The 62,496-nt window shown below is 26.4% G+C and overlaps 8 protein-coding genes across 8 annotated transcripts; 3 read left to right on the forward strand and 5 right to left on the reverse strand.

Moving 5' to 3' along the window:
- Nucleotides 1-204: 204 nt before the first annotated feature.
- On the reverse strand, nucleotides 205-6,079 carry Bma-rev-1 (ImpB/MucB/SamB family protein; the record flags this gene model as incomplete). Its single annotated transcript, XM_043076163.1, has 16 exons — nucleotides 205-413; nucleotides 629-722; nucleotides 1,057-1,263; nucleotides 1,539-1,712; nucleotides 1,813-1,914; nucleotides 2,012-2,116; nucleotides 2,401-2,491; nucleotides 2,608-2,761; nucleotides 2,959-3,116; nucleotides 3,403-3,584; nucleotides 3,815-3,926; nucleotides 4,164-4,295; nucleotides 4,593-4,757; nucleotides 4,929-5,100; nucleotides 5,494-5,611; nucleotides 6,020-6,079. 16 exons carry the CDS (start codon nucleotides 6,077-6,079, stop codon nucleotides 205-207), a joined length of 2,235 nt encoding a protein of 744 aa, XP_042932097.1.
- A 4,038-nt stretch (nucleotides 6,080-10,117) lies between these two features.
- Bm6611 (S-phase kinase-associated protein SKR-1, putative) lies at nucleotides 10,118-11,825 on the forward strand (the record flags this gene model as incomplete). Its single annotated transcript, XM_043076164.1, has 5 exons — nucleotides 10,118-10,235; nucleotides 10,464-10,552; nucleotides 10,943-11,038; nucleotides 11,189-11,329; nucleotides 11,793-11,825. 5 exons carry the CDS (start codon nucleotides 10,118-10,120, stop codon nucleotides 11,823-11,825), a joined length of 477 nt encoding a protein of 158 aa, XP_042932098.1.
- A 1,114-nt stretch (nucleotides 11,826-12,939) lies between these two features.
- Bm6476 (2-oxoisovalerate dehydrogenase alpha subunit, mitochondrial precursor, putative) lies at nucleotides 12,940-16,184 on the reverse strand (the record flags this gene model as incomplete). The annotated part of the gene is made up of 9 exons (XM_001891547.2): nucleotides 12,940-13,038; nucleotides 13,263-13,349; nucleotides 13,489-13,606; nucleotides 13,730-13,873; nucleotides 14,148-14,269; nucleotides 14,526-14,619; nucleotides 15,055-15,172; nucleotides 15,532-15,673; nucleotides 16,083-16,184. 9 exons carry the CDS (start codon nucleotides 16,182-16,184, stop codon nucleotides 12,940-12,942), a joined length of 1,026 nt encoding a protein of 341 aa, XP_001891582.1.
- A 9,590-nt stretch (nucleotides 16,185-25,774) lies between these two features.
- Bm7606 (putative ACR, YagE family COG1723 containing protein) lies at nucleotides 25,775-28,486 on the reverse strand (the record flags this gene model as incomplete). The annotated part of the gene is made up of 7 exons (XM_001894026.2): nucleotides 25,775-25,917; nucleotides 26,246-26,367; nucleotides 26,684-26,787; nucleotides 26,943-27,064; nucleotides 27,649-27,763; nucleotides 28,003-28,135; nucleotides 28,353-28,486. The coding sequence occupies 7 exons, from the start codon at nucleotides 28,484-28,486 to the stop codon at nucleotides 25,775-25,777; spliced, it is 873 nt and encodes a 290-aa protein (XP_001894061.2).
- Nucleotides 28,487-29,617: 1,131 nt separating this feature from the next.
- Nucleotides 29,618-36,112, reverse strand: Bma-qars-1 (glutaminyl-tRNA synthetase, putative; the record flags this gene model as incomplete). The annotated part of the gene is made up of 19 exons (XM_001894025.2): nucleotides 29,618-29,674; nucleotides 30,280-30,405; nucleotides 30,734-30,800; nucleotides 30,946-31,073; nucleotides 31,179-31,274; nucleotides 31,381-31,552; nucleotides 31,837-32,010; nucleotides 32,189-32,326; nucleotides 32,459-32,551; nucleotides 32,661-32,791; nucleotides 33,038-33,225; nucleotides 33,312-33,411; nucleotides 33,493-33,579; nucleotides 33,780-33,869; nucleotides 33,954-34,012; nucleotides 34,396-34,605; nucleotides 34,822-34,897; nucleotides 35,232-35,456; nucleotides 35,957-36,112. 19 exons carry the CDS (start codon nucleotides 36,110-36,112, stop codon nucleotides 29,618-29,620), a joined length of 2,373 nt encoding a protein of 790 aa, XP_001894060.2.
- Nucleotides 36,113-37,155: 1,043 nt separating this feature from the next.
- Nucleotides 37,156-46,958, forward strand: Bma-him-1 (SMC family, C-terminal domain containing protein; the record flags this gene model as incomplete). Its single annotated transcript, XM_001894024.2, has 25 exons — nucleotides 37,156-37,264; nucleotides 37,597-37,673; nucleotides 37,900-38,043; nucleotides 38,256-38,404; nucleotides 38,535-38,703; nucleotides 39,103-39,315; nucleotides 39,762-39,922; nucleotides 40,046-40,130; nucleotides 40,271-40,426; nucleotides 40,680-40,796; nucleotides 40,964-41,185; nucleotides 41,375-41,523; nucleotides 41,702-41,830; nucleotides 42,097-42,237; nucleotides 42,455-42,674; nucleotides 43,186-43,319; nucleotides 43,462-43,583; nucleotides 43,919-44,004; nucleotides 44,118-44,246; nucleotides 44,580-44,742; nucleotides 45,206-45,321; nucleotides 45,568-45,680; nucleotides 45,958-46,126; nucleotides 46,354-46,602; nucleotides 46,764-46,958. 25 exons carry the CDS (start codon nucleotides 37,156-37,158, stop codon nucleotides 46,956-46,958), a joined length of 3,717 nt encoding a protein of 1,238 aa, XP_001894059.1.
- An 808-nt stretch (nucleotides 46,959-47,766) lies between these two features.
- On the reverse strand, nucleotides 47,767-53,300 carry Bm8810 (Zinc finger, C2H2 type family protein; the record flags this gene model as incomplete). Its single annotated transcript, XM_001894023.2, has 12 exons — nucleotides 47,767-47,784; nucleotides 47,954-48,115; nucleotides 48,319-48,420; nucleotides 48,604-48,750; nucleotides 48,969-49,115; nucleotides 49,690-49,830; nucleotides 50,156-50,330; nucleotides 50,529-50,896; nucleotides 51,110-51,211; nucleotides 51,755-52,022; nucleotides 52,342-52,616; nucleotides 53,049-53,300. 12 exons carry the CDS (start codon nucleotides 53,298-53,300, stop codon nucleotides 47,767-47,769), a joined length of 2,157 nt encoding a protein of 718 aa, XP_001894058.2.
- A 2,421-nt stretch (nucleotides 53,301-55,721) lies between these two features.
- Bm239 (Uncharacterized protein) lies at nucleotides 55,722-55,916 on the forward strand (the record flags this gene model as incomplete). Its single annotated transcript, XM_043076165.1, has 1 exon — nucleotides 55,722-55,916. One exon carries the CDS (start codon nucleotides 55,722-55,724, stop codon nucleotides 55,914-55,916), a length of 195 nt encoding a protein of 64 aa, XP_042932099.1.
- Between the last annotated feature and the right edge of the window lie 6,580 nt (nucleotides 55,917-62,496).

The following is a 62,496-nucleotide window of genomic DNA, read 5'->3' on the forward strand; positions in this document are numbered from 1 at the left end:
AAATTTCAAACAAACCATTTCTCATCTTCATTATTATTTACAAATGTGTCGCAATTTTTTGAAATCTGCAATACTTTGTGCTGCTTTATAACTTAGTTTATTTATAAGTATAGAAATGAAGAAATGTGCAAGAAAAATTTTTAATCCAAGAATAAATATCCAAATGATTGTTGGTGCAAGAAAATATTTATGTTTAAATCACATCTAACGAAATAATAAAGAACCATATATTGTATCACAAAGACGATTCAATGAAAATTTTAAGGAGGATACTACAGTAATCCATTCCAATGAAAAGTTCATTGTTTCACGTTGCAAAAACCTAAGTTGTGATAAAACATCACTTAGATCACCGTTTTTTACTAATAAACTAAAATATGTTGCCATTTCCGATACCACTTCAGCTGTTGGATCTGAAAAAAAAAATACTTATTAAAAGCATTTGTAAAAGTTTTGTTTTCCTTTTTTCGTAACCGGAATTCATTTTTACACATGATTTTACTTATAAAATATGAAACGAAATGATGCTCATATTTTAATAATAAATTTCAAACGATAAAATATGCCCACTTTACTTTATTTGGAATATCCTAATAGAAAATTTTTTTACTTAATAACCAAAATTCACATTTATGCTGCTGCAATATCCGTAAAAATTCAGCTTTTACATCTTCATCTTCGAAATAATTCCGATAATCCGGATGGATGGTTGTTTTATGATACTGAAAAAAAAAGATTAATACATAATTTATCCTCGACGGTAGTCTAACTACAAATAATAACTATTTTAGATTATTTCACCACTCAATAAACTATCATCCTTAATCCAGTTTTATAGCTGCACTATGAGCAAAATATGATAGCTTTATTTGTAAAAAAAAAAAATCCACCAAACTACTCAGAAATAAAAAATTATTTTAAACTAGGTGGTATAGCTGCTTGGAATCAGGAAAAGCAGAGTGAAATTAGAAATATATCAACAAACGGTTAAATTAATAAAAAGGAAATTACAGCATTAGCAGTGTTATTTTGTAAATGAATAATATATGAAACTACCCGACGATTTCGTCTACTTTCTTTAAGTGACTTCTTTAGTGCCAACTCTAAAGCAATATCTTCTTCATTCTTTATTTTTTTCTTTCCAATATGTTGCTGTCCTTTGCTTTTCACAGAAAAAAATTGTGTTAGCGTATTTCTGTTTATGGGTTGCTCATCGACCGAAATGTTTGGTATTTCATTTAAATGTGTTAGTTGAATACCAATCTGTAAATATATTCTTTTTTTTAAAAAAAAAAAGATTAACTTATATGTAATTAACATTTCTGAATGCAAATCTTAATAGCACTGAATGCGTTGCTGTTAGCACAAGAAAAATATCTTAGTAACTTAGCAAATTTGCTGTCCTTTATCACGTGTATCAACAAAGATATCAGTAGACGTTCCCATATATATCAGTACAAAAGAATAATTGAAATAAAAAAAAAAAAAAAAAAAACTTGTAAAAAAAAGGTAAAAAGAAAAAAAAAAAGAATGCTTACTCCTCTTAAATCGCTTATAATCGGATTTATTGCTTTCATTAGTTTTTTTGCTTCTGCATGTAATACTGCTTTATTTGCAGTAGCACCGTTTACATGAGCTGTTCTTGTAATTGCATCACATTTCCCGCATCCCAAATATTTCTCTGTTACAAGAGGTGCATCTGATGCTCGAATCTGTGATGAATAATATTTAGAAAGATGTAACAATAAAACTTCCCAATCATTTAAAAAAAAAAAAAAAAAAAAAAAAAACCTCGAACAATCATTTATTTACCAGTAATCTAAGAGTAATGGTAGATGCAGTCATTCGGGCTATATGAAGTTTTTTTTCCAATTCTGAGCACATTTTTCCAAGAAATTCCATTACTTCATCTTCCTGAAATATTTCGAAAAAATTTCCCTCCAAAATACAATTCAATCAGTTCGGTAAAGCTTAAAAACAACAAAAGATGATAGATGAAAAACTTTCGCACTTTTGTAAACCGGATCCCATAATTTATATCGCACGAAATAGATTTGCGAACAACTTTTTCCAAAAAATTCCTTTCTTTATCCACTCCTCTACACATATTGTATATCTGAAAGTGTAGAAAATTAAAGAATAAAAATAACTAGTCAGAGACAAATATAAATTTGTAACTTTATATTATCTTTTGGTTCATAGTAAAAATTTTTTCAGAATCAATCAGAATTTTAACTGAGGAATAATTCAATATTTGAACTATTGTAATATTCTATTTCTAAACTTATCAATATTTTGATCTAAGTGTATAACACTTTTAGTTGAAGAGAAATATAATCGAGTACATTTCATCTACAACATAAGCAAACATAATTATTTGATTTTTCTTTCGAAGCTAACCTGAGTTCCTATTTTTTCACCAAGAACATTTTGCAAACGATTAATGGGCACTTTCTGCAAATCCTCACATAAATTCATCTCCCCAAACGCACTGAAAAAATTTCCAATTTCAATTAAATTTGTAAAATTGTTAATTTTGATCGAAAATATTATTCAAGTTTTGTTAATAAGATAGATGATCCCTATCACAAAATAATAAATTGCTACTTTTTAAGTTTTGCGCAAATATTGTAGCCAATTCCGGGTAAAGATGAAATTTTTTCTTTTTTGATCAATTCGTCAATATCACCCACTTTAATCATAAATTGGCCATTCGGCTTTGCATGCCGAGTTGCTATACGAGCTATTAACATTGTATTTCCTAAATGCACTTTTAATACAAATTATATTAATAATTCTTTCAAATGGACTAATTCATCATTAGAATAAGAAAATTTCGTAAAGATAACAATAATAAAATAATGCAGCTTTCTGTGCAGAAAATAACCTACTAATTACTGCACCTTTTCCAAGAACAATCATTTTTTTTTTTTTTTTTTTCAACAATTTTTAACTTACCAATACCAACAGAAGCATTACAGCCTGTTTTAGTTAAAATTTCACTTCGTATTACAGATATAATCTCCATTACATTTGCTATATGCATCTCCTTACATAAGCTTTCCAAATCAACATACATCTCATCGCAACTTACAGCACGAATACTTAGCGTATACCTAAAATTATCAACTAATGTTAAAAAATTAACCTGTAAAAAAAAAATAAACAACACACACGATGAAGATAATATCCCGTTGCTCATAAGCAGCAATGGTGGTAGCATAAGACACTTCAAGTCAAAATCCATTGTTATATATATAGCATACTAAGCCAGCTTCCTTAATTAATAATACTTAAATCTTCAATGGCTCATAATTTAATAACCAAAAATATGTGTCGTTTTTTTCAAGTACTGAATATGTCTAAATAAATATTAATAGATAAGCATATTCAGTAACCAACCCTGATAAAACTGCATAAATTTCCTTCGAAATGTGTCGATAATCGTCGAATTGATAAGGAAGACAAATGAGATCTGGACATACTTTCCGAGCTTCCTTAATAAAACAACCATTACGAACACCTCGTGTTCGAGCTTCATAACTGCATGATGCAATTTCAGACATACCAGCACCCTCTGTACCCTAAAAGTATAAAACAATCAATAATGTAAAAAAAAAAAGAAACAAAGAAAAAATACTAATAAAATAATATGCCTTATCAGGCAGTAAATCAAATCAAAGCAAAATATATTTTCTTAAATTTTTTTTTTATTTTCTAAATAAATACCAAACAGTTGCATCACTAAAACAAATGTGTGAATGATCAAAACAATCTCAAACTACTGATTTTATCAAATATATGTGAAGATTACTCTTGAATGAGTAATTGCCACTGGTTTCCCAATTAATTCTGGATGAGTTCTTAATGCTACCGATACAAAGAAACAATCCAGATCGATATGACAAATGGTTTCTTTTGGAGAACTAAAAAATTGAAATAATTTCTCTTATAGGAACACATGTAACATGTAACGGCATAAAAAATTTGCTGCCTTACATATCTACAAACAGAAATTATTCAATGATACAGTTTACAGCCATTTTTTGCAAACATTGCATAAAATCTTACTAACGTGTTTACAGTGTAGATACAGGAACAAATGCTGTAGGCGTAAGAATTAGCTTTTATGTAGTAAAATGCAAACAAATCAGGCTGCTTACTTAGCAAAGTTCTCATCAACCAAATGCTGTAGGCGTATCCGTGAAGGAAAATTATTAGTTTGATTTTCTCTTAGCTCGTTTACATAATGCTTCATTTCCTGCGCCAAAGTTGAAATTAAATGCAGACGAGATCTACAATTGATCATTATTATAATCAATATGAAATTATGAGCGAGAAAAAAGTATGTTTTTTTTTTTTTTTTTCATATGTTCTTTTCTGGAAAGAAACTTAAGTCCCAAATTGACATGAAAAGAATAAATGGCAAAATGCGTAGCTACAAGTTTCGGTAGTTAAAAAACGAAAAAATCATCAACTTTTTAAAATTATTTGTACTGCCTATAAAAGCTTGTTCCATTATTTTTTTTACTACAGATTTCAAGAATTAAGTATTATTTCTAAGTCAATGATCAAGAATAAGGGAGCTTTACCTTTCATAAAAGTTATTCACAAAATTTGGATCATTCGCAGCACATTGTGCTACTTTTGAGGTGCCAAAATTTCCAACTGCAAGACGTTTTGCTACGGCTGTTTGCAGTGCGCCATCTTTATACAATAAATAATCGTCTTCACGTAATCGAATTCCCGCATTCACACTGCAAATACGAAAATTTTTTCACTGAATAATCTGGAAATTAAGTCGTATACAGAAAATGATTGCTTAACAACAAAATATTTGCTACAATGAATTGACAAAATAAGTTTTGATATTAAATAAATTAAAAAAGAATTGATAGAAATAAGTAGCGAATATTTTATCAAGTAACCTATCAGTAAGCCATCTTGGATGAATGATTTTTTCTCCCTTTCGAAGTTTCTTCACTTTATCAGTGGCTAAATGAGTGGCGATTGTATAGGTTGTAGTGCCATATTTGTAGTAAATATGAAATTCTCCACCATGCAAATGTATTAACTTTCGTAATTCTGCTGCTGGTGGATCTAAATTTTTGCACACATTACGTTTTGGAAATTCATCTGTATATACATATATATACATATATATATATATATATATATATATATAGATTTTAATAAGAGGAACAATGTCATCTGTGAATATTATAAGTACGTACGGAATTCAAAAAATTATCCGTTTTTTTCCTATAAAAATACTAGTTGCGTTTATTGCTTTCAGTCTATTTACTGTCAACCTATATAAACACCAACAAATTGCTTTGGATTTTTTTTGTATTAGCACGTCTACGGAAAGTGCACACGTCCGTATTTTTAATTCATCCGTAAGAAACTACTCTCGTGATTTCCATTCGTCATCATAGTTTTCAACAAACAATGTTGCCTCTCATTTCTCTAGGAAAGAATAAAAAGAATCACCTGTATAACCATTAACGAAAATTGAGATGCCTTTAAAAATACAGGAAATATTCTCGTGCTTATCCAATACATTTACCTGATACTGAAGTTTAGCTTTTTTCGTTTTCATGTAATTCTGCTGAAAATTGAACAAAATTATCTTATAGAACGAAGTTAGTAATAACGAAGCAAAACAATGGTAAACGAATGAAATTGTATTGATAGTGCCATTACAAACAGTTACAACTATTTAAAAATATTCAGACAACTTTCTAGTTCAATTTACAAAATTCCAAATTTTTGTAAAGTCACTACATATGAAGTATAACTTGCCAAATATTACATTTTGAATAACGGTTTATAGAGATAACGGTTTGATTACTTACTTTGATCCAAAAACTTTAGGAAAAAAAAAATTTCAAAGTAACGAGTGAATGCCTTAATGTCCTATTTTGCAGAGACACAATTCAAAGATTATACCAATCAAAACTCGAATATACATGTTTCATGAAAAAAGAGCATATTAATTTCTTAAATTTTAACTTACCCATTGTTCAGCACGGCTTTCATCTCCTTCAGTACAATTTTCCTCACCATTACAATACATTCGAAATTATACCTTTAAAAGAAAAATAAAGTGAAATAACGCACAACTGAAACTAACAACTTAACAACTATTACGCAGAATTTCTTTTAGCATTGCGAATTTGTCAAATGACATGTTTTTTCCCTTTTTTTTTTGCGTTTTTCACTTTTTGCATATTCCTATAAGTTGAAACTTTTATAATTATCTCATGTCCAGAAGGTCAATTTATCACATTTATTATTTATAAAGTGTCACCAAGCACTTTTCGTTTTTTTTTTCATAGCACCGTCACTCTTAATCTCTTGTTTTTACAGACTAAATCTTCCAACTGTTGTGTCAGTTTTGTAATTAACATTTGTTTTTCGAAATTTGATAAAGCAAAGTAGTTTGAAGTAAAAATAAGTAAGTAAAAATAAGTAAAAGTAGAAGTAAATAAAAAGTAAAAGTAAGCAAAGTGATTTTAAAGTTTACGAGGCAAAAAAACGAAATTCAAAAAAGTGCCAACAATAACCGAACAATGTCATTTGCGCAATATGACGTTCATTTGACGTACGAGCCGCTATGTGGTTGTCGTAACTTACGTGGGGAAACTTTATTACAAGCACATTTCTTGATATCGGAAGTGATTAAGTCATCCATTGAAGAAGAAATAAATTGTTGAGAAAAAAGAAAAAATTATTTGATTCTGTTTAAATTAAAAATGAAACAAACAATTTTAGTTTACATTGTAACAATGACTTATTTGTAAATTGCTTTACGCTGAAATATAATTTTATCACTTCGACTGTAAATTTTAAATTTTAATTCGATTTAATGGAAGCAAATAGTAGAAATATAATCAAATAAGAGTTTATAGAAGAATTTTTCTATACAGAGAATTTTGTATGTTTGGATGATATTTTTTAATTAGTGAAATTTATTAAATTAAACTAGTTACTTTGATGTAAGTAAGAGAGAGGGAAAGGGAGAGGAAGAAAGAGAGAGAAAGAGAAAGGGAAAGGGAGAATTTATGAAGTTTTAAATTTCATTTATTCAATAATAATTATAACTGATTCATACAATTGAGAAAAAGGAGCAATTATTGATTAACATATAATGCAATAATAAGAAGTTTAATATATTTATTAATGTTTCAGTTATTATTTTATAATGCAATGTTTCTTGTAAAGATAAATGGAGATGATAGTACTATTTTTTTTTTTTTTTTTTGTTAGTTTAATTTAACTTAGTTGAATTTAATTGATTACGATTATTAGTTAAGTTGAGGATTCAATTATATCGTCGTATTTTTATTTAGTAAAATTTATTAATTATGAATCAATTTTTTAATCCTTTTAATTATGTTAATTTCACATATATTAAAATCATTTATTTTTGCAGTAAAAATTGTGTTTCTTCAAAAGCCATCAAATAATTGCTTTTCAGTTGGTAATGGAAAAAATTAGATGAACGATGAGTTCAAGTAAAAGTTATGTCAGGTAACTTCATAAGAATTTTCACATTTCACAATTTCAGTATCATTTATATATTTAAAAATGACGTGAAGAGCCTAGGCTACAAGAAGAAATAATTAATAGACTAATAGAAATGTACTAAAAGTAAGTTATATGAACAAGAAATGTTGATTTAATACAGATTTTTGGTATAAGTTTAATAGATTAAGCTAATCATTCTGCAGGAAATTAAATTGCACGGGATCTAAGCTGGAAAATTTAAATTTGGATAGATTAAGTATTGTAGAGGATGATAATTTTTTCTAATAAATCAATTTCTAATGAACATAAATTTTTATGCAATGAAAATAAAATATATCCTTACTCAAATGTGTTTTTTGCTTTTTTATTTTTTGAAGTCAAAATTACTGTAAAATCTAGGAATGTTATTGATTAAATAATGTGAAACTTTTTTTTTTACTTTACAATTTGAACATTCTAAGAAAAGTTCTTTTTTTTGAAAAAATAGTTGAAGTTGTACATGATATTTTATTTTAGATAAATTATTTCAGTGAATATTTGTTCTAATGTTGCAAGTAAAAATTATTATTAGCTTTAATCATTGATAAGATAATATTTGACGAAATTGTCTGTATAACTCTAAATTAAATAATCTCAACTTGTCTGATTGAAAAAAAAGACTTCAATGAAATTAACTCATTTCATTTCTTATCATTTCAACAGTAAATACTTTGAATTTTATGATGACATTTTAATAAACATTAAAATCTATTATGTACATTTATGTTCCATAAATATTACATATGTAACGACTGATTATCATTTTGCATAAAAATCTGAGTTTATAAAGAGCAAAAAAAAAAAAAAAAAAAAAGAAAGTAAAAATAAAAGTTTGATTAGACTGAAGAATTAATTTATATTTATCAAGCTAAACAGTTAGTTTGTTATTATCTTACAATTGTGTCTTATAGAAAAGACACTTAAAACACCGTTTGTTATAATATTTATCATTTGCTAACATCTATCATATCAGTCCTTATCATCTTCTGCGGTGGTTCAGAGATTATCCTTTTTTCCCGGATATTTGGACATTCATAAAAATTTCCTGTCTGAACAAATAATTTCAAAAACTTTATTCTTCAGCAAGTATATGTTTATCAAGATTTTTGCAATAAGTTTATTTGTCTATAGAAAAAATCAGAGGTCGGAGGTCAAGAGGTTAGAGAACAGGCTTATTACTCTAGAACGAAGAACTGAACTTATGCTCGTGCAGGAAAGAAAAGATCAAGATGAATATCTGACTGTCGAGTTGGTAAATAGTTTCATTTTAATTAGTCGTGAAGGACTTTTCTTTTCTTGGACTTCGCCGGGGTGGATTAAGTCATACCAATTATTTCTTTAAGTGACGTAATAACGTAAACACATCCTACGTTGCGTGAACACAATAAGAATTTGTGCTACAACGATGTGTTGTAGTCACGTAAGTTTAAGTTTGAATACGGTAGCGAACGATTCTGTGACTGTTAAGGAGGCGAGATGAAGAGTTGAAGCAGGAAGAGTAGTTCAAGAGTTCCTGCTGCTCTGAGTTAGGGTAGGTGAAGGACGGGGAGGGAGGTCAAAGGTGAGAGTATACTTTGGCTTATTGTAAGGATTATGTTGAATTGAAGTGGAGAGCTATTAGAAATGAAATTTATGCGATAAATGAAGAACACAAAATGAATTACCAATTTTGTCGCATGGATTACATTTCTCGTTACACTAATTGGAATTGTTATTTGAAGACATATTGTATATAAAGTATGTATTGTTATTCAATCATTATGTAGTTGTGAGCTTTGTGGAGATAAATTTCACTGCTTAATATTATTTTATTTGAATAGGGTTTTGAGTTCTTGATTACCATTTAATATGTTTCTTTTGGGTAGGTTTTCGGATTCTGAATATTTTGATGGTTCTGGGCTGTAAGAAATTTCTATAGATGTTTGTAAATGTAAAAGTAAATGTGAAGGAAAAAATAGTTTGATTGTGAAAATTGTAAATATCTATTTGAGCATGTCTGTATGAAGGTTTTGAGTTTCTAATGTTGCTGCATTGTCCAGTGATTCACTGCAATATGTTTCATACTGACATTGTTCAATTTTTTACACTCAGAAGAGTTTTAGATCATTTTGCCTAGTTCGAGCACTTTCAAAACACTTCCCTTGGTTCAAGCTTGATCTGATCAAAAGAGTAAAATCTTGATCAATTAATCGAAGGAACAACTTCATCTTTTGTTCTGCACTTCTTCCCTATCACGACTTTTTTTTATTTATTTATTTGTTTTTTTTCGGAACATAATGACTGTGACTTTGTATGATTGGCTCGAATTTTTCTAGAACAGTTGATATTTTCAAGAAAATGTAATTGATTTAATTGCAAACAGTAAAGCAGGTCTAAAATAGTTTTTGTCATTCCTAATGTTTTTTTTTTCGGTGGAGAAGAATGCTCGTCGTTGGACATTCTTTTATAGTTCGGCAAAAATATTGAAGTTTTTAAAGCTTCGCGAAGAAAATGAATTTCCAGGCGTTATCACCAAGTTCGCAATATCATTGTTTTATTGGTCAAAATGAGTGAACAGAAACCCGCACAACAGAAAATTTCACTAATATCATCTGATAATGAGACATTCGAAGTGGATCGGAATGTGATCCGATTGTCAACCACGATCAATACGATGCTTCAAGGTGAAGTGACAATAAATGGCGATGAATTAGTCAAACCACACACGCTAGTCGAATGCTAAAATTAGAGATATATAACAGACGGTCTCCATCTCAGTTTTTCCGCAAAATCATTTTCATTCTATGAATTTTAGAGCTTATATAATAGATTTTTGACGTGCATATATTACACCTAGTTTTTATTTCGATACATCTCACATTGCAATTCTTGACATGCATATTTAATTATAGATTTGGGAATGGATAATCAAGATGGCGGAGATATTGATATGGTTGAGGGTATTCCGTTACAAAGCGTGAACTCAGCTATTCTGAAAAAGGTTGAGAAGAAGAAAAGCATTTTCAAAATTATTAATATCATATTTAGAAAAATGTATTTGGAAATATTTGTAATATATGAAAGACACATAAACATGTTCGTAGGTTAACGAACATATTTATGCGTAAAAATCGATCCGAATTTGTCACAAATTGCAAGTTGAGGAGACTTGATGACAGTTTTTGTGAAATTTCTCCTCGCCCTTATAAGCCGGCCGAAATTACATGCTTTAAAAAATGTGATTATCAGTTCCTTATATATAGCCGGAATTTGCGACGTGTCTGGTGTTCATCTGCTCACATCTCAGAGTTTAAAAGAAGTTTAGTTGGTCCTAAATTTTCTTATTTATCTGTTTATTTATTTATTCATTTGTACGATGACATTATCATAGGTTATTCACTGGTGTGAATACCATAAAGATGATCCGATTCCCCCAGAAGATAATGATAACAAGGAGAAGCGCACTGACGACATTTCATCGTGGGATGTTGAATTTCTTAAAGTTGATCAGGGCACATTGTTCGAACTCATTCTGGCAAGTTTTTAGTTCCTTTCATCGGATTGATTGTTGAGTTATGTGCTTAAGCAAATAAGGAAAAATAAATATCTTTATAGAAAATATATAAATTTATTTCAGGCAGCAAATTATTTGGACATAAAGGGGCTGCTCGATGTAACATGCAAGACGGTAGCCAATATGATTAAAGGCAAGTCACCGGAGGAGATTCGAAGGACTTTTAACATTAAAAACGACTTCACTCCAGAAGAAGAAGAACAGGTTGAGAGATTTTAAGTTATCTTTCTAATATTTGAAAAAATTGATTTCTTTTCGCACAGTATTATCAGTTTTTTTTATTTGTCGTTTTACTATAAAAAGCATGATGCGTATTTCATTTTGAGGACCAGTCTTGTGTTCATATTATTCTTCTCCACTTTTCCAAGGCTTTAAATTTATTGAGAGTTTTTTATTTCACTCAAACTATCGTCATAAAGAATTTCTAAATCGCACATTATGTCGATAGTTTAGTCAGTTCTTAATGTATCCGATCTTCGAGATCTTCAGTAGCAGATTCGACGTGATATGTTTATCTCATTCCCTTCGACTTGCTGATTCATTCTTTTAATAAAATTCTGAGGTTTAAAAAAAAGAGAAAGCAATTTTTTGAAGTTTTTTTTCAGTATACTTTAAATGATTAATTTGTTCTGACACATTCACAAATTTAATAGATTATATTTTGCAGATTCGAAAGGAAAATGCATGGTGCGAAGATTAAACTCATTTGATTCTAGCGGTCACCAAAAATGATGCTGAATAATGGAACGCTAATTTTCAGTTTCATGACTGTAAAAATGCAGTTCTATCTTATTTTTTGTTTTAACCATTGGCTGTGAAATATAACAGTCATATTTCACTCTAGTTTTTTGATTTCTTTTCAAATCAATACTTGAGTTGTATCATGCTCTTCATTTTCTTTTAATTTCTCTCTCTCTCTCTCTCTCTGTCTCTCAAATCCCCAGAAAAAAAAAAAAAAAAAAACTGATTTGAACTTTGAATGAACATTGTGACACGTGTGCTATATATGGTTTATTTCTTTCATGTATTCAATGAAACTATCGCAGTCTAAGTTTGAGGTGGCATGTATATTGTGATTATCTCAAAAAAAAAAAAAAAAAAAAAAAAAAAAAAAGAAAAAAAAAATTCCCCAAATTATAGTATTGAATGCGCACAAAATACTATGCATAACTGTTGTATTCGGTAGAAAAGCTTTGCGTTGAGAGAGTAAATAAATGTATTTCAAAACCAACAATTGCACCGGTAAGCATTGTGTTAAATTCAACTTAGATAAGGTGAAGGACTGATTGGATGTCATTTGCAATATCGGTGTTTATCAGCAGATGACAGTGTTTTAGTATGTAGTAGAAGAAGGGATACACGTTTTATCTTGTAGTTTTATGGATTATTTCACTGCAATTTATGAATTTCACACATAGGTCTTATTTTAATAAAATAGAAATGATGCATTTATCTATGCTAACAATTTGGAGAAATGATTTTGCGGTGTTTTAGATTAAGCGAGAAGAGAAATTAGTAATTGATATATTATAGAAATTATAGGAATTTTTGCACATATATAGCATTGTAGGTGATAAAAATAGATTGCACTTAAAATTTTCAGAATTAAATGATTGTAAGAGCTCAACAAATTGATTTTCTCATATTATGGGAGAAGAGATTAATGTAGATTACTAAATACAAGAAAAGTTTCATCAATTTTTCGTTTGTTAAAAATTTTATTGAAATTGAATTATGAGCTTTAATTTCATATTACTAAAAATTTTTTAAAAGTCTTAGTATTTATATTGCTAAAAGAGAGAAAAAAAAAAAGTTTAAGTGCCTTCGAAATCTTTCATTGGATAGTATCTTCCATAATTGTTCAAATGCTCTGCAAGTTCGTCACGTTGCTCTTGCAAATTTTTCGGCATTTCCTGTAAATTATGCAAAAAATTATGATAGCAAATATATGAATTTAAAAATAGGTTAAATAATTAAGTTTGATGCATTTAGATGTTTTAAGTGTTCCAATTTTTAACACATCTTTTAATTCATCAAATACTCACAGCAGTAATTTGTATTTTTCTTCATTATAACATTTTAGTCAAATTTAGATATGAAATTATTGATTAAAAATTTGCTATAAATTTATTCTCACCTTGTAAACATCATCAAACATACTTAAAATATTTGGTTTTGGTATTTTTTCGGCATACAAAAATGCCTTCATAATTTCTTTCTGTGCCTAAAAAACACACATCATTTTAAAGCTGAAATAATTTCATAAATTTGACGAAAATCATTTTAAAACTGAAATCTTTCACAAATTTGAGAGAGAGGAAAAAAAAAAAAAAAAAAAAGAACTCCTTCCTTGAATTACTTACTTTTTGTCGATATGCCATTTCTTCTTCATCATTCCACCATTCCATATTTTGAAGAACTGTACGAAATCGAACGATTGGATTATCATTCTGTTGCCAGATGTTAACTTCTTCATTTGAACTATAAATATTACTGATCAATCAATCAATCAATCAATTAAATAGATAGATAGATAAATTTGAATAATTGATAAGATTGAGATAGAAATGTAAATTTACTATTAGCATTTAAATTTAATATTACCGATAAGCAGCTGAATCATCAGACGTTGAATGATGTCCTAAACGATATGTCATAGCTTCAATAAGAATTGGCTCATTTTCCATTGCCATTTGTCTGGCTGCTTTTGTTGCATTATATACAGCAATCAAATCATTACCGTCAACCCTATATGCTAATATTTTAATTAATTAATTAATAATTTCTTTCTTTATTTACTTTGCAAATTGTTATTTTATTCAACATTTATCTTTTATCAAACAATGATTATTCCATTTCTCTAATAAACAATTTAATTTTTTAAAAGTTATTTTAATAATAAATAAATTCTTTTTTAAGATAAAAAGGAAAAAAAAAAGTGTTAGACATTAGAAGAAATAATTATTTGTTAAATCAAAAAAAAATAAATAAATAAATAAATGAGAGACTGTAAAGGAGATACCGTATCACATGAATACCGTATCCAATAGCTTTACCAGCAATACCGTCACCGCCGTATTGTTCCGTTGTTGGTGTACTAATTGCATAACCATTATTACGGCAAAAAAATATTACTGGACATTTCTGAAATTTTTTTTAATAATTATTTATAAATTAATTGAGAAACATACTTCAAAATTTTCATTAAACAAATAATCATTTACTCTTACCAAAAAAAAAAAATTTCAAATAAATAATTTCTGTTTTACATTTGTTTATCTAATTTCTATCTGTTTATCTAATTTCTATCTTTTGAAAAATAAATAAACTTAACTTTGATTTTAAATAATTAAATGTATAAATCAAATTACTTCATAAATTGTTAAATTTTATCACTAACAAGCGTCGAAGCCATATTCATTGCACCATGTGCATCACCTTCTGATGCTGCACCTTCACCAAAATATGCTAACACTATTCGTCCATTTTTCTCTCTAAAAATACACACACACACTAATTAGTATCTTTCCGGAAATAATATATTTCCGGAAATTCAATTAGGTTTCTGAGGACATGGCGCTAAGTAATTTAATATTAAAATTTGACATTCTAAATTCTGTTACTTAATAAAAAAAAAACGAGTACTTATCATCATATCAGTGTGAAAAATTTTCTGCATTATCTTATCAGCAAATACAAATCGCAAAAAAAAAGAAGAAAAAAAAAACTAAATAATAATTAATAGTTATCAATAACGATTCTATGAAGATTTATTACGGTTATTATAATCACACTTATCACTTATTATAATTTGAGCTAAATAAATTATATAAATTAGTGAATTGATTAAATTATTTTTATTTATTATTTAAAAAAAAAGTTTTTTTTTTTAATTTATAAATTTAGAATATAGTAACATTTAATTGAACCTTTTAAATGCATAAGCAGAACCAACAGCTTGTGGTAATTGTGTAGCTAATGTTGATGAAATTGTCACAAAATGATGTTCTGATGAACCATAATGTATTGGCATTTGCTTTCCACCACCTTAAATAAAACTTTCTCCTCTTTTTCTTTTTTTTTTAAAAAAAAAAAAGAACAAAATGTAATTAAAAAAATGCTTCAAATAAACTATTAATTATTAAATTAATCATAAAACAAAAATTAAATTAATTCTTCTAATATCTATACTATAAATTAAAAAAGTAAAATTAACAACTGTTATATTATTTCATTTTTTTTTTTTTTTTTTTTCAACTGTTAATTTGTTATTTATTATTTGTTAAATTTATACTTTCTATTTAATTGTCAATTGTTAAATTTAATAAAATATGACTGAGAGAGAGAGAGAGGAAGAAAAGATTATCAAAGGTTAATATTTTTTAATTTTATATAAATAATTTTACCAATATCTTTAGCATTTCCATAACATTGATGCATAAAATTTTCCAAAGGAAAGCCTCGATATAGTAATGAGCCAGTTTCACGATATTGGCCATAGATTAGATCTGTATCTTCTAAAGCTGCTGTTGAACCAATTTGTGCAGCCTTAAAAAAAAAAATGCTTGATTAACATTTTTTTTATTAAATTAAATTTAGGTCATTTTAAAATTAATTACAAAATTTGCTCTCCTTTCTTTTCTTCCTTTCTTTATTTCTTTATTTGTTTGTTTGTTTTATTCATCAAAAAAACAGTGAATTTTCATCTAATTAAAATTTTATAAATTTTATTTTTTTTTTTCAAAAAAAAAAGAATAATAAATGAAATCATATTTTAAATGAAATAAAATTCTATAATTATATACTATTCTGTTTGTTAAAATTATGCAAAATTATTCATTGAAAATGTAAACAATAATAATTTATGAAGAAGAGAGAAATTTATTATATTGCAATTTCAATTTATCAATTATTAATTAATTTTTAATACAAAGAAAACAAAAACAAAAAGGTAAACCTCTTCACCGGTATTTGTCAAATAAAATGAAATGCGTCCTTGACGTTGTGAATCGTATAAAATTTTATCCATTTGATGAAGTGTTATCATATTTTGATACATTTTTATTGCTATTTCCTTTTGAAATTTGTATGATTAATAATTAATTAGCAATTAATTGTTATTAATAAAATTAATTATTTAATTATTTACCTATTTTGCATTATTTATTTATTCGTTATCAGTTAAAAAAACTTTTGTTTTGACATTTATTAATGGCTTAAAAAAAGTGAAATTTCATTAAAGGTTTCAAATTTTTTTCACTCCATAGAGAGATGAAATCAAAATTTTAAAAGATTTTGAAATTTTTAATAGACATTTGAAAAATAATTAATTAGAAGTTTATTTATTTATTTATTTTTCTTTTTCTTTTTTTTTTTTTTTTTTTTTTTTTGTACTTATATATCATGTTTAGTAAAATTTTACTTTTGTTAAATCAAGATCATAATTAGGATCAATAAATTGTCCTTCGGAATTTGTCACCCGATATATTGGAATTGTCGGTTGATAAGTAGAAGAGATAATTTCTAATTTTTCAGTAAATTCAGCCTAAAAACAAAAAGAAAAAAAAACAAACGTTACATTTAAATTTTAGGTTTCATTTTTTTAAAAAAAAAAAAAAAAAAAAAAAAAAAAAAAACAGTTTCGATTATTTTAAAAGAATTTCGATTTTTTTTTCAAATTTATTTATTTATTTTTTTTTTTTTTTTTGATAATTAGATCCAGTTATTTCATGCTAATTTTTGTTTTGATTTTAGAAATTTAATTAAAAAAAAATTCTGAAATAGCTAATTATCTCTATTAAAGGATGATAGAATTGAATAATATATGAATTAAATTGAATGAAATTATTTTCCATTTTGTAAACTTTTGATTAGACAAACGCGCCACGCAATAGCTAAGCATTTAATTTTATATCGAAATAATTTAAAAAAAAAAAAAAAAAAAAAAAAAAAGAAACCTTTCGATGACTTAAATATTTATCAGTAAATTCATTTATCCGGAAATCTGATTTCGTATTGCAAAAGCGCAAGGAAAATGATGGAATATTTTCACGTAATGCCAACATAGATGATAATTGTGTATAAGTTTGAATAAAATATTGGCGAAATTTTGCAAGCATTTCACGTACGTAATAATGTAATTACGTAAAAATTTTTCGTAGATGAATAAATTTCGAATTCAAAGAACAAAAATTCTGGAAAATAACAAAAAAAAAAAAAAAAAAATAATATTATTTAAATTATTTATGAAAATATGACAAACAAATGTAATAGCATAAGTTAATTTCAAATGATTAAAAATATAAATTAGAAAATTTTACATTGAAATTTTTTTTTTTTTTTAAATTGAATGAATAAAAATTTTGCAAAAGGAATATTTTATTGATTGATTTAAAAAAAAAAATGAAATAAATCGAATGGCTATTATATTCAAAACATTTTTGTAATTTCAAATAATTTGTAAGCGAAATATAAATGTAAAAGAAAGACTGAATTAATTAATTTGAATTGAAATTAATCAATAGATATTATTTAGATTAGATAAATTTTGATAACTGATATAATTATCATAATTAATTTTATGAATGAAATTATTAATTTTTGAAATGATTTTTCAAAGTTAAATGAATTAAATTATATGAAAAAATTAATTTGGTAATGCAATAAATGCAAAAATAAATGTAAAAAAGTTGTTTCGTTTCAAAATTTCAATGGTTAAAGCTCACTAAAGTATGAAGAAAGAAGCATTAACAATTAAGTATTAAAAATAAATAAATAAATAAATGCCATTCAAAATTATTCTAAAATAAATAATAAATAAATATAATAAATAAATAATAAATAAATAAATAAATATAATAATAAATCTATAATAAATAAATATAATAATAAATCTATAATAAATTAATATAATAATAAATCTATAATAAATATAATAACAAATCTACAATAAATAAATCAAAATTTTTTAAATTTTTGAAAATGAATAATTTTTCTAAAAAAAAAAAAATTAAAAGTGAATTTGAATTAATTTAATTTAATTTCTAAAATTCGTTCAAATGAAAGATAAAGGTAAAATCTTTTTTTTTCCTTTTTTTTTTTTTTTTTTTTTTGGGAAGTAAACGTAAAATGAAATGTCATTGCAGAAAAAGCAATTCTATGAAATTTATTGTTTACAATACAAAAATTACATTTAAAGAGAGAGAGACAGAGATAAGAAGAAAGAGGGAGAGAGAGAGGGAGAGAGGTAGTGAAAGACTTATGACACATTGAAGAATTTCTATACGCTTTACAAATCATTTTTTTTTTTTAAAAGTTTGTGACAATATTGATTGTTAGAAGCATAGTGATAAAAATGCTAGATTAGTTTCTTTTCTCTTCTTTCTCTCTCTCTCCCTCTCTCTCTCTCTCCCTTTTTTGTCTCTCATCACTCTTTACAATTTAATTTTCATAACTGATTAAAATTACAATTTAAATTTCACAGCTGATTAGAAAAAAAAAATGCTGATTACATGAAAATTATACTGTTAAATGTACTGAAGAATTTAAAGTTACTGTGTGAGAGAGAGAGAGAGAGAGAGAGAGAGAGGAAAAGAATAAAAGAAAAAAAAAGAAAAAAGAAAAAGTAATTGCTGAAAAATGGAAGAATCATCCCATATATGAATATAAATGTTGATTTAAATAGAAGAGAAAGTACAACAAAAGAAAAAACAAAAAATTTAATGAAACTGTATGGAAAAATTGCGCCAACTGATAAAATGATAGGGTGATAATGTATTTATTAACTGATAAAATGATATTGTACTAATTGATAAGATGATAATGTGTTTATGAACTTATAAAATGATATTGTGTTAATTAATAAGATGGTAATTTATTTATTAACTGATAAAATGATATCGTACTAATTGATAAGATGATAACGTGTTTATGGACTGATTAGATGATATTACAAGCATTATGATAGCATTAAATTAAAGTAAAATTAAGATAAGAGAGTTAAATTAGAGTAAGAAACAAATGGGTTATGTGATAAAATGAAAAAAGCTATGATCAATTCTTTTTGTTTTGCTCTGATAAAATGATATTGCATAAATCTTTTGACTGATAAAAAAGATATCATTTAAAATGGATGATTTATGTGATAAAATGATTGAATATTATTGCATTTTCTCTAAAATAAAATTAAAATGGTAGAAAAGTATTAAATGTTGAATTCATTTATTTTTAAAAATTTTAGAATATCAAAATTACAAGCTAAATGTTAGGTTATTTATTTCATTTTATTTTGTTTTAAACATTAATTTTAATCTAACTGTAAGTAAACAATGAAATTATCTCATATAAATAACTGAAAAAAAATATTAATACAAGTACTACTATAAAATTTGCAAATCATTCATTTATTTTTTTTTTTTTTAATTAAAAAATTGAAGTTTTTAATATTAATCAATAAATATTAGCAGAATTTTTAAAGATGTTAAAGTAAAAGTTAAACTTTTTTTTTTTAAAAAAAAAGAAAAAATGTATTAGGAAGAAATGTTTTGATAATTTTTTAATCGTTGTTACTATTTAAATAAATGACTAAATAATTGAAATGATCTAAATTATTTTATTTTGAACCTTTCAATAATAGCAAAACTTTAATTTATCATATTTTCCATTTTAGACAAATTCAATTTCAATTTTTTTTTTTTTTTCATGTTAAATTCTAACAAACAACTAAGTAGCATTAAATTTTAGTATTAGTTCCACTGTTAATATATCATAGATATTAATAATTAATTAATTTATATTATTGAAAAAGGCAAATTTTAATATTCGAAAAAAATTTTCTCGTAATTTTTGCTTAATTTTAAACAAACATAAAAATATAATGCATAAAAAGACGATGAAAGAAGGATAATTCAGTGAAATAGTAATTTAATATCAATGATTAAATCGATGTGTAATTTCCCGATGGAATAAGCAATGGATAATTTAATGAAAATTTCTTTTTGCTTTTTTTTTTTTTTTTCAACAATCATTAAATGAGGAAAGAATTTTAATGAAATGAACTTTCTTCTATTTTCACTCTGAAAGTAAAATTTTTTACTATTACTTTTCTTGATAGCATATTTGATATTCCATTTAAGTATAACTATATCAAAATAAAAATTCATTTCAAATATAAAAATTAATTCAGTCAATTGAAGGAAAATTTTAGTTGATTCCCAGTAAAATCAATTAAAATTTAATTTGTTAGGAATTGATAAAGTAAATAAATTACTTCAAATTTTAATCAAAAAATAAAATTTTAATACAAATCCAATTGATTGATTTTAAATGAATCCTAATAGTAGTAGAATTAAATATATATATATATGATTGTTTTTTCTTGAAGACATACTTTAATTTTAATCAAAATTACAAACTTTAATGGGAATTAAATAAATTCAAATTATAAAAACTATTTTGTCTTCATTTTTTAATCATTTTTTGATCAATTTTATAAAGAATTAAGTAAATAAATCAATATAAGTATTTGTTTGTTATTAAAAGTTGAGATATAATGGAAAGCTAAAAGGTAAAAAGTAAATGTAAATAATATTGCTTTTCATTACCTTTCTTATCTTTCAAATAAATAAGTTTTATTTATTCTTTACCAGAAAACTTGAAAACTAGATTTCTCAATGCATGTATGTGTGTTTAGCAGCAAAATAAAAGTAAAAGTTAACTTTATATTTGCAAAAGTAAAGAAAATGACTTGCTATGAACAATCTTGAAATTATTTCCAATCCAATATTCATTGTCACTTTTTCTTATTTTTCATCCAAATAATCCAATATGAAGTTTAAAAATTAAAATGCTATGAATAATAATAATAATAATAATAATAATAATAGTAAGTAAGTTAACAGTTTATTTAACATTATTTAATGCTTTTAATAATTTCATTTAATATTATTTGATAAATTATCATTGTATCTACACAACAATTAATAATTAAATTATATTATTAAGAAAAATGCTTAATGATATTTTTTACCAAAAATTTTTACTAAAATCATATTGCAATATTGAATTACTTAAATATTATAAAATATTCATACTTCAATTGCAATAATTAATTAATACAAAAAAAAAAAAAAAAAAAGGATTCAATCATTTAGTTGTAGGAATGATAACGAAATGGAATGTTTTGAAAAAGAAAAAATCGCATTTATATTTCAATTATCATTGATTTGGATAATTGATCAAGTTTTTTGGACTTTAATAATCATATTTAATCAATTTTATTTATCAGTTAATGATAACAATGTAATCAATTTTAATTTCCTCATTATTCAATAATCAATAACAATTATAAATACATCTTATTGGAGATAATTGTGAAGAGATTTAGCAGTGATTATTGTTGATAAGTGATAAGAAGTGATCGAAACCATTTATTGAATTTATCAATTATATTTTATGTGTTTGATTATTTATTACGAGATGATAATTCATCCTGCTAGCATTTTAATTTGGAATTTCATTCAGATAAAAAAAAAAATTTATTTTTTTTTAAATTCAGATAAACAACTGTAAATTATATATTCAGCTAAAACAGTTTGTGATAAAATGATAATAATAATAATTATCTATTTTGTTAATTATAATTATAGTAATATGGTGTGGTGATAAGATTATCTGCTCATGATAGTGATAATAATGATTTGGTATGATAATATACTGATCATAGTTACGTTGATAATGATAAAAGGAGATGATAAAATTTTAGAAAATTTTAGATTTAGGAAAAAAAATGCATAATTTAGACAATGTTATAAGAAAATGAAAACTTTGAGTAAATATTATTCTCTCTAAATTCCTCTTCTCTCTTCATTGCTGTATCACGTGATAGAGTTATCACGTGATATTACGTGATATCTATAAGATTATTTGCTCATGATAGTGATAATAATGATGATAATATGATAATCTACTATACTGATCATACAAACGACGATACTAATATATAATTTGATGAAACCTCGGTCAAAATATTGTACCATTTATGACTTTCTCTTATTAACTTTTATTTACATTTTTAATTTTAATATTTTAAATACTTTAATTTTACATTTACATTTAAAAAAATTTAAATATATTTAACAATTTAAAAAATTTAACAATTAAAATATTTATATAATCAATCCTTTCCTTCCATTTTTCTCAGTGACTATTAGCAGATAAAAATTCTACGAATAATTTAGCTTTTGAATGTACAAACATTTGATTACAAAATAAAATTGTTAATACTAAGCGAAAATTAAAACAAAAATTACAAAAAATAAAAAAAAAAAAATTAAAATTATAAAAAAAGATCATTTTATTCGGATTTTAAAAATGACATTTATTTAAAAATAAGTAAAAGAAAAAAAAAATAATCATTGCTTTTCTTCTTCTTTTACTATTTCTTAAAATCACTTTACTGAATTATAATTGTAATAAAAATAATGAAATAATGGCAAAAAAATAGTGATAAAGATAATTACAATTGATAATATTATAATTTCGGTGAAGCAAATAATAGCAATAAATAATAATTAAAATAATATATAACAAAATAAATAAAATAAAATGATAATTGTAACTGTAGTGATAATAAATGATAACGATAATGATGATTTTTTCTTTCCATTAATAAAGCTCAATCAGTTCAATCATCAATATTCGAGAATGTTTAATATCAAAAAACCAACAATCAGTGCTTGCATAAATGAAAGTGAAAATAAATTTTTAAGTAAAGAAAATAAGATATGAAGATAAAAGCATAAAAAATTATTAAATTTCTTTTTCATCGAAAAAAAAATTAAAATAATAAGTAACAGAATGTCACAGTAATTTATGAAATTATCAAAGCAATTATTACTTAAATGATAACAATAGTGATAAGGATAACTGTAATAGTTGATAATTACAGCTGATAAAAATAAATTTGATAATGTATGTGGTGATGAGAGATGATCATGATCATCATAATGATTATTTTAGAGTAAAGATCATCATTTTTTTTTTTTTCATGTTCATAAAATTTAAAAAATTAAGAAGAGAAGAAGTGTAACATTAAAAAAAAAAAAAGTGAAAACAACAAATGATTCTCAATCAGTTAACTTATTCAATTATTAGAGAAGAAATAAAATATTGCACCATACACTAAATAGCATTCAATCATTTTGTATTGCTAAAAAAAAAAAAAAAAAGAAATTCTTTTTTAAAAACTAAAAAAAAAATTGATACAAAGAGAAGAAAAGCATTTGATGTAATAAAAATGTGTAATACTGTTCTAAAAGCACGTAATTCATAAATGTTTTCAAAAATAATAAAAGAAATTTTTTTTTTTTTTCATTGTTTAATATCAAAATCTATTAAATGTCATATGTCAAATCCCCTTCCCCTTCTCCTTTCGCCTTCCAACCTCCCAAAAAAAAAAAAAAAAAAAAAAAAAAACAATTCAAAATTTTTTTTTGTTTTGAAAATCTTATAGAGATGAATGTACAAATGTGAAATTATAATAATTGAATTTTTAAACTGCAAACAATTAAATAAACATTTCAGCATTAGCACAATAACAGTAAAAAAAAACTTGATAATTTCACATAAATTACATATGTTTAACAAATTTCAACAACATAAATCGAATAAATTGAATCATTGTTTAACGATATTTAATTCTATCACCAAAATTTTACTAAATTCTCAGATATTAAAAACTTCCTTAGTTACTTATTCATAATGATTGATAGAATAATAATCAATAAATGATCGATCATTGCAATCTTTTATCTTAAAGTATTCTATGATCTTCACATGTAATACTAAGTATGAAACAAGAATATTGCAACAAAATTTAGCTAGAAAAAAAAAAATATCATCATGACAAATTATGATGAGATAACAAAGTATGATAATTATGATAGCTACAATATGCAATCGTATAGCGATAAAACAATAAATATAAGTTAAAACCAGAAAAAAAAAAATAACAGAAAATTTTTGAAATTAAAAATATAACTATGATAACTTAGCAACAAATGATAATATCACTATGGAAATTTCACTCGGCTATGATAATACCATGAACTAATTAAAACATTTTAAGAAATCTACAGAAAAAAAAAAATAATAAAACTAAAAGATAGCAAGAAAGTAATTAATCATGATAAATTGAGAGAGAAATAATTACAGTAATTACAATGAATTATCATAATCATAATATATTATCACGAAATAATAACCAAAAAAAGAAAAGAGAGAGGGAAAGAGAGCAAGAGAGAAATAGATATAACATAAAATTTCACTGATTATCGATGTTTTTGTAATGCTTCGTTGATACTGCTTACTAATTCTTCACAATTATCTATATGAACTTTTTGTGCAGGACCCAAATTAAAACCAAAATGATCAATTATTGCGAAGAATACTTCGATTACAATAAGATAAATAATCATCCATTCTAATCTTGCTTCCTGAAATTTTGAAATTTTTTAATACAATTATAATCTGTAAAGTTACTAATTTCAACGGGAATATTTTACTTGGAAAATTATTTATTTTAAAATTTAAATTTATTTAATCACAATATAGAAGCAACTTAAAAGATGGAAGAATTCTGTAAACAATATTATCGTCACTGTTATTGTTATTATTACTATTATTATTATTTATTACTATCATATACCATGATTATTTATTATTATTATTATTGTTATTAATTATTGTCAAAACTATTACGAAACTATCTCTGACTAATGCTAGTTCTTATGAAAATTCAAAAAAAATTAAAAAACATACACAATTATGAGTTTGCATACCGTTCACTACTTTCAATATTTCACTGCAATAATCTAACTGCGCGTTTAACATTCTGAAAAAATAGTTGTTTCATTCCAAAAGAAACACACACACACAAAAAAGAAAAATAAAGAATTTCAAAATAGTGTTTTTGAAATCAACAAAGAAGTATAACATGAAAAGATCTCATTAAGAACAAAAATTAATTAGCTTAAAGTACCTTCGCCGACCCGCAACAGCGAAATGTTTTAAAGCCATTCTATAATATGGTTCCAAGTCTTGTTTTTCCCAATAAAAATCAGAATCGATCAAGTTCGTATTTAAATTAATTGAATGTCTGGAATGAAAGAGAAAAAATATAATACCATAAAAATTTCTAAGAAAGTGTAATAACCTAATTAACAGAGTTATTTAACAATTTAAGCACACTTCAAAAGCAGTTAGAAATCAAAGGAAAACAGAGTAATGATAAAAGTAAAGATCTATCATTCATATCTTTACTTTTATCATTACTCTTATCATTACTTTTATCATTACTAACTTTATATGATCATTATCCAGGAAATATAAACTGTGTCTACAATTAATGTCTCATCTTTTGTCAATTACAACAGCTGAATAAGAGCAAGTATAAAACATATACGAAAAAGTTAGAAAAAAACTAAAATTAAAAGTAAGAAATCGTAATAATAATAATAGAACAGATATCAGCTGGAAATAATGGAAATAACATATATAAAAAATAATAATAATAGAACAGATATCAGCTGGAAAAAATGGAAATAACATCTATAAAAAAAATTTCAAATGATAGGAGGAGGAATTGCTTGCTCACCTAAGTGATAACAGAGTACCAGTTTGCATTAGTACATTTTTTCGCTTCAAAGGAATTTTACCAATACTAAGTCCTTTTGAAGCTTTGGCGAGCGGTTCAGCATATTCCAACAACTGTGCTTCCCATATTGCAACTTTTACTGAAATTAGAACTTAATGTTTATCTAGGAAAGTTACTCCTAATAAATGCGACAAGAAATATTAATCTGTAATTCTCAAAATTAAAAGATTTGTAAAATTCAAAAATAAAAAAAAAAAATCGTTAAAGAAACCATAAAATTCAACACTATTAATTGCAGTACTACCATCGATTAGAACATTTTAATATATGCTAAGTGAATTTTCATATAGGTTTTATGCCATTCATTTCTCCTTTTCAAACATTTTCTTATGTAAACATTTCAGATACTTTAATGTAAAGTCTCCCTTCAATATTATGATAAAAAAGAAAAAGGAACTCAAACTCACCTGATGCAGCCATTCCATGAGAGAAAGCAAATCGCTCCAAAGTTGCTAAAGACGAGAAATGTCCATCCAAATAATTAGCAAAATTAAGTAGTAATTGTTCACCTTTCAATCGTGTTTCACCTCTTAAAAAACAAATTATTGTTTCCATTTCCATTCATTAGTTTTATATATATGTATAAAAAAGTATATAAAAAAGTAAAACAATACATACAAAATTGCAAAAGAGATATATAATTAAACATAAGTAAGATATTAGAATAAGTCATGAAACCAAATAATGGTATTAATGAGTAAATCATATGAACGAATAACGATAATTATCGTTTAAAACTGACAAAATTCAACTTTTACGAAATATGTGAGAACATAGCAAGAAAAGAAGATGGCATAATTTAACATTATTTATTCCAAAAACTTTTTAAGTAAAAATTTCCTTACTCTTTTACCATACGAAATGATAAGGTATCGGTTTCTTCGAGAACAACTGATGCTTCATATGGCAATTCTGTATATTGGGACAAAATATCCATTATTTGGCTACGCTGCAATTCAAAAAAAAAAAAAAAAATAAAGTTTCGAAATTAAAACAATTTTTTATGAATGAAAATACTGTAATTTTCTCGTTAATATACCGGAATTACTTGAAAATGATACTGATAATAACAATTATTTCAATATCAGAGAAATAAAAAATTACCTCAATTTGATTAATGCCCCAAAAGACAACAACACCATCAGCAAACAAAAAGAATTCTTTAATTGCATTCTGATCAATAATATATTGTGGTTTTGGCACAAAATGTAAACCATCATCAATTTCTGAAAAAAGAAAAATAAATTTTAGAACTTTTTGAATAAATGCACTGAATTTCATAGAACTATCGAAAACATTGATAGAAATACATATTTCTGCAAATCTCAGTAGCTAATCTACAAAAGGGTGAACAAAAAATACAAAAAGTATAATCGGTTAAATTTCAGATGAACAAATACAACAAAAAGCTCATAAGAATTTCACACTAACGTTCAATAATAATTTTTGATGATCATTAATGTTTACAGTGGTTTTTTTAAATATCAAATAAGGCTAAATTAATATAACTAGAAAGATTCCATCAACAGTTAATTAACTGATCAAAAAATAAAAACAGAATTAGAGCACATGTATATGTGAGAAGAAAATAAGGTCAAAGTAAAAGTTAAAAATGCAACCAATTTCATTGCTAGAATAAAAGAAGAAATTTTTGGAGCTATGACATTTGTAAAAAAAAAAAAAAAAAAAAAACAGTAAGATCACTTTGCCCAATTTGCTCGACCAGTTTAACTATTAAATAAGATTGACTAAAACAGAATTACTTCAATTAATTTTAATTATTTCGATTGTATCAATAAACTAAATATACCTTCATCGATATGCGTACAATTATATAAGCTGAACAAATGATCATCATCGAGTAAATCAAGCAATCTGAAGGATTCTGCCATTGCTACACCAATAATTTCCGGTCCTCTTGGATACTGAAATAGAAAAAAAGATATACTAAATGCTAATTAATCACTAGAAAGCACATCTCAATGCTCTCACATTCGATAGTTTTAGTGTAAGGAAACAATTCATACAAACTTCATAAACTATTAACAATTTTATTCGACTTGTAAGCGAATAAATTTTAATCTAACAATTACCAAAACGCTTTTACTCAATATGTTTTCGCATACTAAAAATTAAATGATTTAAATTAATGATAAAAGTAAACCGTCGAATCATAAACTGAAGTTAGAGGTCTACGTCTTCGAACCGGTTTTCGTACCACAGTTGTTGAATCAACAGTTGGCGGTAATGGATTAGTTGTATCCGCAAAATGTTTAATTGGCTGCATACATAGCACTCTGAACGGATTGACTTTCTTAGAGTTTCGCAAACATTATTTAATAAAATTCTAAAAATTAAATTTGCATAAAAATAAACTGTTTTAGGGAAGACAAACATTTTCATCTCATTTTTTACTTTCCTCTCACGCATACATAATTTTCAGACTTTTTTTTTTCTTGATCAACTAATTAGTTCATAATGAGATAACTATAATTTGCAATTTGAAAATAAAACCTGGCAATTAATGAATTTGATTGAATAGCCTTTGTCCATAACTGTTTCTTATTTATTGCATGAGAGCGTAAATACGATGCATTCGGTTCAAAAGATGCAAATAAATAACGCAAAAGACTCCAACGTTTTAACATAACTAAAGATAACAGAAATAATGGTCAAAAGTTAATAAAAGTTAAACAAGTAGTAAAGTTCTTCAGGCTAACTTTCCCAGTTTTTAAATCCAGAAAATAAAAAAAAAAAAGTGTAAAAGATGAAAATCCCGAACTGCTTAGATTTTTGTTCATATCTTACTTTCATTATTCTTTCAAGAGATATCATCCGGCTTCCTTCCTTATCACTTTAACAATAAATTTTTCACATTTAAATTATCTAATGAAGCTAGCATCAAAATATTAATCTATCGTTAACAGGGAGAAAAAGAAAAATGGTTGAAAAACACAACAAAAAATACTCCACTTTTCTGATAATAAGGAAAATTGGAAAAAAAAATCCATCTTATCCTCTCACAATCTGATATCTTTTAGTAACCATTAATTTTTATCCTTTTTATGTCTTATTCTTCAGCAAAAGATCGTATGATAATTGAAAGTGTACTCTGACAATAACTTTTGGAACTGTTTAACAAAAAAAAAAATCCTTCCTGAATAATAATCATCAAACGACATTTGTGAAGAGGCACTGGACATACGTCACTTATAATTTAATCAAAATGCATACAACATATTTCATTTTCCTAATAATCACATTTGCTTTTTTTTTTTAAAAAAAACTATCTTATATTAGAAAAAAGAAACAATAACAACACATTAACAACATGCTAGAAAATATTTGAAAATTTTAACAAAATCAACAACGACAATAATTGAATAATATCATTTCAGTAATATACAATTAGCATATTAGTGAGATGAACATTCAAATTCATAATTGCTTCTTCCCGAAAAGCATAAATATCGCTTCGTATAATTTTAAATTTTAACGAAAGCGTAATGGTAGTAGCAATAGCCTAAGTATAATTATGCCACACTTTAAAAAAAAAGTCATAAATTCTCTTTATATATATATATATGAACACATATATACATTAGAAGCTTAAATTAAAATTTCAAAATACAGATAAAATAAAATTCAATGCATTTAATTTTCATAATCTTATATCACTTTTTTTCGATTTTTTTTTTTTTTTACATTAAACAGATAAATATTGAATTGCCAAATGCTAAACTTCAAGAATTATTTCTATTCCTCTTCTAGCACCTTTGTTATAATCGCTTCTTCACTACGTCACCTTTCAAATCCACTACACGATTAAATATAAGCTGAAAATAGAATTATAAAACTGAAATAAACTCCTTTCAAAGAAATACTCGAAAGACGCAACTAAGGGCATTACCATAATATTTTAAAGTTAACTCAGTGGCTGCTTATACACTGACTGCTTCTTAAGTGAGCATATTTATATCATTCAAATTAAATAAAAATAAAAAAACTGGAAATAATGAATGACTACGCCTCTCATTAAATCATACCAATTAGTTGAAAGATATGAAATGCAAACAAATTTGTTAAGTACACATTTTTGGCCAAAAAAAGAAAAAAAGAAAATGGTCATATTAGTTCCTTACTTATTGCTTTTACAGTAGAAACCCTTATAAATAACCTTATAAAGGATACCCTTATAAAAATTTTCTTACCTACCTAATAACAACTTCTTATCATTCTATAGAGCTTATCTGAATTATCACCCAGCATACCGTCTGATAATGACATAACACTATCCAATACTAATCCGGTATGAACTCAGACTACTTCACATGTAAAATAATTATTAAATTAGTAATCATAAAACATAAACAGAAATCTCAATTAATAAAAAAAAAAAGCCTTTTATTATGTGACTTCAATAAATAGCAGTCACTCTTACCTTTTCAGACGTACTGTCTGGATCCACAGAAAAGAATCCAATTCTTTCAAACTGATATCGATCATAGACTTTCGAATTTGAAACTGATCTATCTATATATACTGGTTCCACAATGCGTAGTGAATTCTAAATAACGCTAGAGTGAACTTGAGATGACTAATAGTATATCTAATATTGGTTTTCAATAGATTTCTATAATATTTACTTGTTGTCATCACATATAAGGTGGGTTCCACGATGACGATTGAAATAAACATAGCATATTGAATTTTAAAATAAAATAAAAATCCTTTTGTTTCTTTATAAAATTAACAGAAATCCTGGGTGAAAGTCAATATTAGATTATTAAAAAAGCCAATAAAGCAGGCTTATCATCCCCTTGATCCGTAATCATATGAACCAAGGAAAAGAACCTATTTCTACAATTATGCATAATTATACAAATAATTGATACCTCATTGCAATCTGACAGAAATCCACCGGGAACTTCATTCAGATCCTCCGGATTTTTATGCCGAAATCTGAAATAAAATAATAATCAGGAAAAAAACTAACTATTCTCACTGACTTTTGTTACGAAAATCTTATGAAAGGGTATTCTATTTTAAATGTTGCAATTTTTGACGGTCATAACTTAAAAGATGTTTAAATGTGTGGAAAACTTACAGTCGTTCGTACAATCGAACTTGGCAATGAGCTGGATTTGCTACCCAATGTAAATATATCTTTGGTCTATTTTCAGAAGTAAGTTTTGATGCCTTCACCGTCAATTCTATTATCTCTCCGTTGTCATTCTGGAACAAATCAGAAGACATTTGTTGCGAGAAGCTTCAAGCACTTTTATTTGCAACTTTTTTGGACCATTACAACTGGGCTAAAAATTTTGTATGAGAATATACCCGTAATTCATTGATAAGAGATATAACGATCCCAAGATATTTCAAACCAACTGATTTATTCTTTGTTAATCGAAGAAAATTGTTATCCACTTCACCCTGCAAGCAACAACTCCTTTCAGTTTATTTTTAATTTAGAAAAAAATACTTATTATTAACATGAGAAAACATTTACAGACTACACTCTAAATAAGAAAAAATTTACCTCACGATAATCCGATCGTTCGATAAAAACAACACGATCTATAGCAATTACATGTTGTTGTTCACTGCGAATTTGATCATTTGGAAAATCTGGCACTAATAAACTGCACGGTAGCGATAATTCATCGTAATTATCAATAGTTACTTTTAGTGGATCCATTACAGCCATCGTTCTAAATTACATCAATAACAAAATTCGCAATTTTTGAACAGGTTAACCGATAAATTTTGAGCAATTTGGAAAGTTCCATTTACAATTAATTTAAACAGATTTTCTATTTTTCTAAATCAGTATGGAAATGGACAATGACAAAAGTCATACTGTTCAGTTTTTTATACTTTCCAATGATTTCAACGTAGATTTTTCAAAAATTTTTTTAAATAAAAAGGAAAAATGAAACAACAGAAAAAGAAAAATCGAAATTTGAAATCGAAAATTTATTGCAAAACTGCGTACCTTGGCGCATTTTTGTTTAAATAATCACGTGCGGTGGCATCCAACATTTGCGGGTCAATAAAGGTTTGTGCTGTGGTAAGGCCTAGACCTATAATGAAATTATTGATGGCTTCTGGAGGAATACCTCGTCGGCGTAATGCTGTCAATGTAAACAATCTTGGATCGTCCCAATCACTGTAAAAATATCTATTGATGACAAATATTACAGTTAATTATGCTACACTATCTATAAAAATATGGATGAAACGGAATTTTGATTTTACATTTGCAGAACAAAGATATATTAGTCTAAGTATTTGAAATATAACAAGTACATAATGTAATGTCTTTATGTAAAACAATAATGATATACCTGACAATTTTATTGTCGATTAATGCTTTGATTTTTCGTTTAGAAACAACAGAGTAATTCATATTTAAACGACCGTATTCCCATTGCACTGGACAATAAATATCTAGGCTGTTACAGAGCCAATAATAACTGCTACGTCTATAAAGTGTTTAGTATTAAAATACCTTACAGAAACTTATCAGAGATTACTGAAAAGTGTTTTAAAAACAAAAAGAAATATGGAAGAGAACAACATAATCTTAATGGAAATAAAATTGGAACAAAACTCACCTTGATTGGAATTCCTTGGTACATAAAGAATGCGTTATATTTTCTAACGAATCACACAAACAATGTGTAAAATCGTATGTTGGATAAACACACCTAAATAACAATGCATACTTAGCATTCACAACTGATTACACAATAAATAGTTAAAAGCTTAAAAATCAACAGGATATAGTTTACATAAAACATCACGAATAAATCAAACCATTTATTTCCAGTGCGATGATGAGGACAATATTTAATTCTATAAGCTACCGGATCCACTTTACCTTCCTCCAAAATAATTTTTAATCGTAATGTTGCTTCGCCTTCATTAAATTTACCGCGCCGCATATCCTATAATTCAATTTACAACTTTCGGCAATCTAATCTTCAAACTTCAGCAATAATTCATAAAACTTCCTCGGACAATGATGCTTGAACGTGTCTAGCAAAAACATAAATAAATATCTGAGCAGCACATTTTTTCCACTTTAGTAATAAACATTGCACAATATCGATAAATCATATTATGAATTATTATGTACCGGAATTTAGTGTCAAAGAGATTTCTTTTAATATATAGAAATAAAACAAAATTACCTCGAAAAGCTGCAAAGATTCTTCCACTGGACGGTTACGCCAAGGTGATATGGTTACCTCAAAACCACGGATTTCATCAGCAGCTTGGTGACAAACATATGCTAAGCTTTTTTTAATCAGAACAACTGCCCATTCATATAACTGATCAAAATAATCTGATGAATACGTGATTTTATATGGTTTATAGCCTAAAAAATAAATATTAATTACTCGAAATTCTATCGGAATTTAGTACTGAAAGAAAGCATAAAAAAAAAAATTCATAAATCCCAACCTAACCAATCTACCATCTCTACAATACTTTTCGCAAATTTTTCCTCCTCTTTTTCAGGATTTGTGTCATCAAATCGAAGATAACAAATTCCATCATGAGCCTGCAATAAATGGAGAGTAATTTAAGATGTCACTTCTACATTAAACATCATATTTCTCACTTATTCGATACAACGAATTACCTTTGCATAACCGAAATCGATATTTATTGCTTTTGCATGTCCAATATGTAATATACCATTTGGTTCTGGTGGGAAACGAGTAACAACCTGCAATATATAGAGTGAAATATATATTAATGATAATAAACATAGAATGGTGAAAAGAACCAAAATTCGAAATGGATTAAAAGCGACATTCTTCTGAAGATAACTTCAAAAATACTTCTGATTCAAATAAAAATTCAAATAGAGCAAACCTAAAAAATATAAAAGAAGTAACAAATTATGAATAGTCAAAAAAAAATCACTTGTCCCTTCACAGCTTCTACATGTTTCTTCAAAAGTTCCATAGTATTTGGTGTAATAACATAACCGCTTGTTTTGTAATTTTCTCCAACCTGAAATGCAAAAAATGGCAAAATCCATTAGAACTTATCACTACATTCCTTATTAAAGCAGAAAAGATTAAAAGTAAAGCTAACTTTGTGAAAAAGCGTTTTCTTCCTCATTAACTCTTCGAGAGTAACCCCAGCTTCCTCTTCTGAAAATTATTAGAGCACTTAAATACTTCAACATCAAACGAAACATGCGTCATTATCTAACTTTTCATTTAATCATATAAAAACTTCTATGACTACGTATTTTAAAAAAGTATTAAGACAGTACACAAATCAGCGTGCAGTATGGTATGTTCTATTTTAATGGTCATTTATTTTTTTGCTTTCATAGCTTTTTTTCAAACTGCAATGATTTAGCCGATGATGTTTCATTATGATTTTGCTGTAAATGAATGCAATAGAGAGCTGACCAGATGAAAACTGCAAAACGGTAAACTTCTTTAGGTATATCTTTTGTTATAATAATTCTTAAGGTTCATACAATATATCAAGTAGTTAAGATTAAGAGGTATGACAAGGAAATTACCTTTATGCGTACTATTCGATTCAGTATTTTTAGACACAACGGAGTTCGAATCGCCTGTAGTAGTTTGCCTTGATTTATTGTCTGATGCTTTTTCTTTCTTGGGATAAAGATCGTCAATTGTCTTTGGACCCAATAGCAACATTATACAAAGATCCACTTCGCGTTTCACAGTTGAACCATCTGCCCACTTTAGTTTTGATTTTACATCACCTAAAAACAATTGCATCAAAAGTTTTCAAACTAGAACAGTTACATGAACTGTAGGACAAGAATCGCAATAGCCATAAATATAGCAAAGGAAGTCATGAATCGTATGAAAAAAAAAAAAAAAAAATGCACTGACAAAAAAAACGTGTTTTATAATATCGCAATGGCATCTACTACTACGCAAAATTGTAAAAGAAACAATTTTTGAATATGACAAACCTAGTATTTTTCCAGTATTAAAACTGTACCGTTGTTTCAAAATTTCTGATTTGAACCTCTCAATTGTTTCTTTAACCTGAAAAAGCATTTATCAATAACTGATTAGATTGAAAGTTTATCCAAATAAATTCTATCATTCGGAACTTATCTGTAATCGAACTATTTTGGCAAACTAAAAAAGTGACAAAGTACCGTTACAAAGAAATTCTAATCCCAATATTTCTGAGAGTTAGTAAAAAACAAAAATCAATCCAACAATCAACAATGCAACAACGAGTGAAAAAAAGAAAATGTTTAATAACAAAGCAATTCTTATTGTAACAAAAAGCTTTTGTATATAGGCTGGAAATGAAAAATTTTTCAAGGGCCTTCAAAAGGTAATTGGACCAATAGTATCTCCTAATGGATACCTGATTTTGGATTTGATCAGCTGTGATAACAATACCTACACCGCATGCATCCAAAAACTTTTTCTCATCTATTTCTTTCATAACATTACTAAGCAAGTATTCGATAGCTGCAACAAGTTGTTGTTCCGTTCGAATATTCTCATTCATAATATGACGAATAACCAGTGAAGTATGTTGTTGACACTGCGGTTTCAAACGTGTCCCCACATGATACAATAGTGTACCCTAAACAAATAAAAAAATATTAGATCACATGCTTAGGCTAATAACTACAAAAAAAAAAAAAAAGTCGCATGAAACAGAATTTCATCAGACAAATTACTTTGCAAATACTAAGGAACAAATTATTTTCAATTTTCCATAGAAGCAAAAAACCATAAATTCGTTTTTAATGACAAACGAACAGGTAGGTCTTTCACTGTTCTATGAAGATAAAAAAAAACAATCATCGTAAATGCTCAACAAACTATCACAATAAATTCAATAATTCGCAAACATGGTTTCATTTCATTGAGCAATTCAATTTGCAATTAACAGTACCATAGTTTCTCAAAATTGAAAATTGTAATGTTCTGTGCTAAGTCTTATAATATAGTTTAAAACGGAAGGGATGAAAGCCTTTAAATTTATAGTACTTTTCAAACTTATTCATTTATTATTCTTCAACTGATCAACATGATGTGTGATAAATTTATAAAAACTATGTGTAAATTATAAAATCATACCTGTTGCTTTGTTGCTATCTCATCATGTCCAGCACTTTTCAATTCTTCCTTTGCAATAGCAACAATTTTTGACAACTTTTCAGTAAGTGGTCCATTTTTCTGTGTTTCAATCACCTTATCATTCGATAAACTTAACCATTTTAATTCATCAACCATTTTCCACTTCCTATTTTTTTTTCAAAAAAAAAAGAAAAAATTAGAATTTTTATAATTCATATTAATTAAACTATAACACTCTTCATAATTATTGCTAATAAATTACAAAACAAACAATTAAATTACCTAAAGAAATTTGAACAGAATTAGCTCTATTAACGTTTAAATTTAACGCAGGCACACAACGAAACATTCTTTCTTCTATTCTGGTTTAAATAATTCAATAGCTCATCTCTTTATTAAATGTTTGATAACTTTTTGTTAGTCAATAGTTTAAACTTATTTAGTCGTAGTTTTAATAAAGAACTGCACAAGTGATTATCATCCATGATTTGTTATAAATTACAAATTTCCAAAATGTATTTACTTAAGATAAAGTATTCAAGATTGATTAGTTCCGGGTGATTAATAAACAAAGATTGTTTAACATCTTTTGACGTTTTACCAAAAATTGGCTTTTATATTAAAGCTCTGTGGTGTTATAGAAATAGTCTATGTTTATTTTAGAAAGACAAAATACCATTTCGGTGTGTTATTCATGAGTATGGGTAAGTTATGCGAAAATAACTATGCTATACACTGGAAAATAATATGTTAGGAAGTGAGAAAGATTACAAAATGATTAGGAGTAGATGAAATAGGAAGTGAGAAAGATTACAAAATGATTAGGAGTAGATGAAATGGTAATAATTGAGGTGGATTTAAAATTTGTTAAAATTGCTGAGAATTTTTGAATAGAAAATCAGTATACAGTGCTTGGATAATTCATTAAGTAGGTTGTATTGTTTTATTTGGTTAATAGAAGGATATATTTTTACATGAAATGAAAGGTTTTCAGTTCCTAATTCGACGATTCATAATTCTTCTGTTTTAAAATTCTGGAAGTAGGATAACTTTCAATTACAAAATTTAAGTGTTCATAATTTGCATTAAGATTTGTCATAATTTACGGAAGTATTTTAATATTACAGTGATTTGTTATTGTCCACGTTATTTATTACATTTTTGATCAAAAACTTTTATGCTCAATATTTTCAGTAGCTATGGGACGATTACATACATTGGAACTAGAAAATTTTAAATCGTACAAAGGTAATCAAATAGTTGGACCATTCAAACAATTTACAGCAATTATTGGTCCCAATGGATCAGGTAACTCATCATTACTATTTTTTGATTGAATATGTAAATCTTTCCGTTTCAATATTGTTATCACATAGCAAATATGACTTCATATTGGTCAAGAGAGAAGTGTAATAGCTAATTTTCCATATACAGTTGTTTAGTGTTATTATTTTTGTAATATTCTGGTGGTCAAACTTACGATACCATTTGTAGAATTTTATTTTTTCTACTTATTATTATTTAGTGCATATCGTTTATCCTGACAAATGAATCACTAATGATAACATTTAAAACAATTTTGTTATTTTGTACGTATTATTTTTCGTCTAATTAATTATGACAATTGTAGTGTATTTTAGGCAAATCGAACTTGATGGATGCAATGTGTTTTGTGCTTGGGGAAAAAGCAAGTAATCTACGAGTAAAGAAGCTACATGTCAGCAAAATATTTTCTTATATAATTAAAATTGCTTAGTTGATAACAGTTTATAAGAGAGATTTAATTTAAGATAATGCGGTAATATACTAAACTGATTTAGATTTATGATTCCTACTGTCAAACCGTACCATGTATTCCATATCACGTGGTTTAGATTACTTGGCTGTTTTTGACTTGATAGTTGTTTCAGGAAGAAATATTTTAAATTATTTATTAATATTAGGATCTGATACATGGAGCACCAGTAGGCAAAGCAGTAGCAAATCGTTGCCATGTGACAATGAATTACGAAGATGACGATGGAAATATGCGTGCCTTTACACGTTTGGTAACCGGCTCTGGTTCAGAATATCGAGTCGATAATAAGGTATTGCATAGCTTTTTGTTAATTTAATTTCGTTTTGTCGAGAATTTTTAAATCACTTAACTTAATTATAAGTACTTTCAGCTTACTTATAATTTCTTTCATCATTTTAACTCCTAGTCAATTGTGTCACTTAAAGTTATGTCGGACATCCCGTATTATTAAAAAGAAGAAATACAACTTTATCAGTGAACATTTAATTTAAATAATTATAGACAGTTACACCACAACAGTACGGTCATGCATTGGAAGAAATAAATGTATTCATGAAGGCAAAAAATTTTCTTGTGTATCAAGGACAAGTTGAGCAAGTTGCAATGAAAAATCCACGAGAGCTAACGCAAATGTTTGAAGAAATTTCACGGTTCAGCTTTTCTCTACATTGCATGCATAATGTTCACAAATTGAAGTAACTTTGATTAATTCTAAGATTATCTTTTTTCTGAACACATCTAATATGTGCAGTCGTTGAAAATGTTGCTATCATTTTTCAGATCATGTGAATTTCAAGCAGATTACGACCGCCTGAAGGCAGAATTAGCAAAAGCGGAAGAGGAAGCAGCATTTAATTTAAATAAGAGACGAGGAATTGCACTGGAAAAGCGTGAAGCTAAATTGGAAAAGGATGAAGCGGAAAAATATCAGATGTTAAAGGAAGAACTGGTTTGCGTTTGAAATATGCTTAATGATTATTAGTCATTATTCCATAATGGTTGCCTTATATATAGGATCAGTCTTGTAAGCTTGACATTAAATTACCATCAAATTGTATGTAAAGGTTAATTCTCAACATAAGAAAATGCTGTCTGACGGTTTAAGATAGAGAAAATTAACTATTACTTAGGTAATTGGCGAAGAATTTATAAAATAGTTTGATGTCATGAAAGAAGTTAGCAAAAAAAGAAAAGCTTTTTACATTAGTAATATTGAATCGCACAGAATATTTTGAAAATTTTCCTACCATTGAGTGGTTATGTAGGTTAATACCAACTTTTAATGATGCATTTTCTTTGACCATTGTTGTTAATTGCCATTGTCAAACGTGATAGAATTGGATTGCAGGAATCGAAGCAACGTCAAGTGTATCTTCTACAATTGTTTTATGCGGAAAAAATGGCAGACGAAACGACAAACGATTGGAAGCGTAAAAAAGAAATAGTAGCCGAGCTGACCGGTAATAAATCAGAATGTGATGCAGCCGTGACAGCGAAACAACATGAACATAAAAAAGTTTTGAAAGAAGTTCACAAACTTGAAAACAAAACATCTGCAAAGGTGCGTTTTCTGAGAAGATGACATATACAATGTATTAGTCGGTTTCTTCTTCACTTGCTATTACTATAATTTTTTTTTTTTTTTTTTTTGCTGCTTTTTGCTATAATTGCTATAGCTATAACTATAATTGATGTCAGTAGCTTTTTGATAAGGAATTGATGTTGTCTTATGCTCACTTATGTTTAAGTTATGTTGCATATTTCAAAATACAGGAAAATTTATCTTTTTCTTTTCACTCGTAGTGACGAATAGGAAAACGGCAGAAGTGATGTACCTGTAAGAATTTGGTGGCGTAAAAAATGCGTTTGATATTCAACACACTGTTTATTTAAAAGTCATTTACCTCTACTGCTCTAAATTTATCCTCAGTTTTTAATGTACCTTGCTGATTTATGGATTTCATACATACTGCATTTGAATGTAATTCTTAGAGTATTTATTTTTAGGAGAAGGAAGTGATGACACAAAAGCCACGTTATGTCGCTGCTAAACAAGGAGTTGTACACGTGAAAGCAAAGCTTGAAATGGCTAATAAAGCACATTCTAACGCTCAACGAGCAGCTGAAAGCCATGAAACCAATGTAGTCACATTGAAGCAACAACTCAAGTATAGAATTATGATATTTCATGCAATCATCAGTGATCTAAGTTTCCTTGTTTTAACCCTATCTGTAACAGATTTATTTGGCCCTTTTAACCCTATCTATCTTAACAAGTCGTTGTTTTTTAGAGATGTTGAGCAGAAAAAACAGGAATGCGAAGCGAAACTTGCTACTGAATCGCAAGAATTAGCTATGCAATTAAGTGATGCCCAGGTAATTAAATTTAAATTTTTTGGCTATCAGCTATTTGAATAGCATATGGTTGAAATATTTTGTAATATTAAGTATGAATTAAATATTCGTTATTAATTAAAAATGTTTTCTTTTCATAGTGACGACTAATTTTGTTGAAGGTAAACGAATATTATGGACTGAAGGGTGAAGCAACAAAACGGTGCGGTGTTATAGATATGGAACTTAATAAATTGTTACAAGAACAAGAAACTGAAAAGAATAATTTGCAGTTTGAACAGAGACGTTTAGCTCATGCAAACGACCGCGTTAAAAATGTTTGTTTCTTTTGAAATTTACCTTCACTTAATCTTTTGTTTTGGTAACTTCGTAATGCAAATGTGCTTTAGAGGAATCTGAATATGTTTTCCTTACATACTTGGTATTTGGTATTTGAGAGTATCATTTCAGTTTTGAAAGTTTAAGAAAAAATTTTTTAAAGAAAAATTTTAAAGTCTAGCGTTTAACGATATGAACATCTTCAACACAAGTAACTATTAGTCACGAAATCTTAAAATGATTAATTTTTAGAAGGAGCAAGAAATTGAACGTATGTCTCGTCAGGGAGAACAACTTGCAGAAAATATCGTGTCACAGAATAATTTGATTGATGATGAGAAGAAGAATTTGCAAAATCTTGAAGTTCAGGTATGCCATAATATGTTGTTGCATTTTGTTGTCTCATGTAGGAGTAAATTGTCTCTCTAAAGAAGTAGGAAGATTAAACTGGTATATACATGATGAGATAATTTAGTAAATTGTCCATTAATCCAATTCCGTATAATTTCAAGATAAAAGTTGAAAATTATTTACAGGTGCGCGAATCGAAAGAACGTTTGGAAAAGGTAACAACAGAATTAAATAATGTCTCACGGCAGCTGTCAGAGGCACATGGTGATACAGCAGAATCAGAGCGGAACAGGAAACGAAATGAAACTATCGAAAATTTAAAACGTATCTTTCCGGACCGTGTCTACGGCAGACTGGTTGACCTATGCCAACCATCTCATCGACGATTTCAGATTGCTATTACTAAGGTTTAATTTTTGCTGATCAATTGTTAAAATATAACTCACTGAAGATTTAGGGAATAGACTCTTCTGAATTGAATCGGAACACGACAGTTTCTTTTATTTTAATTTCTTTCTCTTCGACTAAGTTCAGATTATTGTCCTGAGTTAAATTGATTTAATAAATTTAATTTTAGATTAATACTATTATTGTAGGTATTAGCTAAAAATATGATGTCCATTGTTTGTGACACAGATGAAACAGCTCGAGAAAGTATCATTTATTTGAAAGAACAACGACTCGCACCTGAAACTTTCCTTCCATTATCAGTCTTGGATGTTCATCCAATTAAAGAAAAATTGCGGTACGACGACTTTTTTTTTTTTTTTTTCAATCTTTTATAAATACAATCAATGGCAATTTAACAGTGTGCATTTTGGAAGAAATTTAAATTGCTCAACTGTTAATATCCATTATTGAATCATATCATCAATGCAGAATATAATGGAAGAAACCATAATACATCCAAATTTGAGTTTCAGAGAACTGACTGAGCCACGAGGCGTAAAGTTGGTTTTTGATGTTATACAGTGCAATAATCCGGTCGCACGAAAAGCTCTGCAGTTTGCATGCGGCAACGCACTTGTTTGTGAAACACCCGAAGATGCAAAGTAATTATTAGCACGTATAAATTCTCAGAAATCCAATTTTCTTTGCTTTGTTGAGATTGTTCAGTTAATCTTATATTCATGCTTCTTATTCTATTGGGTTATTGCGAGGATTTTTATATTTCACGGTTTGTATATATTTTATATTTTATGCCGGTGATGTAAGCTAGTACATCGATATCTTTAATATCAGTTATTTGGTCTGTATGGTAAATATTACTAATTAATGGAATTCTTTCTTTAGATATCATACTTAAGGTTTGTTACAGATATCTAGCTTATGGAAGTGCATCGGATCGATACAAAGCAGTAGCACTGGATGGGACACTATTCGAAAGGAGCGGTATCATATCAGGAGGTGGTCAGGAATTACGACAGCGAGCCAAAAAATGGGATGAAAATGCTATTAGGTTTATTTTCTCAAAAAAATAATTGGACAAAAATATTTTTGTTTATTACTTTGTGTCACGTGTATACGTGACATCTTAGTATTGGATGAAAATGATAGCCCAGCTAATTTATTAGAACTGTAAGAATGTGACATTTTTGTTGAGTTAAATAAGAATGAGTTAGTAGCACTTAATTCGCGTTTTCATCGAGAAAAAAGAAGAAAAGAAATATTTATAGGAAATTGAAAGAGAATCGAGTGAAATTGCAAGATGAACTTCAGCAATTACATCGAACACGTAAAAAGGAGCTTGATGTAGAAATGAAGCGAAATCAGTTGATTCATCTGGAAAATCGTCTCAAAAATACCAGAAATGAGCATACAAAAATAACAACTCAAACACTTAAAAAACTTGAACAAGATCTCGAAACTCTAAACAGTGAACTTTCACTTATACAGGTAGGTGTAATCTAAATTCAAGACGATACCTTAATCATAATGATCAATTGAGTTTTGAATTTAATATCAGTAGGTTATTTGTTGTTATTGTTTATTCACTTCTTTTTGCACTTATTTAATCAGTTGAATGGGATGATACAGTATTCATTTTGATAAAATTCTTATTGTAAATTGTAAACAGATAGCCTTAGTCAATGCTAGTTATTCTTAAGTGCTTGTGAAAAATCGTTGAATAGTGGCATCATTAGAAATTATTACAAAAATTTGTTAAAGAATAACATCATTTAACTCATGAACGAGAAAAGATTGCGGCTTTCGTATAGAATAATTTTTTCTATCTTACCATGTGGCTTTAAATTTCAAATTCCTCTTCTTTAAGCTAATAGAAATAAATAGGAAATAAGACAATATGAGCAGTTGTTGAAAGATCGTTGGAAGCACTTTTTAAGTGTAGTTGGAAAGAAATCGATGTTTTATTCATTGACTAGTTATTATTTAAATAAAATTTCAGCCACGAATAGATGAAATTGAACAGAGAATGGCAGAACGAGTTGTACAAATTGAAAAATTACAACATAAACGAAATGTCATAACCGATGAAGTGTTCCACGAATTTTGCCAGCGTATAAATATTAAAGATATTCGGTATAGTTAACTTATTATTTTTTTTATTTATTCTTTCTTTGATATTAAGACTTTGTCTATTTTAATATTGCGACATATGTACCCAACTTGTTTAGTGATTATGTTTTCTGTTCTTTTTAGTAATTTATTCTTTTTTTTTAAGTCAATATGAACAGCGTGAAATGCGTTTTCATGAAGAAATGCAGGATCAGTTGAAGAAATTTGATAATGAATTGGATCGTTTACGAAATGAATTGGACTATTTAAAATCAGAAGATAAACGATGTTAGTTTTTCCTTCTTTTTTTTTCTTACCTAAATACCTTACAATGATGACATTAACTAATGGTTTTGACGAAACATTAATGCGTTTATTGAGGAGTTTTTTGTAGTTGTTTTTAAGTGAACTTATGTTGATAGTTGTGAAAAATCGTTGATTATCAACGGATGTATTGGTTGACAGTGTAATAATTTATACTTCTTTACTTTTTAGTAAGATAGTACTGTTAGACTTACAAAATCATTGTCCGTGTGCCGTGCGAAATTTCGTTTTTGTAAGGTTTATATTTGAGATAATTTATTAATGATATATCAGAAACTGAAACATGTTTTATATTTTAGTAAAAGAGAAGCAAGAAGCGGAAAGAGTAAAACGCTTAACGAAAGAAATTGAAGGTTTAAAAAAGAAGGAGGAAGAGGAGCATATGGTGATAGTTTTTATTTGATAATGCTCTGAGATTATTAGCATGTTTTTTTTTTTTTTTAATGGGCGTTAGCATTTTCATCTTGTTTATGCTGCAAAAATTAGTTCAATTTTTAGACACTGAAAAAGTTAGAGGCTGAGTTGGAACAAATGAAAATGGCAATTGTTTCGAAGAAGGCACTGGTTGAAGATAGCGATGCTGAAATAAACGTACTCAAAAAAGCTGCGCAACAAGCTGCTCGTGAAGTACTCATTTCAAATTTACTATGTTTTTCTGATCATTAAGTTAATTAAATTTGGACTGATCCAAATGAAAGGATATTCACTGATTAGGGGGTATATTTCTCAGTAGATAGTTATAGATTATATGAAGTTGTTGATATTTGTTATTAATAGAAATCTATACTTATTGTCTAGATTACTAATAGAACAGTTGCTATTAAGAGTGGAAATAATTATTGATTTAGATGAGGAATTGAAAGATTTATCGATTGTCAAGTTATTTTTGCACAAATTATTCTTCTGTTTTTATGGTAAAATAATTTTATAATAAGATTAACTAATGCATTAATTTTATAGGTAGCTGCAGCAGAGAAAACAGCCGCAGCATTAGAGCAAACCATTCTGAGACGACGTCATCAGCGTCACTCATTATTACATCAATGTAAAATGAATGGTATTAAATTGCCACTGCTTCAGGGATCCCTTGCCGATATTGAAATTGATGATACTATCCCCTCAAGTAATTTTTTTTTTTTTTTGTTTTAACTTTTCAGGAACTGACTTGAATATTGGATAAAGTAACTATTAAATGAATTAGAAGAAGTGGTTGAAGTTAATATTGCAGATAGCTGTTTGTAAATAGCTTAGAATTGTAAGCTGTTAGTTAAGATCGTACATTGATAATATAATAAAAAAATTTTTCATTTTTCATTTGTGTCTTTTTCGTTTTATCTTTTAATTTCTTATCTGTATACATGACCAGGAATTATTAGAAATAGTAGTCGTTTAATCAAGCTAGAAATTTGTCGATAAAAAATGAAATCATGAAAAGACAGTGAGCAGTCATTTTTTATCTGGTTAAGTTGACAAATGTCATTTTGAAATGAAATTAGCATTGCTTTTATGTACTTAAGTTATTGTAAATATAAAATTTAATCATGAAACTGTTTTCTTTTCTTTTTTTTTTTTTTTTTTTTTTTTAGGTACAACAGGTGCGAGTGTAAGTGTAAGTGATTCACAGCAACTCTCACATGAGCAAATGGATCGTGAAGCACAAATACAAGTGGATTATCGATTGCTTCCAGTTAGTCTCAGAGAGGTAATCATGAAATATTCAGTTGTAACTATTTTATTGCTTTTTCAAAATTTGTTCATCAAGTTGCTTCCTTGCAGAATTATATATGTTAGATGAAACAGAAATAGGAGTTAAGTTTATATGCAAGTAGTGACAAAAAGTGAATTATTGGATAGATGGCAGAGAGTTAGGGAAGATGATAGAAAATAAAGATGGTAGGATATGTATAATTCCGTTCTTCTGAAGGAATTTTAAGATCGTTAATTTTAGTATGATAATGATGAGGAAGTGAAAAAAGCACTGGACAAATTGAACAAAGAAGTTAGTGATTCACAGGCAAAAATTTCACGGATTAGTGCGCCAAATTTGAAAGCAAAGGAAAGGTTTGTAAAATTAATATTATTTCAAACATTTACTCAGCAGTTCATATATCTTTTTTATTATTTGGCAGTGCAGGAAGTTACGTATGCTTTATGTATCCTTTACTTTTTTTTCATATATCCTTTCCATTTCACGTATGCTGGATTTATCCCTTTCTTAACTTAACATCTATGCTAGACGTATTTATTTTTGGCTTAAACTAATTACGGGTATTATTTATGGATATTAGCTTAAGGTTTTCGATTCTTTTTGAGTTGGCTTTATATAATTTATTGCTAGAATGGAAATAGTGAAAGAGAAGGAGGCTGAAACAACGGAAGAATGTGAATTGGCGAGAAAGAAAGCGCGAAAGATTCGTCTGTTATTTGAAAAAGTGAAAACTGATCGTTACCATCGATTTCATGAATGCTTTGAACCTGTTTCGCAGAAAATTGATGACATTTACAAGGTTCTAATTTAGACTTATTAAATTGTAATTTATTTTTTTTAGATGATTTTTTATGCTAGATTTAGCAGGAATGAAGTGATTTATTTCAAAATTTTAGGAATTTCATTAAATTCACAAACTAAGAAGCTAAGATTAGTGTATGTTTTGGGATATTCAAATCTTTATCTTTTTTTTTTTTTTTTCATTTTCTTCTTCTTCATCTTTTGATTAATTTGATTGATTTTTAGAAACTCAGTCGTAATGAAAGTGCACAGGCATTCCTTGGCGAAGAAAATATGGAAGAACCATATCTTGAAGGTATTGCATACAACTGTGTAGCACCTGGTAAACGTTTTCGACCGATGGATAATTTAAGTGGTGGTGAAAAGACTGTTGCAGCATTAGCATTACTTTTTGCTATTCATGCTCGTAGTCCATCACCATTTTTTATTTTGGATGAAGTTGATGCTGCATTGGATAATACTAATATTGGCAAGGTGTGATTTTCTGAGATTTTTCGTCAAGCATAGAAAGTTAAGAGATTTTCACTCTAACAGTTATCGCTAGAAAATTTCATTAGCTTAAAACATCATTTTGATTATTCTAATGTAACTTTATTTCTAACAAACTGCTGAATTTATTATGTAATAAATTTTAGGTTGCAAATTTTATTTGTGAACGTGCACGTGTTGACATGCAACTAATTGTTATATCGTTAAAAGAAGAATTTTACAATAAAGCTGATGCTATCATTGGTATTTATCCGCATCCATCCAGTTATACCGTCTCCGGAATGTTAACACTTGATCTCACACCATACAAACAACCACAATCTGATTCATACATTGAATAGGTTAGTTACATTATCCTACAATTTATAATGTTGTGTAATTTCTGTGTAAAGTTATCATATGTTCTACGAATCTGCAATTTATCAGTAAACTATGTTTTCTTTTGTTAGTCAAAAATTTGAACAGTTTGTTATGTCCACTTCTGTCTTATTAAATAATTCTGTTCAAATTTTATTTCCTTATGAACAAACTAAGAAGTTAAGAAATTCACTTTTCTTCTTATTCTATGTATTCCTATACACTTTTTTTCCTGTGACTTCTACTTTTCGTCTCATATATTATTTTATTGATAGCAAATTATTTATGCGTGTATAATGTGCTCCATGTATCATCATTAATTGTTAACATTATCAATACGTTGTCATTCTATAGTTAACATGTAAGCATTATTTTGTGTGTGAACATTTCGCGCTAGAAATTTTTTCATTCCTGTTTGCAACAATGATCAAATTATAGTCGTGGATATTTCGTTACAAAATTTTCATGTATATAAAAATTTTTTCCTGAAATAAAATTATCTTCATTGAATATTTTCGCATCCACAAGAACTATATTTTATAATATTATATATACGGGATCTATATGTTAGAAACTCCTAACTTACAATATATTCCTCGTAGTGAGGTGTACAAATTCCCAATTTTCTATGTTAACATAGTCATATTTTATATAAAGGAAATGAATTATATTTGTGAGAATTAAAAAAGGTAAAAACAAGAAAGTTTCGCGTAAAATTTATTAAAGATTGAAAGCACAAAGATACAGCACTGTATCACTGCTATAATGTTATAAATTGCTGAACTGCCAAAACTAACGATGATTTTCTGCCTGAAAAAGATGAACTATGAAGTGAAAGGTGATACAATCTTCTGTTATCTAGAAAATCAATGCTATGAATTCAGGTTAATAAAACTAAATTTAGTTAATTTGAAAATCAAAGTTTATCAGCAAATGTGACATGGAAATTTACGAATGCTAAAACAAAAAACGAACTAACATCGTGTGAAGATTCTGTATTCTGCAATAAATCTCCAACATCCTGAAAATATCGTATGTTAGATGATTGAATCTCGCATAATCGTTGCTGTATTCGAACCAAATACCCATCGATCTCCAAAAGTTGCATCACTCCAATGTTCTCCAGTGAACGTTCAATATCCTGAAGAATACCGGATAATAATTAGCACGAAGAAAAATGATGTCGTAAAAAAATAAGATGCCAGCACGAAAGAAGAGCTCAAAAAAATACTACAGGAAACAAAAGAAAAAGAAAGTAAATAAATAAAAATGCCATTACTATATTTAAAAGAATTGTTATACGTTTATGTATAAAGAGAAACTGCTTTCCACTAATAAATTTACCTGCAAATGCCTTCGGACAGAGGCCCGCAAATCCTCTGGGTTTCGTTGAATTCCTTCATCTGATGGTACATCGGTTGGTAAATCCGATTTTTCGAAACAGTCCTGAAATTTCGACATAAGAAATGAGTCTGAAAGATTTTTCTAAGACACAGTTGAGCTTAAACTTTAAAGAAATGATGAATAAAGATATCACAGAATTCTGCAAAAAGACTTTATTTTCAACTTATCTTGATCCTGTCCAACCTGATTTGAAAAATTTACTTCTTTAAAAAATAAACAAAAAACCTCTCTACATCCAACTTCATTATCGTCTGCTGCTAATAGAAGGTGACTATCTGAACTTATCATTTTCTGCCTTTTCCTGAATGGATGAGAAAGATTTACATCGTCAATGATTTCTACAGCTTCAAAATTTCCATATGGATTTTCTACCTAAAATGCGATTCAGTACTAAATTTCACTATATCATTGCAGCAGAGGTTATTTTTTTTTTTTTTTTTTTTGTTTATTTGTTTTTTTTTATCAAAAAACCTCACTGGAAACTAATTTCAATTCAAAATTAATGGATTAAACATCACGGTAGACTTTCCTGTCTACTCTAACATAACTTTGCAATTTTGAATTACTGAGATCAAAACTGATCTATTGACCTGTCCAAAAATTTCATATTGCATTTGTTCTTCATCAAGTAACTCATGTTCTCCTAAGTGGACGTCAAGATCAGCCAATGTTGATGTTGTAAAATTGCATCCTACAATTGAGCAACTATATATCTGAGAAAGTTTTCCTCGTTTTACCTGAAAAATTAATTTCAGTTCTTGCTTATCACTGTTTACATTTCATTTGTATGTTTCGCCAAAAAATTTTGATAATTAAAACTTCTTCGTTGAATTCAATTATCAAAAACGTTTGTGTTTTCCCTACTTCAATAATTCAGCATTATATCCAAATTAGCATTTTCAGGTTCTAACGACCTTTCACGCTATGTTTCTGTTGAAATTTCAAATGCTGCTTCTACATTTCAACATTTTACAAACATTACATTAACACTTTGTTTATGTAGTATGTAGTATAGTTTTTATCCAACCTTCCTATATCTGATTTGTTTATTATATACAAAAATGTGTGGCGATGTCATAATTTTTAATTTTAAGCGCTTCCATCAATTTTAAGTAGAGATGTCTCTTCCGATTAACTTATTCACCATTCAGAATATTAGAAAGAATATTCCCAAAGTAATAAATAACATACATAAAGATTTCCCTGAGAAATGTAATTATTAAGAAATATTGCCAATACCAGAGATAACGTATAGCTTACAACAGTAAGCAGTAAATTTAATATCTTTAAATATCAATAAAAAATACATACTGTGAAATCAGTTCCAGAAACACTTGGCATGTCAGAACTAGAAGCAGTAACAAAAGAAGTAACTGCATTGATATTTTGATCAACGTCGAGCTTTGAAAGAGCTTCATACTCGTTATCACTATCATCGGATAATGTTATTTCCTAAAATTTATTTATTACCTAAAAATAAAAACTAAACTTAATCAATTTCTTTGACTACTTTACGGATGAACAGTTCATATTTACCAGCTAATAGACGATAAAATCTAAGTAGTTTATTGTTATCGTTTTCATATTTTAGTCCGGAGCTTCGCTTAGATTTTCAACGATGACTTTATTTATCATTAACATATGATTTATAACTAAGCGTTCTTTCCGACAATTACTGATATTATGCAGGAATGAATTAAAAGAACTTAAATTTAATATATATATATATATATATATATATGATATTGGTAGAAATCCGATACATGTTTCAACATACCGGATCCTGGGGCCAAGTTCCTGGTTCCTCGACTACATAAATGTTCGAAGAAAAGCGTTCTGATGGAGAGATTGTAATATATCGGTAGTTTGTATCTTGATTAGTGGTATAATTAGAAGTTTTATGAATTGAGATACCAGAAATCGATCCATTCACAGGTCTTTTAGCCAATACGCTGTAAAAAATATAAAATATAACAGCAACAAAATACTACAACTGCAATAGAAGTATGTTGTCGAACAAGCAAATTTCAAATAACTTTTTGTAAGCAATTCAGTGTTCAATTTTAAAATTAAAATATTATAAATACTAAAATGCTATTTTATTTGGTAAAATATATTCTCGAAAAAAAAAAAAGTGTTTTTATTCATACCGTCTCGATAAAACAGATTGACGATCGGATAACGGATTATTTGCAAAGTCACAGATATGTGGTGTTTTCGGATAATCTGGATGCACCATAAAGCGTCCATTACGTACCACAATTCTAGCCGGAGGAGGATACTTGACGTGTGGTTCTTGTCGTTTACCTTTATCTTTAAGTCTCCGACACAACACACATGTGTAATACATTGTCGTATCATTTGTTGGCATCTTCAAGGCCCACTCAGAAATTTTATTCGGATAACGTCTACTCTCGAATAAGATGATAGATTTACGTCGCTGGCAAGAAAGAGCTTCGTATATGACTGGACCGTAATCTCCTTCAGGGTAGCAAATTGGATTTAGTTCTAGATCTATCTGAAAATTGCTTTTTATGTGAGGAAAAAAAGTAATAGGAGGAATTAGTTAAATCGATGGTAATTAACTGAAAGAAAACATAAGACTACAAATAATACAAGTCTGGTGACAGAAAAAATAGTCGTCTGCAATAGATACTGTAAAAGCCATTAACATGTAGGTTTCAAAAAAAAGTCTCCAATTAGCGAGAAATTTTGAAGTTTTAATGGTTACCGCTGCAGATGGGTAAACCGAAGCATTTTGTGTGGGTATTTGGCTCGACAGATTCGATATGCCCACTTCATCGTTTCTATCTGTTGAAACCAAATACTCTGCCTTAAAATCTTTGAAACAATGAAAAAATGCGATGCATGAAAAGAGGTGAAATTCTAATATTAGTTGGAAATTAGATATTAACATTAAGATGAAGAAATGAACAACCTCTCCGTATGCTAAACAACATGAATATTCGCCCAATTATTCAAGATTAATTTTATGATGCTAGTAAAAGCACTACCAATAAAGAAAACAAAAATGTCAACTTAGAAAATATTCACTCGTGTAATTATATAATTGATGAAATTTTTCAAAAAAACCAAAATGATTTGGTAATTTTCTCAAACATTAGTTAGCATGATCGTTCTAAACACTACTTGAAATATTCATTCCTCCTGAAACTTACTAAAACTTAGTCTTTTCTTTTCTGTCTGTCGTATTATAGCGTTTTTGCTGTATTGCCTATGCAATCTAATCAATCAATAGATAAGGTAATTTTTAGAAAATTTAAAAAGAAAGCATATATATTTCTAAATAACAATGCACAAACAAAAATTCGCTTTCGCTATTCCAAATTGGAAAACTATAAATTAAATTGTATACCTCAAAAGGTGATGAATCAACTGTATTGGAATCATTAACAATACGATGCTTTTCATTCATGTGAATGTCGATCATACCAGATGCAAATGTCAAGAAATCACAATCCACCATTGGACATTCGTAAACTTTACGCGGTTTATTACTTCGATTAGCAGCGATTAATTTACGGCGATTAATGTATAATGATCGCATGGAACTCGATTCTGACCACATACGTCCATGTATACGTCCCAATACCATATCTTCCATTTGCTCTATTTCTTCAGCACTACAAGTATTTTATCAAAGTAAAAAATATCGTCATTAGCGGTGATAATGATAATTTTTGATTAAAAACAAAAATCATCTCTACACGAAATGCAACAAATATAAAGTCAATTTTCACTTTTAAAGTCGTTAATAATTTTTAATGTTAATTTCTAATATTCATTTTTTTTTTTACATTTATATACAATAAAGAAAATTAACTAGCCTAAGAAATGTCTATTTATATGGCGTATTAAGCAAGAGAAAGAAGCTTCTAGAAAACATTAAAATAATTTCATAAGTTCTTCTAAAATTATCGGGAGAGATTTCATGACCAGTACCTTAAATTTGAATATTTTCCATCCTCTCTAAAACTGATTAAAACTTGATTGATTTTTTCTCGTGGTGTCATGCCATCTTCACTAATTTCCGTTCGTGCACGAATCATTGCACGTCGTGCAAGAACAACTGCACGATCAGACATTGGATTATCACCAAATCCACATATGTGCGGTGTACGAGGGTAATCTGGATGCGTTAAAAAACGTCCATTACGAACAAGAATACGAGCTGGTGGACCAAATTTCACTGGTGGTATTAAGCGTTTCCCACGATCCTGCAAAGAAATATTGAATTAAAACAATTAAACTTCTGCAAACCAAAAAATGAATGAATCAAATTTGTTAACAGTAGCAAGTAAACTAAATATTAATAATAATGGGAAGTACAATTGAAACATATATATTAGGATGACTGTTTTTTAAGACAACTGATACTCGAAAATTACTAATCTTAAATAAAGAAAAAAAAGACAAAAACAATGGAAGTACAAATGATTGTGACATTAAAATGTATATTACATTATTTAATTCAACAAATTGGATAAAATTTCAAATACTGTTTAACGGATAACTAATAGAAAGTTATCTGTAACTATTGTTCAAGTGATTATAAATAATGAATAATTCATCAGTTCATATAATCCTTTTATCAACAATTACAATTAATATTTACATTATACATTAAAATCAAAATGAAAAAAAAAAACCTGAAGTCTTCTGCACAATACACAAATGTAATATTTATTATCCCTTCCTGGTTCTGCTCGTAATGACCATTCGGATATCTTTGTTGGATAAAGTTCACTATTGAATAAGATAACCGAATTACGTCGCATATTGGATAATTCTTGCCAGGTTACTGGTCCAAAATCTTCACCTTCCCATTCTTGATCATCACATGATTTCCTTTTCAATTCGGATGATTGTTGCAATGATTCCGAATGATTCGTATGATGCATTTGCTGCTAATAAAAAATTTATTAACAGAATACTAAAATCAATGAAACATAAAGCAAAAATTTAACTTAATCTTTAACAAAATTAACATAATTGCGTACTATTCTAGTCCATAAAAATGAAATGAAATGTTATATTCCGTAATCAAATGAAACCAGAATACATGCAATATTAAATTAAAATTAAACTTAATTAATACCACCACAACTTCACTACCTCCTAACCGACCGATTATTAGCATTTCGGTAACTATCTAATTTTGTATTTTTCACTACCTCCTAGCCAAATCATCCACAACGTTACATTTCTACACCAGTCTTCTCTCCACATTCGCACAATCTTTTCATCTTTCTCAATCACACTATCACAATTGCAAAATATGCACTCTTCCAAGCTCTCTCAATATCTGACACACAGAATAAAAAACTCTTTTTGCAAATTTTATCAATCTGTCATACTCTCTCCCTCTACCATGTTATTTCTTCATTCGCCAAAGTTACTATCAAATTTCATGCAAATTTCAGAATTCAAAATTGAAATTTCATGCAAATTTCAGAATTCAAAATTGAAATTTCATGCAAATTTCAGAATTCAAAATTGAAATTTCGAAATTTGGAAAAATTTGAATTTGAAGTTTAACTTGTAAAATTTGTGTAAAGTTTAACTTATACAGAATGCATACGCAATAAGTAATTATTTCATTTGTAAAATTTTTAATGTTTATTTAAACCTGAAAAAAAAAGCCTAACTTAGAAGTCTGAGCAGCCTGAAATTAAGGTATGGGACAAACTTACATAATAAATAGCCTGGAATGCTAAAAAATAAAAAGCCTAAAGAATAATGCGCTTAAAATATTTGACAGCTTAAAGTATTAAATAATTTAAAGTTTCGAGTAAGAATTCGCAACTCTTTCAGATGTTGCGAATTCTTTGAGTTATCGTAAAGCGCAATAGTTAAGTGATAATTTGATAATAACTAATAAGTAATATAAGTTAACAGACAGTAAGTTAATTTAAAATAATAATTAATTAATAAATGTAAAATGTTAATAATAATTAATTAATGAATGTAAAATGTTTGAAAACTTTATTGTTGATTCTTCTTGATATTACATTTTGTTATAAATTATATAAAAGTTAATGTTTCTTTTTTGGTTAATTTAAGGATTCAAAATATAATTACAGTATTAATTATAATTCATTTTTTTTTTACATAAAATATGATAAATTCTTGAAATAGCTTCATTCAATAGAATTTCATTTCTTTTCTCTTTCAATAAATTCATTTAAATTTTTTAAATGCAAAGTTGCATTAAATATTTGTAAAAAAAAAAAAAAAAAAAAAGAAATATATAGTGAAATTATTAATTCTAACTCATTTGATAATAACAAATTTCCTAATATTTTATTATTTTTGAAAGACGAAAAAAAAAATTTGTTTGAATATAACTAAGAAGAAAAAATTATTGCTTCCTAATGCTTATAAATAGTATAGTTAGATTAAATTATTAATATTTGTAAAGATGAAATAAGGTTAGGTTAGTAATTTTTTTTTCCTTTTAATTTAAAATTCTTTTCACTTTTTTTTTGTCAAAATTTTTGTAATAAAGTAATGTTTTTTTTGTAAGGAAAAAATTAAAATTAAATTATTGTTATTTGTAAGAAAAAAATTTCGAGAATAATTGAAATTTAAAATTGAATAACCTATCAATGTGACAGAATAAGTTAACATTTATTTTTTTTTTTTTTTTTCAATTTAATAATAAATTTGTGTATGATTTGAAGAGAATGTGTAAGTTTATATTAGTTAAAAATCAAACAGTAATCAAATTTGAAAGTGAATGAGCAGAAAAAAAAAATAAAATAAAATAAAATAAAAACGAGTTACTATTTCAATTATCGCTTCTCTATTTTTGTTTATTCAAAATACAAAAGAATGAATAATTTTTTTTTTTTTTTTTTTTAAAAAGTGAAACAAATCAAAAAATTTTTCATTTATTTTATTTCTTAACTTTTTTACAGTTTATCTTATTTCGTAAATTTGTTACCTAAAATTGCTGTTTCTTATTTCTAAATTAAATTACATAAAAATTCTATGCTTAAAAACAAAACCAAATTTTGATTTTATAATAATAATAAATAATGAGCAAATAGCTTATACATAAAAATGAATGAATAAAAAGTGATAAAAGATGTTTATATTAATTATATCATTGTTTACATGAATGTTTTCTTGCATTTATCGATTGATTACAATTATTAGTAAATTTTTTTCTATAAAATTCTTTTTTTTTTTTTTTTCGATTGCTTTTTCTCATTGAAATTTATACCAAATTGATTTGCTTTATTTACATTTAAATTTGGAAATTAAATCCACCAAAAGATCCGTTCTAAAATAGAAAACAAACATCGCTTTTACAGTATATGCATGTGTATGTATACATACACATATGTCTGTGTCTGTGTGTGTGTGTGTGTGTGTCTGTTCTTAAAAGTGTGCATGTGTGTATGTGTGTGTGTGTGTGTGTGTGTGTGTGTGTGTGTGTGTGTGTGTGTGTGTGTGCTAGTTGGTTGCTTATTCAGCCGGTGATGACAACTTCACAGGTGTATGAGAGATAGACTGTCGACTGTTCAGGGATAACACGACAAAACAAACCTGTCACCATCAACCTTATCCAGTGTCACCCACCGGAAAGTCATATAACAAAATTGGCATCTCTCATTTTCATTTCTATCTGTGTTTATAAAGTTATCTTATCGCTATATTTTCTAAATTTCATCTGCTAAATTATATCGTTTTCTGAATTGGAATTTTTGTTTATTTCCTGAATTACAGTATTCTTTAGTTGATTACCTGATATTGCTAACATTCGCTAGGATCAATTTAATTTAAATTGTTTTGTTATCAAGTGATAAACATATATTCTTTATCACAATGATAATTTCGATTTCAGGTTAGTAAATTGATTTATAATATAATACAATATGATATGATATGATATGATATATGATACGAAAACCTGAAATTAATACAAACGGTAGTAAACGGCTAAAAGTTCCGGTTATATGTGTCCTGTCATTTCCAGTTAGCAAATAAACAACTGAAGAACAGGTAATTTCCTCAAATTACTGTTAATCGTTTTTCCACTAATTTGAAATAATTTATTGTATACGATTGCAGTATACCAATTTAAAACAGATGAATTTTATATGTGATGCAATTAAAAATTCAGAAATTATTTCTAGGATTTTATTTATTTATTTATATTTTTTTTTTTTTGAAATTTTAATTTTTTAAAAGTTTTTGATTTTTTTTTTTTTTTTTTTTGCGTAATTTGTTAAATGAAAATAGAAAGCAGTAAAAATTTTTTAAACTGTTTAACAGAAAATTGTCAAAAAGCGATTAATTAATTGATTAAAATTTATTTTATTAATATATGCTACGTTTAATTTAAAATTTGCCTCTCAAAATGTCTAAATTTAGCAAATATTTATAACAATTCGAAAGTTTCTTTATTTTATTCTCTCTATAAATCTCAAAAAAAATTTCATTCGTTCGAATAAATTTTCTCTTTCAAATGAATTTATTTTTAGCATTGCGTTAATATTTTTTAGTATATTTACGAGATTAATTAATATAATTATGAGAAACAATCATTCATTGCAAACATATTCAAATATATTTCTGATAAGTAAAATTAAACTTTAACTATTATCTGAAAATGATAGTTTGAAAAAATAAATAATTTTACTTACTACTTATTACTTATCTATCATAATTTCAATTAATTATCCACTAATTATCCTTAATGCAAAACTAACAATCAAATTTATTTATTTCTTCAATAATTTTGCTCAATTCTTCCTAAATTAGTATCAATTTCACAAAATCCACCATCGATCTATTCATCATCAAATTATTCCAATAAAATAAATTTCTCTTCTATGCTTTTTTTTTTTTTTTTTTGATTTTCATTTAAATATTAAAATTATAATTTCAATCAAAGATTAAATACCAAATGCTTTTTTTATTAGTTACAATTTAATGGAACAATTGAACAATTTTACCGATAATATTACTTAATTGAAATATTTTTTTTTTTTTTGAGGAATAATTTTATTTGAAAAGTTATAAATTAATTTAAGTAACTTTTTCTTTTTTTTTTCAATTTTTATTACTAAATAGTCCAAGAAAGTCTGTTTGTTGTTTTGAATGTGCAAATATTTAAATTTAATTTTCTAACACTATTAATTTTTAAAAGACTATTAGTCGAAATGTATCGTTGATAAAGCATTGCTATTAATTGATAAGTAAAAAACAAATATATCAAAGTTTAAAAAATTGAGATTTCAAATTTTATTTTAAAAGTTACGTTTTTCTTTTTTATTAATTAATACTTTGATGTAAGAAATGTTTACTTATGCTTTTAGGCTAAAATATTGCACTTTTTTTTACGATAATTTATGAAAATTCAGCAAATTTTGATCGTATTATTAATTAATTAACCGTTCCTTTGGTGAGATAATTAAGTATAAATTCTTAATTTAATTATGTAAATTTATTCAATTTAGCTAATAATAAGCATCTGTGATCAAAATGAACAATGCTTATTGAATGCAAAGAAATTTTTTAATTTCAAAATTATTATTAATAATTAATCGATTAAGTTAATTTGCATTTATGCATAAATTGAATAAATTTTCAATCATATTTACTTAATCCAAAAGTATAATAATTGAATAGAATTTTGATTGGAAATGCTTTTAAATTAAATATTAATTTTTTAAGTCTAAATCTAACCTATGTAAACGTAATAAATTCAAAATTTGATTGGCAAAATTTTGCAATAATACTGATGCAAATAGTTTTTTTTTTTTTTTTAGTTATAATATATTGAATGAATAATTTTGGACGGAAAAAGTAAACATTAGAAAGTATTGGAGAAATCAATTCAACTACTATCATATCGTTATCATTTCAGTTGAATAATTTTATCATTGATTATAAATAGTAACATTATCAGTAAGCAATTAGTAGGAAAAATTTTTTGAATCATATTTAAAAAAAAAATTTAAATATTACTATAAAAATTAATAGAATTTCAAATTTAAATTAATAGACTTTCAAATTTAAATATTAATTCAAATTTAAGCAAAATTAAGCAATGAGTGAAAGGAATGCAATATTTTATTTTCATTTCATTTATAACAATTATAATTATAATTCATAATCAATTAAAGTCACTTATTACTAAACTTTAAACATTTAACTAAAAAAAAAAAAAAAAAAGAAATCAAGAAAGCTTTTTAAAAAATGTTAATTTTACTTATGCATAATTTATTCATAATCATTTTTAATTGTTGTTCTTAAATAATGCCAAAAAAAGGAGGTGAAAAAATGAAATAATTTAAAAATAGTATTATTTACTAAAATTATTGCATAATGCTATCAATTGATCTTTTCAAATATTTTTATTTTATTTGTCTAATAAAAATTTAAACATTACTATGAATCTTTGAATGATTGAAAAAGCAAATTGAAATTTATCTATGCTTTAACTTTTTGTCAAAAAAAGTAATCAAAAAAAAAAAAAAAAAAGGAAAAATGCATCTTTTGATTTCATTGTAATTTGAAATTTATACTTTGCTTTTCATTCGTTTTACAAAAGATTTGTTACTATTAGTGATGACATTTGTATTATTTTTTTAGCATTTTAGAATTATATCGAATGTTTCGCTTTTTTCTTTTCTTTTTTTTTTTTTTTTTTTTTAAATTTTATTAATTATTAAAAGAAAATTATCACACATTTATGTTTTGTTTAATATTTGTTAATTATAGAATTTTAATTCCTTTTAATTTTAATCTTTTTAATTATTTGAATTTAAAGTTTTGCCATTTTTCTTAATTTATTTTGGTTTAATATTTGTTAATTATAGAATTTTAATTCCTTTTAATTTTAATCTTTTTAATTATTTGAATTTAAAGTTTTGCCATTTTTCTTAATTTATTTTGGTTTAATATTTGTTAATTATAGAATTTTAATTCCTTTTAATTTTAATCTTTTTAATTTTTTGATTTTAAAGTTTTGCCACTTTTTTTTTTTTTGTTAATTTTTAATTCCTTTCATTTTTTTTTTTTTTTTTTTTTTTTTTTTTTTTTTTTTGTTAATTTTTTAATTCCTTTTAATTTTAATCTTTTTAATTTTTTGATTTTAAAGTTTTGCCACTTTTTTTTTTTTTGAATTTTTATCCTTGCAAATTTAATTTTAACTTTAATATGCTTAGATAAATTGGATTTTTTGCTCTCTTTTTCTTGCCAATGTAATTATTTGAAATGTGAAAAATGATAGATTACATATGTTTGAGTTGAATTTTCAATCTTCCTAAATTTTTAAAAAATTCAAATTAAAATTAATTTTGTATGATAGTTAGCCAAGTAACAGATAGATAAAAGCAATGAAAAAAAGTCATGATAACTTTTAAATTACCATTTCAATTTAATGGAATATGTAAAAAAAAAAATTTTTTTTTCTTTAAAATGTAAAATTAAATGTGAAAAATTTTCTATTTCTCCCAAAAAAAAAAAAAAAGAAAAAAAAAGATTGAAAATGATAACATACAATTTTTTTTTAAATTTTTAAAAAAAAAATTTTTAAATAAAAATATGTAATGAATTTGTATTATTTTTAATGAGAATTATAATTCATTCATATGCTATAATTAAATTAACAAAAAGAAATGCTAATTTGATAATTAAAAATGAAATTAATTAATGTAATCATTTTCATTCAAGAATTCAAAAAGAAAAAAAAAAAATGCCTACTTTTACGATAGTTATATATAAGTTTTTTATATTTAATTTCAAAAAATATCTATGCTTATGATAGTTAAATGTAGTTACTAAATTTTATGGCATAAATTAATTAGTAATAGTGAAAAAAAAATTAGAATAAAATTATAAAATTAAAATAAGTTCCATTTTAGATATTAGAACGAAGCATTAAACTATGAAAGGAAAGCATTTTTCATTCTTCTACTGCAAATTGAAATTTTTCTTTTGTAAATGACAAATTTTGATATTTTAGTCAAATCTAAATAGAAAGATTGAAAAGTAAAAAGGAAAATAAAATTCAACTGAAAATGACTAATTGCTAATATTAGCTATTACTGATAATTTATTAAAAAAAAAGAATTCTCTTCAGACATTTTTTTCCGTTCAAATAATGATGCAAATTTTAAAGTTGATATTTTAAATAGGTTTAAAACTTCGAATTTTATAGTAATATATATTTTGTCTTAGCTGTCACACACACATATATACATACATGCATACACACACTCACATACACAGTCAAAATATTAATATTTCAATAATATTTTTTAGGTCATTGTTTAATCATATACATTCCTTTTCCTTTTCCTTCTTTTTTTTTTTTTTTTTTAAAATCGAATTTCAAAAAAAAAAAAAACATTTTTCTTTTCTTCATTTTAATTTCATTTCATTTATAATTTCATCACTAATCTATCAGTAAGTCACAGTAAGATAAATCAGTGATAAAGGAATAAACATAAACGGAATGCATTTATCCATTAACAATATTCAGCCAATTTATTAATTTATTTATATTCGTCTTTTTTTTTTTTTTTGTTCATTTTATTATAAATGTCAAACCTTTTCACCCTTTTACTCTGCAAATTTTCCTCAACTTTACACTTTAAAACAGAAATTATCTATTGATAAAAAAATGTAAAGATGAAAAAGTTTTTTTTTTTTCTTTTCTTGTGGATTTATCCACTTTAAACTAATTTATATTTGTGAAATTTTTTTAATAGATAATATTGTAAGATTTTATAAAAATGTTCGATATTTTTAATGTTTAAAAAGAAGAAAAGATTGCATCGTTCCTTCCCATTTATAAAACTTCAAAAATAGATGTGCTAAGTTCCACCTTTTCTTCACATGATAAAAAAGAATGGAAAAAGAAAGTTATAAAAATACACAAATCATCTAACAAATGTTGCTAGGAATAACATTTTCATACTGTGTCCGTATAATATTGAAACTTCCAAATCTTATTTAAACCATATAACTAAGTGTCGTTAGATTATTTTGATGCCAAATGCTGGAACACTATGCAAAAATTTCTTCCTAATAGTATAATTATCAGAATTGGGTTTCAAATTATTTGTTGAGCTTTCTGGAGTTTTACACTTTTAAATTGTTATGTTTCATTTATCATTTCACAGAAAAAAAAAAAAATGCTAACATTATACATAAACAATTAACATTTGATCACTTTATGCAATTGATTGTATTTTAGAAAATAGGCAGAAAAGAAAAAAAAATAGAAGAAAACTTTGTTTTTTTTTTTAAAAAAAAAAGATGATGCAACATAAATTAATAATTTTAATTATATGTAAGGAAAATTTATTTGTGACGCAAATTGCGCAAGCGCAAATTGACGTGCAAATCATACTTCGAAGTTATTTGAATATATTTATGAAATTTGTTAAATAATTTTATTTGTGAGAAAAAGTATTTAATTAGAGCCGGAAAAAGGTTTTTTTTTTTCGCATTAACAAAACCGGAATCTTTTCCGGTAGTGATATTAGAAGTTAATTATACTTTCTTATTTATTTTAGATGAATAGCTGAATTTTGAACAAAATTCTTGCAATACTTGAATACTTTATTAAATCTAATTTCATCCGCGAATGAATGATAGTGAAACATGAAAATTGATTTTAATTTATGATTATGGAATTGTTTGAAATGAAAAAAAACGATTATAATTACTTCTGAATATTAATAAAAATAATTGCAAAGAATTTTTTAAATTTCATTTTTATAATTAAATTCCAACTAGTATTTAAATAAGTGAATTTTTTCTTTTATTTTTACTACTTTCTATTCTTTTTTTAAATTTATTTTATCCTTAAGAAAGAAAACAAAAAAACACGTTACGTCAAAAAATGTTTTCTTCTATAAAGTCACGTTTAACGTTACAACCATTTTACGTTTGAATGATAAATTAACTTTTCGTATTATAATTATTATTTCGACATTTTTTCTTTAAGTTAGAAAGAAAGTGGAAAACGATGCAAGAAATTGGTATATCTTACGTCATGAAATACGTAATGTGATATAAGGATAGCTTACTTCCTTCGATGACGTACGGTTAACAGCTTACGTGACATAC

Source organism: Brugia malayi (assembly GCF_000002995.4).
Source record: "Brugia malayi strain FR3 genome assembly, contig: Bm_v4_Chr1_scaffold_001, whole genome shotgun sequence".
NCBI classification, from domain to species: Eukaryota; Metazoa; Nematoda; class Chromadorea; order Rhabditida; family Onchocercidae; genus Brugia; species Brugia malayi.